Raw genomic sequence first — 72,089 nt, forward strand, 5'->3', positions numbered from 1 at the left:
GTCATTGTACTCCATACTTCTTAAATGCATATCATGATTGATTCTTCTTTGATTTGATCTCTTACAGCTAAGTGCACTCTTTCTCTTGTCCATTGTGCCATTTCTTGTGGGAAGTTTCTCTTCATGATTAGATTTTCTCTTGATTCTCAGTTATTGGCCTCATCTGTAATCCAATCTCATGATTATTGGAGTTTAAACTCAAGCTTGTATTTGGGTTATGCCTACAACCTATAAAGGAAAGTTTTTTTGTTGTTCAAAGGATCTCTCTTTTTTGGTCTTCTATAGATATTCTCTATTTCTTGCCTTATATTCAATAGAAATTATTTCTATTATATCCATTCTTAGTTAGCTGAATTTGTGTACCCTAATTATAACTTATTTTTTTGGATGTATTTTGACAATCACAATATTGTATGATCATGTTTATTCCCAATAGTTAATCTGTTAAGTGAATTGTTGTATTTCTTGCATGGTTTTTTTATTTCTCAACTAATCCATGGTGTTAAGACTGAAGGAATACATATAATGGTATATCTTGTGAGGTCTATTGGATTTTACTACAGTCATTGGAAACAAGTAGATAAAAATATTATATGATGTATCACCCCCTCCAGAATAGAATAGGAATTTTGATTTTCATGTATTTCCTTCTCACTTTTCCCTTCAAGAAGTAGTTAGGTGCACCCTGATAGTGAGGAATCTAACCTTCTCTAGAGATTCAATCTTTGATTGCAAAGTCTCATAGTTTTTGGATTTTTTCCATGTTACATGAGGTCGCTTGAGGGTCATACCTTAAGCAAGGGTGTAGACTTTTGTGTCAATAGGTACAGGACAAGGAAAAAATTGAAACGTGTATGTTTTCTTATTAAATTTGAACCTAGGACAATTAAAGATGCTTTGGATAATGAAAGTTGGATTGAAGCAATGAATGAAGAGATGAAATAGATAGAAAGGAATAAGACCTAGACTCTTGTTCCTAGACACAAGGATAAGAATGTAATTGGCACTAAGTTGGTGTTTAGAAATAAGCTGAATGAAGATGGAGAAGTTTCAAGAAACAAAGTAAGGTTAGTATGCAAAGGATGTTCTCAAGAAAAAAACATTTATTGCGGTGAAATTTTTTCTCCTATTGTAATATTAGAAGGTGTTAGGACTCTACTTGCTTATGATAGATATAAAGGATTTAAAGTATATCAGCTGGATGTCAAGTTTGCATTCTTGAATGAAATTCTAGAAGAAGTTTACATAGAGAAACCTGAAGGTTTTGTAGATTCTAGCAAAAGGGAAATGGATTGTAAACTACATAAAGCATTGTATGGTCTCTATAAGAATTTTCCTTAGGGAAAAATTCACCCAAGAACTAAGAACTCAAACACAAGCACAACTGTAGACCAGAAAGAGTATGATCAGAATATTAATATGTATTTGATTCAATATTATGAAAGTAGATTAGGAGTGATTGTATATAAAGGCCTCTAAGATGCATCTAGAATGCTTAAGAATCAACATCATGATAAGTCATACAACCAGGCACATGTCCACCAGATATGGGTTATCCTCCATTAAGCACAAAAGTAAGTGTGATGATGAGAGCATAAGCTTACAATGGTGTAGAACACAAATCAATGTTGTAGACAACATGTGCTAAAAAGGGAGTGTGAATAACTATGTTGTCTACATGATAACTCAGTGAATGATGCAAACTCTAGTGTTGTAGACACCATGTGCTAAATTAGAGTTGCATACTTTTGTGTTGTCAACATGACAACTCATAAAGGTGTCAAAAATCCTAAGTGTCTCACAAAATAAATAATAAAATAGTGCAATATAATAAAATAATGCATTAACCTAAGTTAAGTAATTGTAAATAGTAAATATGTATTTACACCAACACCCCCATCTAAGTGAAACTTAGGGGAATGCCCTTAAGCTTACAAAAACTAGGATGAAATACAAGATGGGTCCCTATTACTAGGCCATGTTAGGTACCCATATACATAATGAAAATGAAATCTCTCATAAAGTAGAGAAAGAGGGAAAACCTCATGGGAAAAATCCTCCCCCAAAAAGAGAGATGAATAGGGATGCATGGATGAATGGAGTAATCAAGACCCCCCATTAAAACACACATCTAGTATATACAATAGTGAAGAATGAGGATAAAAAGAGCTCATAAGAGGAAAATGTCCCCCCTCATAAGAAAGAAGAGGAAGAGAGACAAGGTAGTCCCCCCTGCTAATGAAGAATGTCAACCAGTGATTGCTGCTCCAAGGAAGAAGCTGGTCTAAGAATGATGAATGATGTTCCTCTGCTTTGGAAGAAACAATGGAAAAGTTACAATCTTGAAGATGGATGGTGTCCTTGAAACCTACTAAAGTGTCCTTGTGTTGATACTAATGGTAGCCCCTTCCAACACTACTGAAAAGAATGAATGTAGATCTGGCAAGGATGTCTATAGAACCTATCCCAATGAGCCATTTGTCTCCTCAACTGATAAAAAGACCTCTAACAACTGCTATACACAAGTATCCACAATCACACCAACCTATAAAGATTGATCATGTAGAGAATGGATGTGAGGTTCAGAGTGAGCCCTCACAACAACTATAGAAGGATCATCTTCATTAAAGAGAAGACGTAAATCATCAAGGCAATCTCCCAAGTTTTTAGTGTGTGACTCCACGAAAAAACCTACAATGTCTGCCAAGTAGACATCAATTGAAGCTAGAGTTGGAAGAAGAAGTGTACCTTGCTATGATGGACCTTTCATTGTGGCAATATATGCATGTTGATTATACTTATTTCATGACCTCTTGCTACAATTATCAATAGAACCCCACGTGTCTAAATCTATTGAAGCACTATCATTGGTGTCACTATCAGTTTCCACAATATATGAAGTGTGGAAAGGATTAGAGGATAAGCTAGGTGAACTTTCCTCAAAGTGAACATCCTTCTCCACAAAAATCTTATGAGTCTCAAGATCCATAAGGCTTTATGCCTTAGCATTGTCTTCATAACCAATGAAATTACAAGGCCTCAGTGATGGTGCCTTGCATCTTGTTGATGATATGTTTGCCCATGCTGGACAACTAAAGGCTCTAAAGTGACACACAACTAGTTTTCTACCACACCATGCCTCAAAAGGAGTCTTCCCCTCTAGGGAATTATGAGGAGACCTTTTAAGTACATGAGTAACACTGCTAATGGCTTCGATTTCAAGTGTTGGATCAAGAGACTTGGCTTTTATCATGCAAATTGCCATAGACTTAAGAGTTCTAATCCTCATAGATGCAACATCTGTCTTATGCAAACTGCATGCTGGTGAATTCTGAAGATCAATTCCCTCAAATTTATAGAAGTACTTAAGTCTTCTATCCACATATCTACTTACATTATCCATCCATAAAATCTTGATGGCTTTCCTTGATTTCTGTTCAACATGAATCTTGAAGGCTTGTAGCTTATCAACCACTTCATTCTTGTGATGAAGGAAGTAGACCCATGTGAAACATGAATAGTCATCAATGAAAGTAAGGATGTAGTAGCCTTGGCTAATTGAAGTGATTGCAAAAAGTCCTACTAAAACCATTTGAACCAACTAGAGAACAAATGGTACTCTAGAAGACTTCCCTTTATCATACTTCTCCTTGAGATGCATATCTACTGAACATGATAAACACTCATCCTTAGAAAATTTGATGTTAGGTAGAACCTTGACCATGTGTTTTCAGAAGAGTTGCTAAAGATAGCAGAAGACAAGATGACCAAACAACTCATGCCATTGTTTGATTTGTGAATTAGACTGAGTGAACAAGGCTTGAGAGGAGACTTAGGCAAAAAGTGGGAGAAAGAATAAAAGCTCTTCTCATGATTGACTTTCCCCACTAGAACCAATGAATCATCTCTAAGACATCACACCACCACTAAATCTAGAAGGAACTCAACTTTGTGATCATCTCCAAGGTGAGTGATTTGGTAAACTAAGAGGAGATTGGAGCTAAGGTTTGGAACATAGAGAACATCTTTGAATTCCCCATTTTCCATTTCCACATCTCCTTTCCCTTCAACTTCCATTTTAGTATCATCTCCCATGAAGATGTGTGGTACCTGTGACTACTTTAATGAGGAAAAGTATCCCTTTGAAGAACCCATGTGATAGGAGGCACCTGAGTCAAGTATCCATTCTGATGAAGAACATGAGTTTTCCATAAGTGCTTTCCCTTTTCCCTTTGAAGAGGTCGGAGTTGAATCCTTGGAAGTACCTGGTACTTGAATTTTGTTCTTCTTGAGTAGGTTGTCCATGTCATCAATTCTTTTAATCTTGCAATGATGCTCACCATGATTTGACTTTTTGATTTATGCATAAAATAGTTTGTCCTTCTTTTCATTACTTCCCTTCTCATTGGAAGAAGAATTACCTTGTTGTGAGGAGGATTTTTGTGTCTTAGATTGTGATTTCTACTTCTACTAATTCTTGTTGTTGTTGCTAGAACTTTTCCCTCCTTGACTTGAGTGGTACTCATCACTAGGCACCAATGATTTGGTCTTTGATGTCATGAGAAGTCCCAAATCTATCAAGTGAGATTGTTCAACAATCAACATCTATGCAAATGCATCAGATGTAGGCTTCTAGAAAGCACTTCCACGATCAACCTATAAGTATTATAACTCAAAACAAAGGAAGCATACTCTAAAGGTAGCCTCTTTAGGATGTCATGAATTAACTTTTCATCCTTCATGAGATTTCCACAATCTTTAAGTACTACCGTATACTCATTGGCCTTGTTGATCTAATCGTGAATTATGTCAAAGTTCTTTGGATCTACCAATCTAAAAACTCTTTTCCTTATCCACCTTACCATAAAATGATTCAAGTTTGTCCCATGCAAGTTTGGATTCTATGAAATTGGCAATGTGAAAGAAGAGATCTCTATGTACATAACTCTTGATAATTCCTAAATCCTGATTGTCTATAATTTTCCAATCAATGAGTTCTTTAGCATCAGTAGGTTTTGGAATTGTACCATCAACATAAAGATTTAGACCTTTTTCCATTAATCTACTCCATACAATATCTTTCCATGTAGAATAATTGTGTGAAGCTAGAAGTGGACATTTACGTGAACCCATGATGCAGAAATAAAAAGAGCATAGAAGAGAGACACAAAAGAACACTACACACCCCTCCTTTTCACTCAATCAAAATGTACAAAGTGGACTTATGCTTTTTCTTTTTACAACTACCTTCTAAGGCCCAAATCTGTCACTAAGAATTGTAGCTTAGATGTACAACAATTTTAAAAAGTAATCAAAACATTGCAATGTAGAAAAAGCCCTAATTCTGAAAGTGGGAATTTTGTCCACAAAACACTAGAATCTAACTATAGATCTAGAAAGTAGACAAAAAATAACACATTTTCAATAAAAATAGAACCTGAAAAAGTGTCTAGATGAGCCCGTATAGAGTGCTTGAAGCTACAAAATGTAGGATTAAATATGTATAGTTGCCAAAAAATGCAATTTCTAAAAAACATTGCACTAAAACTAGAAAAGAACATGACCAATAGAATGTCAAGAAAATTTACCCAAAATTTAAAAAATTGCACCTAATTTGGAGTCTAGATGACCAAGTTATGGCATCACAAAGTTAGATTATAAAATAAAAATTCAATCTGAAGAGGGGTCTGGAAGGAAAACTGTGTGCTTAAATTTGATGGTCAAATGAACATCACAGTAGTTATAAAAAGCCTAGAAATGACAGTAAGATGGTCGTCAATTTTTTTCTTGTGAAATGTTGATTTAGGCAAAAAAAAGTGCCCCAAGGTGACGTAGTAGCTGATTGGGGGTACCATACTATACAGATGTATGGAAAAAGTGACATGGAAAATAGTATGGATCCACATGTCTTGTCCATGTGGAACTTATGTGGTTATGTCTGTTAGAGTAAATAATTAATTATTAATTATTTATTCTATTACTTAAGCTTACTTAGGTTAATGCATATTTGGTATTTAATGCATGTAGTGGTTGTTGTTGACAACTCGGGAGTTTTCTCCTTTTTTAGCATATTCCACTTTTTGAGGATATGTGCTGAGTTGTCGTTTTTGTCCTCTACCTCCTTCCAGCTTGTTCTACAAGCTTCCATGAGGCCTTTTTAAACGGTCTCTCTCTCATTGTAAATAATTCCATTCATATAGCAATCTCATTTTTCTATTGTGAAATATTTCCTCTTGAATTGTTTGCTTCATGCTCTTGCTCTTTCGGTTTCTCTTCAGCAAGCTATTTGCATGCAGGTGATCTTGGCGACTGCGGAGTTGGATTTCATCAACTCCTACATGGTATCAGAGCCTCCCTGCTGCTTCTTGTTTGAAGGATTTGTGAAGCCGTGATTCGAAGTCACAAACCCTAGTTTGTTTGTGCATTTTTTCTTCAAATCAGGGCTAGAGCGAATTTTTGGAGCACTTTCAGCCCAAACGGGCATCACCATTGGATCCGGAAGGCCATTTATAGTCAAAATTCATATAAAACTTTCCGTTTTTGGAGACAGAGCTCTGGAAGGCAAAATTTTTTTACATCAAAGCTTCCGTACGGACTGTACGGACGATTTGCGATTTTAAAATTTAAAAAAAAGAGGAGGCGCTCCGCCAGGGCACCACCGGCGGGCCAACCCGACACCGCCAGCGCTCCGCCACCAGCACAGCACCACCGGCGGGCCAACCTGTTTTCGACCGCCGCAGCGCCTCCGACAGGCCGCTCCGCCAGTGGCCCCCGCCGCGGCGCCACCCCCTCCTGTCTGCCGCCCGGGCGCAACAGCCTCCACCCCCGCAGACAGTGGCACCGCCGGGTTTTCCTCCCGGGCGCCACCGCCGGCGGGTGATATTCCTCCGACGCCGTCTCCAACTTTTTCGACCATGACGTCACTTTTCTGACGCTGACGTCTTTTCCAGTCAGTGACGTCATTTTCCGGAAAGTGACGTCTTTTTCCGGTAATCAGATTTTTTTTGCCGGCGACTAGTCTGTGACGGGCATACGGCCGTCAAATTTATGCCAGTGTCTGTAATTTTTTAGCAAGTGCATTTTTGGAGCAGCAGTCGGTTTTTTGGCTATAACTTGAGCATACGGAGGTCTTTTTCTAATCCGAAAGAAGCGTCGGAAAGCTGACTCAGAGACGGACACATTGGTGCTAGTTTTGCACAATTTTGAGTTCGTTTGAGCTTCTCTTTTTGGTGTCAAAGTAGAGGCTTTTGTTTCCTCTTATTCTGCATCAACAAATCCAGGTTCCCTTCCAGTTTTTTGCTTTCCTTAGTTGTTTTTTTTGGTATTTGGGAGATATTTTTGTACGTTTGTGGGGGGGTGTCTTTCTTTTCTGTAGTTTACTTCAGTTAAGACCCTTCTACTTTCGTCTTCTTCTTTCTCTCAATGGCGGATCCATCTATATCCCGTCTCACACCACACAACTACCACACATGGAAGGCACAAATGACTAGACTTCTAATGTCAAGAGGTCTATGGTCTTGTCTGGATGAGCATCAGCCTAATCTCCAACGACCTTTTGAGATTCTACAACACAGGAACAAGATGGATGAAGCCATGGGGCTTATTGCACTCAACATTTCAGATAGCTTGTTGTTTCACTTGGATGGTTTGACTACTCCACGGGCTTATTGGCTAAGATTTTAGACTTTGTTTGGACAAGTAAATGAGTTTCGGGCACTTCAGCTAGATGCAGAATTGACTTCTTTGACACCTGATCACTTTCCCACCATTGAGGACTTCTTGATGAAGTTCAAATCTCTACGTACACTTTTGCAGGGATGTGGGAAGAACAAAACAGATGATGAGTGTATCTTTTTGGTACTCTCAAAGTTAAAGGGACAGTATCAGATCTTCTCTTCCACTTTCTACTCCACTATGGATGCCTTGGGTGATAGACATAGGATGCCTTCATTTGAGATATTTTGTAATCGGTTAACCCGTGAACAATCGAAGATTACTCAAATGGATTCACTTTCAAGTTCTCAATCACAGGTATTGCTTTCCAAGGTTACACAGGAACAGAAGTTGAAGCAGCTATCAGATCCCTCTTCTACTAGTTCATCATCTTCTAACAAGAAGGAGAAAAAGAAGACCGCAACTCCTACCTGTTCCTATTGTGGGAAAGGATCTCATGATGAGGCACGTTGTTTTCAGAAGAGATGTGATGGCTATGAGAAACAGATTGCTGATTTGCACGCTCTCCTTCAGAAGAGCACTATTTCCTCTCCATCCTCTTCCTCCTCACAAGGGTCTTCTTTTCAGGCTTCTTCCACCTCTTCAACATCTACATCAGATCTTGGAAAGGGTCATGCATTACAGGCTTCTATTGCATCTTCTTCACAGGTTCCTTGGATACTGGATTCAGGTGCTTCTCACCATATGACATCTTCTCAAGGTGTCTTCTCCACTCTTGAGGCTTCCCCTATTCCTCACATTCTCATGGGGAATAACACTGCTTTACCAGTCTGTGGGAAAGGTTCAGTTCACATCCAAGATGGTATATTCAATGATGTATTGTATGTTCCATCTTTGTCTGCCAACCTTCTCTCAATTTCTCAGATTACACGCAGTGGATCAGGGAAGACAGTTGAGTTCACTACTGATTCAGTCTTCATTCGAGATCGTGCTACAGGAGATCTTATTGCTACAGGGGCAGTTGATCCTTCCACTCATCTCTATACCTTCTCACACTTTGGTCCACCATCTCCTTCGCAGGAGCATCGTGTGGTGCAGTCAGGACACTTGAACCTTTGTATTGTTCCTGAGATCCCTACTTTGACTGCCACACCACAACCAGATGAGGGCTTTTCCTCTCTACAAGATTCTCCTTCCGCTCTACCTGATCTTCCAGCTTCATTTATTGAGACTCCAGGTACACTTGTTGCAGATACTTCAGTGGACATTCATGACACTGTCATCGCACCTGCCTTGGGGATTCCCTTTTCGGTTCCTCATACATTCTCTTTCGGACATCAGCTAGGCTTGCCAATTGCTCCTCTCATGCAGGGATTTCCTTGTTTCATGCCTTTGTTCCTTTTGAATTGGAGTTTCATTGGTTCGATCATTTCTACAGGAGCTCCATCATTATGGGGGGGGCTTGGTGTCTATTCTCATGGGGGGGCTGGTTGTACTTATGGTTTTGAGAGAGTCTCTTGAAACATTTTTGGTGGAAGTTGTCCTTGGGGGGATTGGTTGAGGCCTTCCTTCCTTCACTTCATGTTTTTTTTAGCATGTTGTTTTTACCTCTTTTTTGGAGGAGGGTTTTTCCCATAGGGTTTTCCCTCTTTCTCCATTTTACAGAGGTTGCATTGTACATGGGTACCTAACATGGCCTCGTTGTCGGGACCCATTATGCATTTCATCTTAGTTTTAGGAGCTTAAGGCATTCCCCTAAGTTGCACTTAAGGGGGGGTGTTAGATTAAATAATTAATTATTAATTATTTATTCTATTACTTAATCTTACTTAGGTTAATGCATATTTGGTATTTAATGCATGTAGTGGTTGTTGTTGACAACTCGGGAGTTTTCTCCTTTTTTAGCATATTCCACTTTTTGAGGATATGTGCTGAGTTGTCGTTTTTGTCCTCTACCTCCTTCCAGCTTGTTCTACAAGCTTCCATGAGGCCTTTTTAAACGGTCTCTCTCTCATTGTAAATAATTCCATTCATATAGCAATCTCATTTTCCTATTGTGAAATATTTCCTCTTGAATTGTTTGCTTCATGCTCTTGCTCTTTCGGTTTCTCTTCAGCAAGCTATTTGCATGCAGGTGATCTTGGCGACTGCGGAGTTGGATTTCATCAACTCTTACAATGTCATCATGGTCCACATGGCACTATACAAAATGGTAGATGTGGTAAATTTAGCACCAATATTGTAGTTAGTGGGCAGTCCATGTGGTGACTGTGCATGTAGACATTAAAGGGCCACATGGCAGTGCCTAGGTACACCACATGGCATCTGCTAGCATTGCCAAAACTATAGTAGAGAGTACCAAGGTTTAAAGAAAGATGGTTAGAAAGATAGCAGGGGCACTGTAATTCTTTTCTATGGTGCCAAATGTTGAAGTTTTTGTTGTCATCAATGGGAAACTATTTTTTGGTAACAATTGTGTTGGTCAAGTTCTATCATGTCTATTAGAAGAGGTTGCCAGTGCAGGAGGTGGAATGGCCATTGAGTCAAAACCTTTGTGCATTACCAAAAAGTAAAAAAACTCTACTAGTAACGAATTTGTGATAGCTAGGAATTGAAATTTTAATCCCACATGTATCATGGGGCAACATTTGAAGTGTTTAAAAGTATGCCATCACAAGTATCAAAAAAACCACCTCTAATGGTGGATAGTACTTGCCACTAGTGGTAAATTTAGTCAATTGCTCAGTATGCTCTGCTAGATTTGCTTTGTTTGTCAGTAAGAATGTGCATGGCTGGAAAATGGATAATGTGCCCACTTAAATGATAAGGAATATACTTTGAACCAAGGAGGAATATTCTACATAGGGCCATGGTGTGACTACCCGATTCTACAAAAAACATTTCTCTACAAAGCCACTTGGCCTAATTTTTTTTCAAAAAAATGCAAAGAAAAATAAATTACAAATCCAAAAAATAATTAATTAGATTTGCAAAATGACCATACCCAAGTTGCAAATTAGGGCCTCTAGGTGCCAATTTGCAAAAAAAATGCCTCATGATCAACCTTGGCCTAGGGTAGCCAAATTTATAGCCAATTTGCACTAAATCGACATTTTGGATGACATGGTAAGGTCTGTTCTGGCTCTAGATGCTCCCAATTTCTATAGTACTCCAATCCAGGCCAAGGTGTTGAAGCAACAATGGTCTCGAACAACTATATGAAGAGAAATTCTCCAAGTTTTGGTACTATGTAAGAATTTTTCTTAGGGAAAATTTTTCCCAAGAACTAAGAACTCAAACACAAGCACAACTGTAGACTAGAAAGAGTATGAGCAAAATATCAATATGTATTTGATTCAATATCATGAAAGTATGCTACGAGTGCCTGTATATAAAGGTCTCTAAGATGCATCTAGAATACCTAAGAATTAGCATCATGATAAGTCATACAACCAGGCACATGTCTACCAGATATGGGTTATCCTCCATTAAGCACATAAGTAAGTGCGATGATGAGAGGATAAGCCTATAATGGTGTAGTATGCAAATCAGTGTTGTAGACAACATGTGCTAAAAATGGAGTGTGAATAACTATGTTGTCTACGTGACAACTCAGTGAATGATGCAAACTCTAGTATTGTAGAGACCATGTGCTAAATTATAGTTGCATACTTATGTATTGTCAACATGACAAGTCATGAAGGTGTGCAAACTCCTAAGTGTCTCACAAAATAAATAATAAAATAATCCAATATAATAAAATAATGCATTAACCTAAGTAAACCTAAGTGTAAATAGTAAATATGTATTTACACCAACAAAAAAAGCTCCCAAAGCTTGGTATGAAAGACTTCATAATTATCTTATGAAGATTGGTTTTTAGAGAAAAAATGATAACAACAACCTATACATCAAAGATGGACTAGACAAGAAGATTGTGTTGGTAGAAATCTTTGTTGATGATACAGTGTTCACTGAAAATGATGATTTGTGAAAATCTTTTTCAAAATAAATGAGTAAGGAATTTGAGATGTCAATGTTTGGAGAAATCAAATTCTTTTTTGAGTTGTTGATTCAATTGAAGAAAGATGGTATCTACATTACTCAATCTAAGTATATCAAGGAGATACTAAAGAAATTTGGAATTGAGGATTCAAGACTAGTTGGAACATCTATGTCTACTGGACATATGATTTCCAAAAATGATGATTCCAAGAAGGTAGATTAGACCAAATACAAATCAATGATTCCTAAACTATAGTATGTAGTACATATTAGGCCTAATATTGCTTTTGCAGTAGGTATGGTGACAAGATTTTCAGCTAATCATAAAGAAAATCATATGATCAAAATAAAGAGAATCATTAGGTATCTGAAGGGTACTAAAGATTATGGATTATGATACAAGAAAAATGAGGCAATTTAGATTTGAAATCCTTCATTAATGTAGATTGGGTAGGAAGTGTTGATGACAGGAAGAGCGCTAGTGGTGGATCATTCTTTCTTGGTAAGAAACTAGTGTTTTGGACAAGTAAGAAGAAAATTTTTATTTCTTAGTCTACAATAGAGGTAAAATATGTTCTAGTAGTAATTAATTATTCCAATGTTGTTTGGTTCAAACAACTATTGGTAGGTATGAAGGTAGAAATTAAGGATCTAGTGGTTATCTTCTGTGATAGCACAAGTGCAATTAATATATCAAAGAATCCTATGATGCATACCAAGACCATGGAGAAATTGCAATAAAATATCATTTTCTAAGAGAATTAGTGAAAGACAAAGAGCTGAGATTGGAATATGTGAATACTAAAGAACAAATCACAAACATATTCACCAAGCCATTACCTAAGGATGTATTTTTGTATCTAAGAGGTAAACTAGGGGTTATTCCCCTATCTAAAGCTCACTAAATGAAGTTTAATGATGCATCAACTAGAGCATGTTGAAGATTAATCAAGTTGATGCAATAATGAAATGGCAGATTGCATATGAATCTCTACATTAGGTACATTGGAAATTCACCGAATATTGTCAATGGAATAAGATGTCAAAGAGGGAGTGTTTTTTGTGTCATATCACAAAAAAATTCTAAAGAGGGAGAGTATACTATATCACAAAATTTTTTTTTGAAGATGTCAAATAGGGAGAACTTGGTTTGATATTAAAGAGGGAGAGTTTTCTATCAGAAGAATATGTTGAAGATAGATTAAACTTGGAGAGTTTGGTGATAGAGAGAGTTCTCATGGATAAGAATTAGAATGAAACTAAGGATATTTTTCATACTTTTATTTTTCTCTAAAATTTCATTGTATTATAACATGTTGTGTTTCCATCAATGTAAAAGATGGAGATTGTTGAAAATAATTAATTAATTGTATACTATCTTTGATGTTACACAAAATGTCATATCTATACTAGTCAGTGTATGCCAAGCTCACTTGGATGATGAAGATAGTTTCCTATTGTTAGGATAAAACCATAGACAAAAATAACAATTACATGCAAATATAACCAATAACAAAAAATAATAGATCACATAGAAAAGAACACAAGGCACCAAGATTTAATGTGGTTCACTCAATCCCTGGGCTACGTCCAACAAACAACAAGACAATATTATTATGATCCAGTGATTACAACTTAATTACAATCAGTAATCCCTTATAGCTCAATACCACTACAAGAACTAATTTCACATCACCATAATGAAACAATCCCTAACCCTAAGCCCTTTTATACAAGTATTTTTATGCTACTTTAGGGTTACAACATGTCAGCCATATGTTGGCCATATGTCAACCACAACGTCGGTACTCCCCAAAGAATTTATAAAGTATGTACAGTACTTCCTTAATCAATCACCACAAAATAACAATCTCCCACTTGGGGACTGATCAAATTCCATACTAGACAACAATCTTCATCTTGGAGACTGATCCTATAGCTACACTGCTATGCCATGAGGCTCCCACTAGACCAAACCACCCTAGACTTTGATGTCCTTGTATTCTTGTTTAGTCTAGAAGACAAACTCAAGCTGAAGAGGAATTTAACTTCTCCCTTTTTACTACCTTTGTCAACATATCTGTTGGATTATCATCTATATGTATCTTGTCCAACTTAAACTATGCATCCTCCAAAACTGACTAAATGAAATGGTACCACAACTATATGTGTTTCATCTTTGAATGTAGAGCTGAATTCTTTGAAAGATGAATGGAACTTTGACTATCTATAAACAAATAATTATCCCTCTGAGGGTGTCCCAATTCTTCCAAGAAGAATTGAATCCATAACATCTCCTTCACTACCTCTATAATAGTAATATACTCTGCCTCTGTAGTGGATAAAGCATTAAACTTCTATAACCTAGAAACCCAACTCACGGATGCCCCACCAATAGTAAAGACATAACCTGTAGTACTATACCTAGTATCAATATCCCCTACCAAATCTAAGTCAACACAGCCCTGTAAATTAGTAGTAGGGCCCACAAAGTGCAAACACTTATTGGATTTTCCTCTCAAATATCTGAGAATCCACTTGACTGCATTCTAATGCTCAATTCTTGGATGACTCATATACCTGCTAATGACTCCCACTACATGTGCATTATCTAGCCTTGTACATACCATAGCATACATCAAGCTTCCTATAACTAAATCAGAGGGTACCTTGGACATTTTATCCTCCTCCTCTTGTGTCTTCAAACACATCTCCTTAGTCAACTTCAAATGACCAAGTAAAGGTGTGCTAACAACTTTAGCATTCTCCATAGAGAAATCTTGCAACACCTTCTCAACATAATCAGCTTGAGATAGCATCAATTTTTTATTCTTCCTATCTCTACAAATCTTCATACCAAGGATTTATTTTGTTTCCCCCAAATCCTTCATAGAAAATGCATGTACTAACTGGTGTTTCAACCCCTTAATATGATCCATGTTAGACCTAGCTACAAGCATGTCATCAACATATAAACATAAAATAATGTAGGTATCATCATCCAACCTCTTAAAATAAACACAATGATTTGAATGACCCCTATTATACCCATGCTCATGCATAAAATCATCAAATTTTAAATACCATTGCTGAGGTGCATGCTTTAAGCCATATAAACTTTTCTTCAATTTGCACATGAAGTTCTCCTTACCTTTGACCTCAAATCTCTATTGTTGAGCCATATATATCTCTTCATCCAAATCACCATGATGGAAGGTTGTTATATTATCAAGCTACTCTAAATGAAAATCTCCAATAGCCACAATACTTAAAACAGTATAGGTAGAAGACATCTTAACAACAGGAGAAAATATCTCATCAAAATTGATACCTTTTTTCTATTCAAATCCTTTTACAACTAGCCTGGCTTTAAATTTTTTTCTTACCTCCATCCTCTTCTTTCAACCTATAAACCCACTTATTCTATAAAACCCTTTTACCTATAGGCAACTTGCATAAATCCCATGTCTTATTCTTTAGCAAAGAATCCATTTCATCTTTCATTGCTAACTCTCACTGAATCTTAGTATCCACCTACACCTGTTTATCATAACATTCAGGTTCATCAACATCTATTAATAAAATAGAAAATAAAGAGGGAGAAAATCTTTTTGGAGGTCTAATTTTCCTTGTTGACCATCTAACATTCACCGGTGTGTGTAGTATTCATTGTTTTAGTTGTTGCACATCATGAGAAATGGTTGGAACATCATCTTTTGGATTATCATCCAACACTACATAATCATCTTGTTTCTTCTCATGTTGCTACAACAGATATTTGTACGACACTTTCTCATTAAATATGACATCCCTGCTTCTTACAATTTTATGATTTAAAAAAATCCAAAGCCTATAACAAAATTCATTAATTCCATATCCAACAAATACACATTTCTTTGACTTAGCTTCTAGATTGGCTCTATTTTAGAATCTATGTGAGAAAATGCTTCATAAATGAAAGTTTTGAGAAAAGAATAACTCACCTTCTTACTAGTTCATGCTTCCTCTGGAATACCACAACCCAAAGAAGTAGAGGGACTTCTATTAGTCAAATATATATTAGTATTAACAACCCCTACCCACATGTGTAAGGGAAACCTAGCATGCAACCTCATGCTCCTTGCATGTGCCATTATAGTCCTATTTATGCCTTCAACCACTCCATTTTCGTGTGGAGTCCTTGGAAAAGTTTTTTTGTCTATGAATACCATTAGTGGAGTAATAATATTCAAATTTATGACTACAATACTCACCACCATTATCAGATCTAAGACATTTTAGTTTCTTACTAGTCTCATTTTCAACCAAGCATTTTCATTTCTTAAAAGTTTGCAATACATCAGATTTCTATCTAAGGAAATAAATCCATACCTTTCTAGTTGCATCATCAATAAATATAACATAATAATGAGAGCCTATAAGAGAAGATACTTGAGTTGGTCCCCATACATTGGTATGCACAAGCTCTAACTTCTTCTTTTTGTTTTCCTTCCTAGTCTTTACAAAACTCACTCTCTTTTGTTTTCCATACACAACTTTCATAGAAATCCATATTAACATATTTCAGACTTGGTAGAGGTTTCTTTGAATGAAGTACTTTCATACCTTTCTCACTCATGTGCCCAAGTTTTTTGTGCCACAACGCTGCATCAAAATCTACAACAACTATTTGTTCTCCTTGCTCAACTGCAACAATTGTTCATGGGCATTCATTTTTCTCTAAAACAATTAAAGTAGAAGGAACAATATGACCTATACAAAGATATAAGGTGCCTACTTTCACAACTTTTGCTACTACAAGGGAACCTTTTGAAACCTTCCAATTTTTATCATTAAAAGTAACTACATAACACTCATCACCAAGTTTCTCTACAGAAATAAAATTCCTACTTAGCCTTGGAACATGTCTTACCTCATGTAGCAACCAATGATTCCCATTCCAAAACTTAAACTTAACTTTTCCCTTTCCAACAATCTGATAGGATTCATTATCCCCCAAATAAAAAAGGTCCAAAATCCACTTGGATATAATCACTAAAATAACCTCTATGAGGTGTAGCATGAACTAAAGCACCAGAATCTAAAACCCATGAATCATCAACACTTTCTAAAGATAGAAGCAAAACATCCTCTTCAGATTTTTTACTCACCACATTTGCCTCCTTGTCTCTATTTGGTTTATCTCCATTTTTATTTTGATTCCAACAATATTTCTTTTTATGCCCTAGTTTCCTATAGTATTAGTAGTCATTTAGTCCTCTCAATTGAGACCTCCTCCCCTTGGACTTTCCTCTTGATTTCCCACAGTTTCTAGAATTACTTCCTCTTCTAGTCATTTTGCCTTTACTTTGTGCATTCAAAGCACTTCTTGATGTAGATCCACTTGAGGATTTCCTACGAGTTTCCTCACTCAAAATAATATTGATCACATCATCATGTTTTAGGGTACTAGACCTAGGATCAGAATTATTCACAGTCATTACCAAGCCATTCCAACTTTCAAGAAAAGAACATAAAATCAAGAGAGCTCTAATTTATTCATCAAAATTGATACCTGAAAAAGATAATTGAGTAACAATAGTATTAAACTCATTGAAATAATCTACAATAGATCCACCTTCTACCATTTTCATATTAAATAAATACTTTATGAGAAATACCTTGTTTGAAGTAGAGGGTTTTTCATATAGTGTCGCTACGGTTTTCATCAACTCTTCTATTGTCTTTTCTTTTGTAATAATAAATGCCACTAATGGTTCAAGGCATAATCGAATACTTCCAAGCATCTTTCTATCTAAAATATCCCATTCATCATTTGACATAGATCCTTGATTCTTGGTTTTTCCTTCCAACAGCTTAAATAAATCCTTTTGATAAAGACAGTCTTCCATTTGCATCTTCCATAATTGAAAGCTTTGTCCATTAAACCTATCAACTCTCATTTTTACCTCATCTACCATCACTCCCACTCGACTGTGAGACTCCCACTCAACTATGAGACTTTTTTATAGAGGATAACTGAAAAAACCACAACCTCGCTCTAATACCACTTATTAGGATAAAACCAAGGATAGAAATAAAAATTACATGCAAATATAACCAATAATAGAAAATAATAGATCACACAAAAAAGAACACAAGGCATCAAGATTTAACATGGTTCACCCAATCCCTGGGCTACATTTACAAAACAAAAAGTGTGATATTATTATGATCTAGTGATTACAACCTGATTACAATCTATAATCCCTTCTAGCTCAATACCACTACAAGAACTAATTTTGCATCACTACAATGAAACAATCCCTAACTATAAGCCTTTTTATACAACTATTTTATGCCAAGCATTCCAGTGTTTGTCAAGTTCAGAAGATAGTGTCTACTGATTTCACTCAGGTGTTGAAGAGAAGTTCACAAAAGTTGAGTGTTAACCTTCCTCACTCAGATAACAAAGGAAAGTTGGATGGAACTAGTACTAACCAAGCTCACTCAATTACCAAATGAAGTTTATGAAGTTGTAGTGTTAACCAAGTTCACTTGGTTAACACATGAAAATCATTTTAGTGTTAGTGTCTACTGAGCAGGGTTGGCTAACAAATAATTTTCTTATTTTGCAATATTGATTTTAATAGATTTGTTTGTTGGTTCTAGCCAACTTAAGAGATGAATATTAATTTTTCTAATTTTTCTTCAAGCCAACTTGATAATGTATATGGTATACATATAAGGTCAAGTTGACGATTGAATGAAAGTAAGAAAGTGTGGAAGATAAGAAGAGAATTAGAAGGATAAGAAGAATAACCTTGAGGAGCTACAAAGATGCATTTGATCAAGAAGGATCAAGTACTGAAGCCAAAATTAAGATCTAAAATTAGCAAAGATAAGTTTGCACAAAATTTAGGTCATATCATTGTTATTCTCTAGCCATTGCAACAATGTATTAAATCTCCTAAAAGATTTGGCTTAACAATTATTTGTAAATCCTCTAAAAAGGTGGCATTCTAGATTGAATTGTCTTAAGACTTCTAATAAGGCCACTCCTAATAGGATCACACCTAATAGTGTTTTTTCTAACCTTTAACAGGGTTGGATCCTAATAGGGCTCACTTCAAAAGAGTAAAAAATAGTAACTAGTTACAATTAGTGGTTTTTCCCAAATTTGGTTTTCATGTTAAATCTTGTTATCACTTGTGTTCATGCTATTTCTTTTATGTATATGCAACTAAGTTAATTAAAGTTAATCAAATTTAATATCTTAAGATTTGCATGTTCATTATTTTTTGAGTAATAGCTGATATTATAGTGTTTTGCAAGTTACAACATATTATTAGTGTTAATTGAGTGCTTGTGTGTTAACCATGTCACAAAAATTTTAGCAGAGTTTGTGCTTTGTTCTAACATCTCAAGGATTTGGGATTTATTTTAGTGGCAATTAATGCACCCCTCCCCTCCCAGTTACTCTTATATTTTTGACACCAATCACAATAGAAAGAGGTATTTTGCTTCTATAAATAAGAGTTGGAACTAGAGGAGGCAAGCATGCATTTGAATCCCTCTCCCTCATGCCATCATAGCTGGTAAAATTCAAAATAAAATGAGATCTGGTTAAAGATAGTTGAAACTATAAAATCATATTTCAAAAAAAAATCAAATATAACTATAGTATGCTAATTTCCAATATTTATAATACCCTATATATACTAGTAAATCCATTCTAATAATTCTTATTCTTTCCACTTTTTAACCATTTAACTTATAGAATAGGATTGTAGAACATCGATTGTAGAACCATGATTGATGTAATGACAAGTTGATAATCTAGACTCAATTCTCTAAAAGGTATGTATGTTGAAGAGGGAGAACACCCACCTACTAAAAATGCTAAAAATATATGGCCTATTGAGAATTGGTTTTTGATTATTACTATATGAACATTCCATTTTGTTATGTGTAGTGAGGATATTAGCCTCATAGGTCATTAAAAGAAAACATAAACGCATTGCTCTTTCTATGTAGAAATGATTGCAATACTTCACTCATATATGTGTATCTATAGGATCATGGTGTGTCAAAAAGTGGTGATGAGAAAAAAGTGGAGTTTGAAAATGTCTAAATCCATTTCAAAATTTGCTTTGACTTTTTTCCACCCATCCTGATATGAAGGCTAAAAAGTTTGGACCAAGCCATTTCAGGTATCTAATTTGTAATCAAGTATATCCAATATCAGGTATCTGATATGAAATTAGATACACAAAACTTGCAACATAGATTTAAAAGAAACAAAGCTCAAGAGCTCTTTTTACATTGTCACAAATTAATTATTTTAAATTGATTTTTTCAAAATTAGGTTTTTCAATAGAAATTGTTGAAATTTAGGTTGTTTTTAATAGAAATTATGTTTTGTTAATTAATAGGTATGGCTGATCCAAATGATGATAATAAGATAGGAAATAATGTTCCTCATAACCCTCCACCAAATGATCCAGTACCCCCTCAAAACTAGCCACCAATTGATCCCCTAACCCCTCAAAACCCTCCTTGAATTGATGATTTGATATTTGAAAACACTATACATGCATTGGCTCCTGTGTTATCCATGTTAAACACCATAATGGATAATATTGAAACACTTACTGATGAAAAAAAAATGCTTCTCTTCATTGGCATGAGAAAATGCATGCCATGTTTGGTGATGGGTAGGACTATGATGAGGTTGTGGTCCTAAATATAACTAAAGATGATATAGTTAGCCTTTTTGCGGACCCAAAAAATGGTAAACAAGTAAAATGCACAAAGCCCAAACTATCAATTAAATGGTGTATAATGAGACTATGTGTGCAAACTTTAGGGATCATTGGTGGATGGTTTTTGACATCCCTCTAAATAGTAATTTATAGGTGTCGTTCTATTTCATTAAAAAATTGTAAGTCAAATTTTTGTTGCACCTCAAGGTGAACTATTGGAGCATGAGGTCCAACATGGGTGTAGGAGGAGGAGCTCCTTAGAATAGACTCTTTGCCCATTGGAAGAAAGTTGGCACTTTTTTCCCCTCTACTAATGTCTCCCCCCTTCCTCCACTACAATATCCTGATATCAATGCAAAGAATAGCTCTTAGACTATTAGAGCCATCCATAGATTGAGTAGCCTATTGATATCTCTAACTAGGTTAGTGTTGCCTCCCTATGTTGATGATGCTAGCACAAGCTCATTATTGGTAAGCTCATCACATGTTTGTGTGCCCCATACTTACATAATGTGCAAGAATATTTGTTTGGGTCCTATAGGTGATCTTTCTGAGTATCAGTTTGTATTTGAGGAGGATACACCAGATGCACATATAAAGGCTACACACCCTAACATGAGAGAGGAGGGGCATGCAGAGGCATGTAATCCTTCTATGTCAGTACATGTATACAATTTTTTGTTACGACATATGTTATTTAAAGTTAATCTTTATAAAATAGTACTTTTAATTTTTAACCCATATTGACTTACACATGTATGTGATCATTCATGTTTAGTTGATGACTGAGGAGGAGTTGAGAGATTTTGATAATGTTGTTTCTCAGCTATTTCATTTGGCCTTGAGACATCTATGGTATATTATGTTGTGTTCTCATTGTTTTTATATTTGATATTGGAGCATATATGGTTTCTAATCTTTCATTTCTCTAGTAGGTATCACCTGTCAGTGGGGAGTAGAGTGTGGAGGATGAGGCATAAGCCATTTACAAGGGAAAGGTAATTAGGTTCTTTTAAAGTGATTAAATATCAATGCATTCTTGTATAATTTTTGTGGTAATGAAATTTAATTACATTCTTTATTGTATAGGGCATGGCATCAGGCATTTCCATTCATAGTGAGAGCCCGATTCTATGTATAAGTATCATTTTATTTTTTTTAATAAATAAATTCAAAATTAATTTCTGTGATATTAACTAGTATTTTGTATCTCATAGTAAACACCTAGTGTACAAGAGGCTAGAGGCCAGAGTTTTTTTATCTTTGCTGATGCAACCATTATATCTAGAAGAGGAGTCGATAGAGCTAAATTGTAGTCTAAATTCTTGATTATATGTTATAAATTTAGCATCCTATGAATTATAATTTTATAATTTAAGTTGTAGATTCATCTAAAAAACATACTTGAACATACATAGGCCACAATCAATGAGGTTCAAGCATTTTCGAGGACATATGAGAGGACTCCTGATCGACACAGGAGGTTAATGAGAGAGGTATTTATGATGAAATTTAAATATTATAAATCTTATTAAAAACATGATCATTATGTATTTGAGTAATTCAATGTTAGATACATAGAATCATATAAATCTAGTAGTCTAACTTTGGGTTTTTCTTTTTTGTTTATGTAGGAGGCATCTGATCCACCTAGTACAGCGAAGAGGCTACATTTTGATCATCTGACTGTAACATAGGATAGTATAGTTGTCATAGGATGTGTCATGAGAAATTTTTAGATGGCATATGCCACATTGTATATAGAAACATTGATATTATACACATTCTAATGGCATGATCAACCACACTTTGTAAGATGATCTATTTATTTTGATGTATATTTGCATAATTTGTCAATGGATACATGAAATTTGATATATATATATTTGTGTAATTATCTATGGATACATGTATTTTGATATATATTTTTGTCATTTATGTACACAATGATATACATATTAATTTAGTATAGTATTTTTCAATTTATTGTGGATCATGTGTATTGTTCATGTTTATGGAATATCATTCATTTTGATTAGGTTTTTTATATTTGATTCAAATGCAATAACTTGTGAATAACATTTTAACAACCTTTATTATCAAATTTTGATGCAATATTTAAATTGAAATGATCTCTACAATCTCATAAGATGTCACTATGGTTCACCAGCCCAAATGTACTTAGAGAATCTTGGAAATGAGATAGGTTATTGTAGGCCTTGGAATGACCATCATATAGTATTCAATGTTTCATCGATAGCCCCCATGAGATCCAAGTTAAGACCCTCAAAATATCAACCTAAAAATGCACTAGGGTTCAACCACCCATTTGGATCTAATGGCACTAGAAATTTGATGCCAAAATCAGTGGTTTCAAAGTTACATAGCGTTGCACCTATGAATTGAGGCACACAATGAGTTTTGGCATCCAACATGATCACTATGCCAAATTCAAATGGAATGTGATATCTCAAAAATGAGATAGGTTATTGTAGGCCTCAACATGACCATCTTGTAGCATTTGACATTTCATCAATATCCCCCACAAGGCCTGAGTTACAACCCCCAAAAGATTGACCTCGAAATGTAGTTAAAGCATGTTGGAGACTCTTCGACACAAGGTGGTCACAAATGGTGGAGGTTGTCTACTACTAGAAAAATGGTGTCACTATGGTTCACCCACCTATTTGGAGCTAATGGTGCTAATTATTTGATGCCAACATAAATAGTTTCAAAGTTATGCAATGATGCACCTATGTACTAAGGCACACTGCGAGATTCGGCATTAAGCGAGATTACAGTGCCGAATTCAAATGGAATGTGATGTCTCAAAAATGAGATATATTATTGTAGGCCTCAACATGAATTCCTTGTAGCATTCAACATTTAATGACTAGCCTCCATGAGCTCTGAGTTACAACCCTTAGAGGATCGACCTTAAAATGCACTTAGAGCACCTTGGAGACTCTTTAGTATGGGGTGGCCGCAAATTATGGAGGATCTCCATGGCTAGAAAAAGGGTGTCACTAGAGTTCACCTACCCATCTTGAGCTAATGGCACTAACAATTCAATGCCAAGATCTATGGTTTCAAAGTTATGTTGTGATGTACCTATGGACTTAGGCACATTGCAAGTTTTGGCATTAAGCAAGATTGATTTGCCAAATCCAAATAGAATGTGATCTCTCAAAAATGAGATAGTTCATTGATAGCCCTCATAAGCTCCGAGTTACAACCCTTAGAATATTGACCTCAAAATACACTTAGAGAACCTTGGAGACTCTTCACTATGGTGTGGCCGTGAATGATGGAAACTCTCTATGGCTAGAATAAGGGTGTCATTAGGATTCACCCACCCATCTAGAACTAATAGAATTGACAATTTGATACAGGATTTATGGTTTCAAAGTTATGTTGTGATACACCTATGAACTAAGGTACATTATGAGTGAGATCATTTATTTGAATCCAAACAGAATGTGATCTCTTGAAAATGAGATAGGTTATTGTAGGCCTCGACATGATTGTCTTTTATCATTTGACATTTCATTAATATCCCCCACAAAGTCTGAGTTATGACCCTCAAAATATCAACCTTGAAATGCACTTAGAGTACCTTGGAGACTCTTCAGTATGGGGTGGCCATGAATAATGGAAGCTCTCCATGGCCAAAAAAATGGTGTCACTAGGGTTTACCCTCCCATCCAAAGCTAATGGTATTGACAATTCAATGTCAGGAGTAGTGATTTCAAAGTTACACTATAATGCAGCTATGAACTGAGGCACACATGAGTTTTGACATTGAGTGAGATCTGCATTGAATCCAAAAAGAATGTGATGTCTTAAAAATGAGATAATTTATTATAGGCATTGGCATGAATTTCCTATAGCATTAAAAATTTTATTGATATCCCCCATGAGCTCCAAGTTATGACCCTTAGAAGATTGACCTCAAAATGCACTTAGAGCATGTTGGAGACTCTTTGTATAGGGCCACCGCAAACAATGGAAGCTCTATGTTGCTAGAACAAGGGTGTCATTTGGGTTCAACTACCTATCCAAAGCTAATGGAACTAATTATTTGATGTCAATATCAATGGTTTCAAAGTTACCTAGGCATGCACCTATGAATTGAGGCACACTATGAGTTTTGGCATCGAGTGAGATTGCTATGTCAAATCCAAACAAAATGTGATCTCTAAAAAATAAGATATTTTATTATAGGCCTTGACATTAACATCCTATAGAATTTTACATTTTATGACTAGCCCCCATGAGCTCTAAGTTATGACCGTTGGAAGATGGACCTCGAAATGCACTTAGAGCACCTTGGAGACTCTTTAGTATGGGGTGGTCGTGAATGATGGAAGATCTCCATGGATAAAACATGGGTATTACTAGGGTTCACCTACCCATCCAGAGCTAATGAAACTGAAAATTTGATGCCAAGATTACTGGTTTAAAAATTATGTTGTGATGTACCTATGAACTGAGGCACACTGCAAGTTTTGGCACCGGGCAAGATCAATGTGTCAAATCCAAACGGAATGTGATCTCTTGAAAATGAGATAGGTTATTGTAGATCTTGACATGACCATCCTATAGCACTCAAATTATCATCGATAGCCCCTATGATTTTTGAGTTACGACCTTGGAGAGATTGACCTCAAAACTCACTTAGAGCACCTTGGAGATTCTTCAGTATGGGGTGGATGCAAATGATGGAAACTCTTAGTGGCTAGAAAAAGGGTGTCATTAGGGTTAGTGTTGAGTAAAAACATTATTTTTTACCTCTCTCAATATTTTGGCATTGGACAGAGTGCGAGTTTTGTGTTAGTATGTATCAAAAACATCATTTTTTAGGTCCCTTCACATAAATTGCATTAAGTAAAATCATCTTTGTTTCTTAAATTAAATCAAAAAGTTTAAATTTACAAAATATCAAGTGTTTCATCATTATCACATCAATACACAACTATTAAAAATAATATTGTCAAAAATAGTAGTGTCAAAAATCATAGTGTCAAAACTAGAATAGATTTTTCTTCATTCTGCTCCTTATTTATATTTTTATCTTTATGCATGGCCACCCTTCATGATGTACCTACATAACAATATAATAAAGCATATTAGTAACTTATTGCATTAAAAAAGATAATTATCGGTTCACCAAATCATTATGAACAAAAAAACATAAGAAGTAAATAGACCTAGTCGAGTGTTCCTATAGGGTCCTCTCTCGATTTTAGGGTCTCAAATAGGGCTTCATGATCAACATTAGTAATATTAAAAGGGTCTTTTACTTTTGGTCTATCTTGATGCTTCAAAAAGTTCACATTTGTTGCTCTAATAATATGCAAATATATGAGAATTGTTTTGTTCTTTTGATAGTGTTTGAATTCAGGAATTCCATTCCTTCTAAGCATGTATGTCTGCATCCATGTTCCAAAAATAACAACTAAACAAGTAGGATATGTGAATCCATCATCATTTATGATTAGTTATGCAAGCTTTTGTTTACCTCTTCCACAATGTGCTAACCAATAATATGATTTCTCATTATTCCCCTATGGTGCAACCAATGCAAAGACATGTCCTAGTTGAAGAAGATTTTATAGATGATTATGCTCAAGTGAACTTTCAATGTAATCATTTTTTATAGAGGATATGATAGACAATGGAGTAATATAATGTGGAGCCCATGTGTCCACCTACTCACTTGACTCATTGTGATCCCAATCACACTAAAAACAACTAGGACAAAAGCAAGCTAGCTATTGTGTCCAAATGGTCCATGTACTAGAATAAGAGCTCTAGAATGAATGCATTTTTTGATGTGTCTCTCACAGTAGCACAATTTGATCTATCACCTATGGACCCTTACTCAACCAACCAAAAGAACCTACATACTACTGAATCAAGAGTCCCTCATTGTGATAATGTTGAACTAAACTAATCAACAATGCTATGAGCATCATGAAGCTCTGCTCCTAAAATCTTCAATTTCTCCTTAACTAGAGCTCTATTCACACATGCCCCTACTCCATCATGTTCTCGTTTCACATGGCCATACTCAAAATAATTCCAAATATGAGGCAACCCCCTCTCTACATGCATCCTACACAACCAATAAAACATGTGAGCATTCTTGAATTGACCTATGCAATTATCTGACTAAATGATATGTCTATCCATAGCAATGTCATGCTCCTATAATAAATCTAAGTAATTCTCAAAAAAATGTTGCAAAAACTTGTAAGAGTGAGATCTATCATCACTCATATAAAAATGGTACTCTCTAATAATCTTTTGATTGTCTTCCACAGTATCAAGGGAATGGCTATATGTTATGTATACAAAAATAGCAATTTGAATGGAGTTGTAATATTGAGATTGTGTCTCATTTCAAGGCTACAATGTGTAGTTCCAGGAAAGTCAACAACTAATATAACAATGGCATTGGAAAAAGTCTCATTACATATTCTAAATTTTTGATCAAACCACTAAGACCTATGACTATGCCTTGCATACTTGTAGAAAAGACTTGTCTTGAAATCTAAAATAAAACTAACCACATTGATTTCTTTTGCAACCAATTCACATCTAGAGCCCTCATCCCCACTCTTCAATGCGTATTTCACCATTTCATATACCATTTTTTTTTTACTATTTTCTTCCCAAGATCTTGTTCACACCCCTCATGGAAACATGTGTCAAACTTGGATAAGAAACCACATTCTAAAAACTTCTCATTTAAGTAAGCATTTTTGTAAAAGAAACAACCAGCAACTCTATGACATAAAAATTGATCTAGCAAGTCTCTTGATGATTTTGGAAGCCCACTAGTACCACAATTCTCCAAAATTTCTTTACTATGAAAAGTAGAATGGATGAAGTATAATACTTCATGGTGCATAGAAAACTCAACATGATATTTGCAACATGTATTTCAAATTTTAAGTGGCACACAATAAAATGGCTTCAAAGATTCAAAAGCCCTTTGTGATATATGTAATCTTGGATGACTCTCTCTAAATTCTTTGAAAAACATAGTTTGACTTACCTCCAAATAATATTTAAGATGTGATCTCTGATGCCAATTATCAACTTTAACATGTCTTTAGCACTGGGTGATATTCTTGAGCTAGAGTGCCAAAACTATGTAATTTCTTCCTTCACATCATTGGATAACTTCTTATCAAAATTTGGAAGTTTCCCACAAAAAGCCCATGTTTCATTTTGAAAAGGATCATCAATTCTCTCACATCTACTAAGTACTCTTCTCAAATAGTATGATTTAGGTTCAATTCAATATAAGTTTGTTTCATTTATCTACCCTTTTTCAAATGATGACTTACCAAAGAGGTTGTAATAAGCCTTCAAGAAGCTCTCTTATCCTTCTCCTTGCTATTTTACCCAATGCTATTGAGAGCACTAAAGGATTCTTCACAATAACGACATTTCTTTCCAATTTTTTATTGACACGAATCTTCAATTTAGAAACCGAAAGTCTCATCTTTTGTATCTTTAATAAGTGCATAAAAAGTTGACATTGCTCCACCATTGTCTTGTTGTCAAAAACATCTTATATAGTCTTTGTGATTTTTTCTAGTAATAATCATTTCATCAATTTCAATTATCCATCTTGGTGTTCTTAGACCTTCATGTCAATTATAATTAGGAGATGTGTAACGTTCCTGTACATTGTCATTTTTGACATGGTGAGTCATGCAATTTACATTATGAACTAGTAAAATTTCATTCTCCAAATTTTCATTCTTTAAACTTTCAATCCTAGCATTATCATTATCAATTGGAACATTTTCATTTCCCAACTGGACATATTCATTATCTGGCTCTACGATTTCACCTTTGATCAATACATCATTAACTTGACTCACATTTTAACATACCTTGCCTTCTCCTTCGATCATTTACCTTGTCCCTTTCCCTATATGCTGCAATGTCTTCATTCGATACCTTCCTTTTGCATTTAGCCTTTCGATGACTACCATTTCCCATTCAAATAACAATATAGGACACCTAATCATAAAATATAAAATCTTTTTCAATCATATGGGCCCCAAGAAAGCATTTTTCTCCAAACTCGTGAAAATGGACCCCAAAAAACATGATTGTTGGGTCTAAAGTGACAAAGAATATTTTGGAAAAAGTATGCCAGTATTTTAGGTACCCAATCCCATATTGGGTACCTGAAATGGATGCCCAAATTTTGGAGGGAAGTTAAAATTTGGCAAGTGTGGGCAACGTGAACAAATTTGTACATTATTATATATTAGTATTTTATAAAATATAATATTTCTATATAATTATTATTATGAATATAATTATTATAATTATTATGATTATTATTATTAATATTATTATTAGTATGATTTTTACTATTATTCTAATAATTGATATTATTATTATTCAATATAATATAGTAATATTTATGATTATTGTTATTATATTTAATAGGATATTATATATGATTATTATATAATATTATTATGACTTTTACTATTATTATTAAATATAATATAGTAATATATATTCTTATTATTAATATTATTATTATTATGACCTATAAATATAAAATATTAATATATATGATTATTAATATTATATTTAATACGATATTATATATGATTCAATCGAATGGGTCAAAAGGGCTCACAAGATAACCTATGACCCCTTTCAACACATTTTATGACAACATATGTCCCTAAGGGTCCTAGGACCCCTAGAGGCCTATTTGGTTGGTTTCAATGCATCAAAAGTGGTCATAGGTTATTGTATGATCCCTTTTGATGCATTTCATGACAACATATGTTTGTAGGGGTCCTAGGACCCCTAGGGACCTATTTGGTTGGTTAGAACATGTCCCCTTTTACATCAAAAGGGGTCATAGAATAACCTATGACCCCTTTTGATGCATTACATGACAACATATGTCCCTAGGGCCCTAAGACCCCTAGCAAATTATTTCGTTGGTTTGAATGCATTGAAAGGGGTCATAGGATAACCTATAGCTCCTTTCGATGCATTTCATGACAACATATGTCCCTAGAGGCCCTAGGACCCCTATGGACCAATTTGATTGGTTTGAGGAAATCCATTGAAAGGGATGATAGGTTATCCTGTGACCACTGTTGATGCATTTCATGACAACATATGTCCCTAGGGGTCCTAAGATCCCTAGGGACCTATCTGGTTGGTTTGAAGAAATACATCGAAAGGTGTTGTAGGTTATCCTATGACCTCTTTTGATGCATGTCATGACAACATATGTCCCTAGGGGCCCTAGGACCCGTAAGGAACTATTTGATTGGTTTGAAGGTGTCGAAAGGGGTCATAGGTTAACTTTTGATACATTTGATGACAACATATGTCCCTAGGAATCCTAGGACTCCTAGGGACCTATTTCGTTAGTTAGAATGCATCGAAAGTGGTCATAGATTATCTTGTGATCCCTTTTGACGTATTTCATGAGAGCATATGTGGGACCTATTTGGTTGGTTTGAATCTATTGAAAGGGGCTATAGGTTATCCTATGACCCCTTTTGACCCATTTTATAACAACATATGTCTCTCAGGGTCCTAGGACCCCTAGGGACCTATTTGGTTGGTTTGAATGCATCAAAAGGGGGCATAGGAGAACCTATGACCCCTTTCGATGCATTTCATGACAAGATATGTTCCTAGGGGTCCTAGTATGCGTAGGGATCTATTTTGTTGATTCACACTCCTAGAGATCTATTTAGTTGATTCAAATGCATCAAAAGGGGTCATAGGATAGGTCATCCTATGACCCCTTTTGATGCATTTCATAACAACATATGTCCCTAGGGGTCCTAGGATCCCTAGAGACCTATTTGATTGGTTTGAATGTATCGAAAGTGGTCATAGGATAACCTATGACCACTTTCAATAAATTTGATGATAGCATATGTCCCTAGTGGCCCTATGACACCTATGGACCTATTTGGTGTTGGAAGATTGGAAAGATTAGATAGATTGGTTTTATGATTTGTTACATTCATGACTAAGTTTATCATTGATGTCAACAGAGCATGTTTGATGTCTTTTGTGGTATTTGATAGAAGAATAGTAGAAAGGTCAAGTTGGTATGGATGGCTAGTTGAGAATAAGAACCACCCAAGGTTATGAGAGATACCTTGGAGTATCTGGTATATGCAGTTAATGTTGAAAGTAGAAAGGACAGGTCTAGAAGAAGTTATGTAAGTTTTGGTGATGTTTATTTTGAGATAGAGTTTACATAGACATGTTATGGTAAACTTGTTATATGAAGAAGATATGTTGAGGATGATGTGGCTAAGCTCACTCATCATAATATTACATATATAGAAAGTTATTCAAGTTGCAAAGTGGAAGATTAAGGTTATTGCTAAGTGTAACATGTTCTTTGTGAGGTCCTATACTAACAGTTGACTTAGAGAATTTCTCTATGGACTTGGTATAAAGGAAGGACATTTTCCTTTATCATGATGTGTGTTGATATGATTGAATGATTGATGATAAGTAGTAGAGAATGCATAATGTGAAGTTGAGTAAAGTAGTGTAGAAGTGAAGGAAACTTCATTATTGACATTTTGCCGAGTGATCCAAGGTTTGTGACCTAGTCTACAAGGTTTGATATTTATTGGTCTAGTTAAAAGGATAGAGGAAATAAGAAGATACTAGTAAATTACTTGTTTGAGTAGTGAGCTCTTCTTGTAGTTGAAATTGCATGTTTGGGTAGTGGGCTTTCCTTGCATACATTATACTTCAAGTCCTAATAGGGTTGGAATCTCCTAATAGGGATTCAAAGTCTCCTAACAGGGACTCATTGTACTAAATATTGTAGTAGATTTCTAAAAGGTTCTATCCTCTAACAAGGAATATTTATATTAATACATCATCTTGTGGGCATCATTTCCATTAGGATTTTCTCTCTAATCAAGGGTTTCACTAGTCAACATATCTAGTGTAATTGTCTATGTGCATATGTGTATGGTTGATGTTTACTTTGGTGGAATGGTTAAGCTTATTTAAAGAAGATAAATTTTATAATTGTTGGATAACTTATTCACCCTCCCCCCCCCCCAAGTTATCTTCGTGCACTATTGTTTCTAACAATTGGTTGGTTCAAATGTGTGAACTTTCAATGCATTTCATGGCAACATATGTCCTTAGGGGTCCTATGACCCCTATGGACCTATTTGGTTGGTTTGAATGCATCAAAAGGGGTTATAGGTTATCCTATGACCCCTTTTGACACATTTCATGACAACATATGTCCTTAGAGAGAAATTTGGTTTGTTTGAATGTGTCAAAAGGGATCATAGGATAACTTATGACTCCTTTCAATAAAGTTCATGAAAACATACGTCTCCAGAGGTCCTAGGACCACTAGGGACCTATTTGGTTGCTTCAAATGTATCAAAAGGTGTCATAGGTTATCCTATGACCCTTTTCAACACATTTCATAACAACATATGTTGCTAGGGGTCCTAGGACCCCTAGGGACCTATTTGGTTTGTTTGAATGCATCAAAAGGGCTCATAGGATAACCTATGACCCATTTTGACAAATTTCATGACAACATATGTCTCTAGGGGTCCTAGGACCCCTAGGGACCTATTTGGTTAGTTTGACTATATTGAAAGGGGTCATAGGTTATCCTATGACCTCTATTGACACATTTAACCTATGACCCATTTCGATGCATTAAATACGTTGAAAGAGGTCATACGATAACCTATGACCCCTTTCAATGCATTTCATGATAACATATGTCCCTTGGGGCCTAAGGACCCCTAAGGATGCATTTGTTTGGTTCAAATGCATTGAAAGGGGTCATAGGATAATCTATGACCCCTTTCAACTTATTTCATGACGATATATGTTCCTAGGGGTCAAATGTGTCAAAATGGAGCCCATGAAGAAATATGGTTGAGGAAGCCATTATTTGGAATATTTCAAAAGAAACTGAATCCTATAGTCAATAATTGTGATAACTAGAGCTGCATCAAACTTTCTGCAAATTATGTCTTCCACAATCGATCAAAGGACATTGAGACTCCTTCTACCACTATATAAGAGACATGGTTCATATAAATGCTATTAAGTTGATTTATATTAATGAGAAAAATGTTGATAGTTTCGCCAAGCCTCTTACAAGGTTAAAAATAGAGTACTTCAAAGGTGAACATAGGATGACAAAATTGTAAAAACTATATGTATATTCATGAATAATTTAAAATTTTCGTTTGCAAACTTGTGTTATGAAAGGTAACAATCTTTCATATGTATAAGATTACTATTTTAAGGTGGGAATTTATCAATAGTTCATCTATATGCTACCATTAAATTGTCCTAGATAAAAGTGTTATGTTGGTTCTTTGGGCCAGATTTCGCTAGACACTTTGATAACCTTCATTGTTCTTTAAGTCGGATTTTGTAGGACACCATGAAAATCAATTACAGTTCTTTGGGCCAAATTTTTCCAAACACTACTATTTTCAAATCACATTTTAAAGTAAATATTTTTTGCATTAAATATGTCATTGAATGCCTTTATCACTAAAGAGGGAGTGTTGAGGATATTAGCCTCATAGGACATAAAAAGAAAATATAAATGCATTGTTCTTTCCATGTAGAATTGATTGCAATACTTCACTCATATATATAATAAAATGTTATATTCCTCAATTAACTAAATCATGTTCTAAACATCATAGAATATCATCCATCGTATGGGTATGTGTAGGATCATGGTGTGCCAAAAAGTGGCGATCTGAAAAATATGTAGTTTTGAAATGCCTCAAACCATTTCAAAATCTATTCCAACTTTTTTCCCACCCAACCTGATACTAAAAGAAAATAATTAATATCTTTATAAGGTCTACTATATCTTTTGATACTAACCCTATATGGTCAACTTTAAAAGCATCCTAAAAATGTATTTTTAGCCTATTTTTATCTAATTTTTACTTTAAACATGTAGTGACGACTTTTTCTTCACCAAAATTTGATGAAATGAAACGGGTTTCTTAAGAATGTTCTTATCTTTCCATAAATGTAAGGTTTGTTAAATTATTATTTTAGTATGTTATTATTACTCATTTTCTAATGGAGTTACGTATAAAGTGCTAACAAACACACTACTTGGAAAACAACTATAACTTTCAAATGGTAAAACATATTTTAAATCCAAAAGATGCATCACATTCTATGTTTCTTCCACTATAAGGAAAAAAAATGAAAAATTAAATTTTGTAGACTATTTAATTAGTTAAGGTGGTTAAACACGAGAATTTTTTTATTCTAAAAATACTAAAGTCAAAAATTAATAATTAATTATTTATTTGGAATAAAAATACCCCAGAAATATGTGTCACATCTAGACATGAGTCTACTAATTATATCTAGAATATTGTTAAAAAATATTATCATTTGATTTTGATTAAGGTGGTCAGACATACATCTACTTCTTATTTTTGTTTTGAAATTTTTGTAATATTGCATTAAAATTCAAAATTTTGACCAAATTTTTTTTATTTTTTTGAGATAAGTATTAGTAGTTTTGAAACTAAATTCAATTTCCTAGAGATTCTTTTCTCTTAACTTTTTGATATAAAGGTAATAACAAGTAGAAAATTGTGTGTCAAGTTGACATAACCATAATTTTTTGATTTTTTATTGCCACTTAAGAGCATAGTTTGGTTGACCATGATCCTGCACATACCCTTATATATGAGATAATTCTATTTCATTTATTATAAAATTTGTAAATTACACATTTTCCTCTTGATCAGACATCAAATATAATTTGGTAACTCTTCATGATCAGACATATCTTTAGCTGTTATTGTCAAACACCAAATGGTTATAAATTGGTGTGATGGGTATAATATTAAATATGTGTAGAGGCATGGCCATGTAGAGTCATGCCCCTAGAAAGTCATGTCTCATACACATATAAAATATTTTTTTATTTAGGACTAGGTAGAACAATATCAATAAGTGTGGCATATACATCTCAGTCTGAATATTGAATAACTATCATACATTAAATAATAAGTCAAATCTAAATCCCTATACAAGAAAGATTTACTGACATAAAAAAGAATACATAGAAGAAATATAAGTTAGGTTGTCTCTACCAGCTAATATCTAAACTTTACAATGTGGGCATGCAAACGAACACTAGTTTCTTTCTAGAATATCAATTACCATAGTAATGAAAATGTGTATACGATGGAATTACAATATTGTATATTGCCATTTTATATAAAGATCCACAAGTCAACTTTAACTTCTAAGAATGGGATTCAAATTCATAAGCTAACTTTAAGCATTATCAATGTGTGTGCTTCTACCTTATTGTTCATTCCAAAGGGGATGAACATGTAAGACACCATAGTCATTTTACCATCGTGATTTTTTTGTCTCTAAAGATACAACCAAGGACAATAGATGTATAAATTTATATAAGATGAAATACCTTCACATCAAGGAAATGGCCATTATAGTAGAGACAAAGGAAACACACAATATCCTACCTTAAATTGCATGATTGATAATGGAAATAAGGTAAGAGTCCTTCAAATTCAGTTTATCCATATCTATTTTGAACTTTGTGTTGGTTCAACATAGACTTAGAAATAGCTCTAATAATAGGTTCAATACATATCTAAAGCTACATGTTTTTCTATAACTATCTATTGGATCACGTGCCTGAGGTATAAGCAATGCTAGTTTGAGTAGACTATTTGATTGATGGTAGTACTAACTTTCTTTTTTAGGAAAGGAAACCATATCTTTTACACTTTTGTAGGATTGTTTGTGTAACTTGATGATGAGTGGAAAAATGGCGAGCAACAATGACAATGCCCCCTATGTAGTAGGCTAAGGTGGCTATAATAAATGACAACTGGGTGGGGGCCAACTTTGACTATTTAACACTTTTAGCCTAGGAATCAATCCTTACTGTGTGATGTTTAATCCATCCACTAGGTGGTTGGCAGAAGGAATTTTCACCTAGTGTGAGAAAGGTAAAACTCCTCTTCTCATTGGCATCATATAAGCCCCTTTGTGGCCCAGTGCATAGAGACTTACCTAGCCCAACCACAATAAAAACATTCCCTATGCATCCCAATCTCATAAGCCCCTCTGTGGGCCAACAAGCAGCTTGGTGACCTATGTATGTGCAGGTTCAAAAAAAATGCAATAAAGGAGCTGTAAGAACCATGTCCTAATTTAAAATTACCACATCAAAAAATTGTGGAAAGAGTGGAAAAGAACCAATCATAACCAATGTGGAAAAAGTCAAGACTCACTCATTATCATTAATTGATAATTATTACAATTAGTTTATCAATAGATTCAATGTAATGTTAAGGTGTTGATCTACAATTTTGCATCTTTGGAATATTCAAAGAATGTTTAGAGTTACATCATGATGGTGATGATTAATCACATTAACACATCACATGTTATGTTAGAGAACTAATTAACACATAAGACCAAGTTGCTAGTCCAAACATACATCAATTACATTGAATATATATTTACATCAGTTTCCAAAATTTACATTGACATTATATACAATTACATAGAACAACTCATCTTAAGGATAAAAATACAATAAAAGCTAAGTTTATCCATTCCTGTTGTGACCTTTAGCTTAACCTATCTCCAAGCCATAGGATGTTGTCCATCTACTATATGAGATGGGAGTGTGGCCTAGGTGCTTTTTCCTCACCAACCATAGAGTAATTTCTCTCCTAGAATGCTTCCTAACATGAAGAATGCCCCAACCTTGGCATGAGAAGCCTAGTTTCCTAGAACAAAATGGATTGGATGGATCCGGTGCAACCGTGAAACATACTACATGCAACCATGTGCTTAGCAACCTAATCACAGAATGTAGTAGGTAATTAAAATAATACTACACACTTACACATATGTAGTGAAAGAAAATAAGTATAGTCACACACACATATGCATTATCTAGACCACATAATTAAATGCAGAAAAATAGGTGGCTTGGCCAAGCACTTATAGAGCTAGATTTACCAGTAGAAGAAACAAGAACAACATGTATCCATTCTACAGAATTGGAAAATTATTGCTACATTTCACCCATCCATGAAGGAAAATACACATCTACTCGCTGAATTACAACAAGATTTTAAAGCTAATGCTAATTGTATTGTATTTCTGGATAATGACCTAAAACTCAGTAACACCGTCATCTGTAAACGAGTTTTTTTTTGTCAAAGGATTTTAGTCTAGGACTTGTAGTGATTATACTACTACAACTAATTAAAACACATATGATCATTCTCTTTGTATGATAAAATCAAACACATAAATGCCAAAATGAATACTATAAAGCCTTAGACAACCAAGAACAATTCATTTAAACACTTGGTTGTAGAAAAGTAAATGAAAGAAAAGAAACAATAGTCCAATTAACCATATGAATGATAAAAAAACATTGGTTCAACCAAAAAAAAATGGCAGTAGTACATTATGAAAGCTAGGATTATTTAGAAACAAAATGACAAACATCCTCAGAATTACATCTAAATCAAAAATTAGTTTATTAAGGGTATTTTCTCGCTACTGATTTCGAGAAATTTCACATCTTAGTAGTGCTCCACAATCAACATGCTACATTTCATCATGGAAGAAGTAAAATGAATATTTGTTTATAATATCCTAATAGAATCTAATATTTATACACTAAATAGAGAGTTGTACAATGGAAGAAAATTAGTTATCTTGGATAGTCTCATTTCTTGTTACAACACAGATTGTTTCAATCTTTATCCGATTAAAGTGGGGATATTGTGGAAATACTCTACCCTTGTTGCTAGATAGATTAACCAAAGTTTTCAGAACATATATCATCTGAGATAAACACAAACTAGTATAGAGTAATGACCTAGAAGGAACAACTAAAAGATTTTGATAACAATATCAATCAGCCTAAATGAATGGCCTAGAATGGTATGCATAGCATCATCGTGTGCCAAAAAGTGGCGATGTGAAAAAAATAGAGTTTGAAAATGTCTAAAAGCATTTCAAAATCTGCTCTAACTTTTTTTCACCCATCTTGATACCAAACCTGCAAAGTAAAGCCCAACCCTTATCAGGTATCCAATTTTATATCGGATACCCGATATTATATTGGATATTAAAAATTATTGAGTATCCGATATTATATTAGATACCTAATAATTGACAATGTTATTTAAAAAAAGCATAACCTATAGGTTGTGTTTCACAGTCATATATTGGGTTTACAATGCGAATATCTATTTTTCAATTGGATACATGATAATAGGTTGGTTTCTTTTTTGTTTTTAATCAATTTTAATATAAATTAAAAAAATTCTATTATAAAATTGTTAGTTTTAGTTGAATTTGTTAGAATCTAGGGTTTTTTTGATAAAAATTGTTAAAATTTAGGTTTTTTTAAATATAAATTATGTTTTGCAAATTAATAGGAATCGCTAATCAAAATGATGACCATGAAGTAAGGAATAATATTCCTCATAATCCCCCACCAAAGGATCTAGTGACCCTGCAAAATCATCCACCAAATGATCCTTTACCCTCTTAAAACCCTCCTTGAATCATGGATTTGATAATTGAAAATCTCACCAAATTGAGGGGTTTGCGAAGAACATATAATAATGTACCCACATTAGCTCCTATGTTATCCATTTTAAACACCATAGTGGATAAAATTGAAACCCTTACTAATGAACAAAATGTCGATCTTCGTTGGCATGACGGAATGCATGAGATGTTTGATGATGGCTTAGACCATGATGAGATTGTGGCCATCAATATAACCAAAGATGATTTGGTTAGCCTTTTCTAGAAACCCAAAAACCGGTTTACTAGTCAACCACAAAAAACCCAAACTATAGATTAAATAGTGCACAAATGATGACATACGTGCAAAATTTTGGGATCGTTGGTGGATGGTTTTTGATATCCCTGAACATAGCAATTTAGAGGTACTATTTTGTTTCCTTAAAAAATTGTATGCAGAATTTGTGTTGAAACTCAAAGTGAATTATTGGAGCATGAAGCCCAACATGGGTGTAGGACTAGGAGTTCCTCAGGATAGACCCTATTCCCAATGGAATAAAGATGGAACCTTTTTCCCCCCTACTAATGTCTCCACGCCCCCCCCCCCCCCCTCCTCAAGTGTAGCATCCTAATATTATAGCTGAGGCTAGCTCTTAGACCATTAGAACCATTCATAGATTGAGTATCCTATTGATATCTCAAACTAGGTCAGTCTTGCCTCCCCATGTTGATGATGCTAGCAATAGTTCATCATCAGCTAGCTCATCACACATTTGTGTGCCTCACACTTGCATTACATGCAAGAATATTTTCCTTTTTCCCATAGGTGATCTTCCTTAGTATCATTTTGTATCAGACAAGGATACACTAGACACACATGCAAAGGCTACAAACCCTGATCCAAGAGAGGAGGGGAATGCAAAGGCATGGACTCCTTCTGTGTCGGTACATGTATACAATTTTTTGTTATGAAATATGTGATTTAAATTTAATTTTTATAATAGAGTAATTTTAATTTTTAAGCCAAACTAACTTATACATGTATGTGATCTTCATTCATGTTAGTTGATGACCAAGGAGGAGTTGAGATAGGCTGATGAAGCCATGCTCCTAGCCATTTCATTTGGCCTTGAGACATATATAATAAATTATATTGTGTTATCATTGGATTTTCTATTTGATATCGAAGCATATATGGTTTCTAATCTTTCTTTTATTTTGCAGGTATCACCTATCGCTAGGGGACAAAGTGTGGGGGATGGGCCAGCACCCATCGACAAAGGAAAGGTAATTAGGTGCTTTCTATTTGATTAAATATTGATGCATTTTTGTAAAATGTTTATGGTAATGAAATTTAATTACATTCTTTATTGTATATAGGTCGTGGCTATTGGTGATGAGCCCATACAGATTTCGTATTGTAGACGCTCAGGCATTTCCATTCACATTGAGAGCCCCATTGTATGTATAAGTATCATTTATTTTTCAATTTCCTTATCTAAATAAATAAATTCAAAACTTAATTCTAAGATATTAACAACTACTATTTTTTATCTCATAGGAAACTCCTAGTGCATACGAGGTTTGATGAGAGAGTTTTGTAGATTTGATGATGTAGCCACTATATCTTGAGGAGGAGCCTACACTAGTAAGTTGTAGTTTGAATTCGTGATTAAATATGTTATAAATTTAGCATGCTACAAATTATAATGTTATACTTTAAGTTCTAGATTCATCTAACAAACATATTTGAACATATACAGGCCACAATCAACGAGGTACAAGCATTGCCAAGGGCATACAAGAGGACTCCTAACCAACATAGGAGGTCAACAAGAGAGGTATTTATTATGAAAGTTTAATAGTATAAATCTTAATTTAAAAAATATCATTATGCATTTGAGTAATTCAATGTTAGATACAAAGAATCATATAAATTTTGTAGTCTAACTTTGGGTTTTTCTTTTTCGTTTATGTAGGAGGCATTTGATCCACCAAGTGCAATGAAGAGGCTACATTTTGATCATCCACCAGCACCCTAGGATAGTATAGTTATCATAGGATGAGTCATGAGACATTTTGATATGGCATATGCAACATTGTTTATAGAAACATTGATATTATACACATTTCGATGGCATGATTAGCCACATTTTGTATATGGATCTATGTATTTTGATATATATATTTGTGTACTTTGTCTATGGATAAATGATCTTTGATATATATTTGTGTAATTTGTCTAAGGATACATGTATTTTGATATATATATTTTTCATTTATGTGCACAATGATATACATAATAATTTAGTATCTAGTATTGTTCAATTTATCGTGGATCATGTGTATTGTTCATGTTTATGGAATATCACTAATTTTGATCACATTTTTTATATTCGATTCAAATGCAATAATTTGTGAATAACATTTTAACAACCTTTATTATCAAATTTGGATGCAATGTTTAATTTGAAGAGCTATCATGACACAAAGACACTTGTTAACCTCCTACACAAGGTTCACATAACCCATACTAATCCACTTAACAAAACTAGCTTCATTAATGCATACTATAATTTCACACCTTATATATGTGTTTTCAACCTTGTATGGTCTTGTTCAAACCCCTAACTAACTCTTTGCACTCATTTTCACTTTACAAGAAAAAGTTGCATTATTAATTAGAGAAGTTCACCAAACTTGGTAAGGGGTTATCAATAGCCCTCACAAGCTCTAAGTTACAACCCTTAGAAGATTAAACTCGAAACACACATAGAGCACCTTGGAGACTCCTCGGTATAGGGTGGTTGTAGATGATGGATGGTCTCCATAGCTAGAACAAAGTTGTCACTAGGTTTCACCCACCTATATAGAGCTAATGGCTCTGACAATTTGATGCCAAGATCAACAGTTTCAAAGTTATGTTGTGGTGCACCTATGAACTAAGGCACACTGTGAGTTTTGGCATTGAGCGAGATCATTGTGCCAAATCCAAACAGAATGTGATATCTTAAAAATGAGATAGGTTACTTTAGGCCTCAACATCTCTATCCTATAGAATTTGACGTTGCATCGATATCCCTCACAAGCTCCTAGTTAGGACCCTCAGAAGATCGACCTTGAAATGCACTTAGAGCACCTTGGAGACTACTTGGTATAGGGTGGTAGTAGATGATGGATGGACTCCATGGAAAAAACAAGGATGTTACTAGGGTTCACACACCCATTCAAATCTAATTATGCTAATGATTCAATGCCAAGATTAGTGGTTTCAAAGTTACGCTATGGTGCACCTATGAACTAAGGCACACTATGAGTTTTGGCATCGAGTAAGATCATTGTGCTGAATCCAAATGAAATGTGATCTCTCAAAAATGAGATATGTTATTTTAGGCCTCAGCATCACTGTCCTATAGAATTTTACATTTCATCGATAGCCCTCATGAGCTTTGAGTTATGACCCTTGGAAGATCGACCTCAAAATGCACTTAGAGCACCTTGGAGACTACTCAGTACGGGGTGATCACAGATGATGGAGGGTCTCTCTGACTAGAAAAAGGGTGTAACTAGGGTTTACCTACATATCTGGAGCTAATGACACTAATGATTCAATGCCAAGATTAGTGGTTTCAAAGTTACGCTGTGGTGCACCTATGAACTGAGGCACACTGTGAGTTTTGGCATCGAGTGAGATCGTTCTGCCAAATCCAAACGGAATGTGATCTCTCAAAAATGAGATAGCTTATTTTAGGCCTTGGTATCACCATCCTATAGAATTTTATGTTTCATCGATAGCCCTCACAAACTTTGAGTTACAACCCTTGGAAGATCAACGTCAAAATACACTTAGAGCACCTTGGATATCTTTCCTTTCTTGTACATAGATTCAATAGGAATTTTGAATTCTAGATCAACATTTTTTAGTATGTATGATGATGTGACTACCACCTTTCTCTTCTAATAAACCAACATGGAAAAATCTTGAAAGGTGAAACACTTATTTTAATTTGACATATCTTTAGAGCTGTTAATTCACCCCCCTTAGGATCATAAAACCCATAGGCTTTACTAGAGTCATAATAACCAATAAGGATTAATTTTTCAGTGTTATTATAATAATTCATTGTCTTCTCTTTTTGGGATATGTTAACCTAGGTTTATTGAGTTTATAATAGGTTAAACTAGGTTGACTGAGTCTAGAATAGGTTAACCTAGTCCAACTATTCCAAAATAAGATGACCTGGGTTGACCTATTCCCTAGGGACTTTGGGTCCCAGTGCAATTTTTTTCTTAGAGTTGTAAATTTGGAATTTGGGTGACTTTTAGGCTTACTTTTTTTCTTTCCATTAAAGAATTTGAGCAATATAAATTCATGAAACCTTGAAGAACACATGTATGCAAGAACTTGTCACAGATAAGTAAAGAGAAAAAAGACAAGGGTTTAACTTTGACAATATACAAGATCACATTATTAGAATAAAATAATGAGTAAAATATACAATGGATATATATGGACAACAATACTTAGACTTTATACAAATAAATTAGATAAATGATGCAAAGCACACAAGTGTTTCAATAAGTTTATGTGATTTTTGTCACATAATTAGGGCCTATATAATATATAGAACACAAAATTTGACTTGAACTATAACAACCAACTTTAATAAAGTCTAATAGAACCACCCTAGAATTCCCAAGATATAGAAAAATACTATCCAAATCAACTATTTCTTCCACCCATCCCTCTTCTTGCACCACAAGTCTTTGTTTATAATAACCTAGAGATGGAAACCTCACAACATAAAAAGAAATGAAATGCATTGATAAGACTTGTAGTAAAATGCTTACACAATATTAGAATCATAAAATAACTTCTTGTTTCAATGCCTCATTGTGAATGAGTATTCAAACTTATTGACACCTTCCCCAAATTTTTTTTTAAGGAATTAAGTATTCTAATTGTTCATCCATATTTTCTAGATTTGTCTTATTTGATTAGTTTGATAAAAATGGTTTTAATAATCATAATGTCAGCTCTATGTCAAATAAGAAAAAAGCTAAAGTTGTAATAAGATATCCACAAGAAATTATCTTTCATTGTCTCCTTGCTTCAATAATCATATAGCTATAAATGCTCTTAAAATTATCCTTATAGCCTTGTATCACATGTAAATATGATTTGTATGAAATTATTCAATATATTCCTCTTATAATTTCTTACAAAGAACCTACCAAAATACAAATTAGGATATGTAATTAATTTAACATGTCTTTTTCATTATTACAAAAGCCATATATAAAAAAAAACTTCATATTTTACATCATAATACATCATAAATCTTAGGAATTCTCCCCAACACCCCACCCCCCTTCTCTTCATGATGTACCTACATTCCAATATCATAAAAAAATATTAGTACCTTATTGTATTAAACAAGATAATCATCAGTTCATTGAATCATTATGAAAAAAATAACATAAGAAGTAAATATACCTAGTCGAGTGTTCTAGTAGGGTCCTCTCTCTATTTTAGGGTCTCCAACAAGGCTTCATGATCATCATTAGTAATAGTAAAAAGTTCTTTTAGTTTTGGTCTTCCTTGATTCTTTAAAAACTTTACATTTGTTGCAATAATAAGATGCAAATATATGAAAATTATTTTGTGCTTCTGATAGTCTTTGAATGCAAGAATTCCATTCCTTCTAAGCATTTATGTATGTAGCCATGTTCCAGTGAAAACCACTCAACTAGTAGGATATGTGAATCCATCATCATCTGTGATTGATTGTACAAGATTTTGTTTACCTCTTACACAATGTGCTAACCAATAATCAGATTTCTCATCATTCCCCTATGGTGCAATCAATGCAAAGACATGTCCTAGCTGAAGAAGATCTGATAGATGGTTATGCTCAAGTGAACTTTCAATGTCATCATTTTTTATAAAGGGTATGATAGAAAATGGAGTAAGATAATGTGGAGCCCATGTGTCCACCCACTCACTCAACTCACAGTGATCCCAATCAATTGAAAATAACTAGGACAAAAGCAAGCTAGTCATCATGTCCAAATGGTCCATGTACTAGAATCAGAGCTCTAGAATGAATGCATTTTTAATGAGTCTCTCACTATAGCACAATCTAATCTATCACCTATGGACCCTTCCTCAACCAACCAAAAGAACCTACGTACCATTGAATCAAGAGTCCCCCCATGTGATAATGCTATATTACACAAATGAACAATGCTACAAGCATCAAGAAGCTCTACTATTGAAATCTTCAATTGCTCCTTAACTAGAGCTTTCTTCACACATGCCCATACTCCATCATTTTCCCCTTTCCCATGGTTGGACTCAAAAAAACTCCAAATATGAGGCACCCCCCTCTCTACATGCATCCTACACAGCCAATAAAATATGCGAGCATTCTTGAATTGACCTATATAGTTATCTAACCAAATAATATGTCTATCCATAGAAATTGCATGCTCCTGTAAGAAATCAAAATAATTCTCAAAACAATGTTGCACAAACTCATGAGAATGAAATCTATCATCACTCATATAAAAATGATACTCTCTAATAATCTTCTAATTATCTTCTGCACTGTCATGGTCATGTCTATATGTTATGTGGATGAAAATAGCAATCTGAATGGAGTTGTAATACTGAGATAGTGTCTCATTTTGAGGTTGCAATGTGTAGTTCTTAGTAAAATCAACAACTGATATAATAGTGCCAATGGGAAAAGTCTCATTACATATTCTAAATTGTTGATCCAACCACTGAGACCTGTGACTATGTCTTGCATACTTGTAGAAAAGATTTGCCTTGAAATCTGAAATGAAACTAGCCACACTAATTTCTTTTGGAACCAATTCACATCTAGAACCCTCATCCCCACTCTTTAATGTGTATTTCATTGTTTCATGTACCTTTTTATTATTATTGTCTTTCCAAGATCTTGTTCACACCCCTCATGGAAACATGTGTCAAACTTGGATAATACACCACATTCTAAACACTTCTCATTTAAGAGAGCATTTCTATAAAAGAAATGACCATCAACTCTATGACATTAAAATTGATTTAGGAAGTCTCTTGATGATTTTGGAAGCCCACTAGCACCACAATTCTCCAACATTTCTTTACTATTCAAAGTAGAATGGATGGAGCGTAATAGTTCATGGTGCATAAAAAACTCAACATGATATTTGCAACATGTATTTCAATTTTTAAGTGTCACACAATAAAATGGCTTCAAAGATTCAAAAGCCCTTTGTGATATATGAAGAATTGGATGACTTTCTCTAAATTGTTTGAACAACATAGTTTGACTTACCTCCAAATAGTGTTTAGGATGTGGCCTGTGGTTTTTTATGCCAATTATGAACTTTAACATGTCTTTAGCATTGGGTGATACTCGTGAGCTAGAGTACCAAAATTGTGTAATTTCTTCCTTCACATCATGGATAGCTTCTTATCAAAATGTGGAAGTCTCCAACCAAAAGCCCATGTTTCATTTTGAAGAGGATCATCAATTCTCTCTTGTCTACTAAGTGCTCTTCTCAAAGTAGTACAATTTAGGTTCAAGTCAATACAAGTTTTTCTCATATATCTACCCCTTCTGAAATGATGACTTACCAAAGAGGTTGTAATAACCGTTCGAGTAGCTCTCTTATCCTTCTCCCTGCTATTTTTTTGAATGCTATTGAGAGCATTGAAAAGATTCTCCACAATAATGGCATTTCTTTCCAATTTTTTATTGACACGAATCTTCAATTTGGAAAGCATAGGTCTCATCTTTTGCATCTTTAATAAGTGCATAGCACTGTCTTGTTGCTGAAAAACATCTTATATAGTCTTGAAGCCCCATAACCGAATGGTTCTTTCTGATATTTTCCCTTCCAAATTGGTAATAATCATTTCATCAATTTCAATTATCCATTTTGGTGTTCTAGAACCTTCATGTCGATTATAATTAGGAGATATATAACGTTCCTGTGCATTGTCATGTTCGACATGGTCAATCATGCAATTTACATTATGACCTGGTAGCATTTCATCCTCCAAATTTTCATTCTCTAGAATTTCAATCCTAGCATCATCATTTTCAAATAGTACATTTTCATTCCCCAACTGAACATATTCGTTATTTGATGTTATGATTTCACCTTCAACTAATTCATCGTCAACTTGACTCACATTTAACATACCTTGTCTTTTTCTTCGACGATTTACTTTGTCCCTTTAACTATATGTTGCAATGTCTTCATTGCATACCTTCCTTTTGTGTTAAGCCTTTCGATGACTCTTGCTCCCCATTTAGATGACAATATCAGACACCTAGGGATATATTATCAAACTTTTTGAATGGTTTGGGCCCCAAAACATGACTTTTCCCAAAACCCATGAAAATAGCCCACAAAAAGCAATGTTGTTAGGTCTAAAGTGATAGTGAATATTTTGGAAAAATCATGCCAGTAAAGTCAGGTATCCAATCTAAAATTGGATACCCGATAATAAATTGGATACCCAATTTTAGATTGGATATTCAATATTTAGCCCAAAATAATGGAGGGAAATAAGAATTTAGATAAATATTAAAATGAGTTATGAGTTATGTTATGTAAGAATTGAGATAAAGTTTATAATTAAGATAAAGATTAAATATAATAATATATGTTATTATCATTATAATCTATGAATATATAATATATTTATATATATATATATGAAATTATTATATTATATTATATTATTATTATTATTAAATATAATAACATAATATATGTTATTATTATTACTATGACCTATGTTAACTATTAATATACAATAATATATTATGTTATTACTATTATTATAATCAATAAATATAATATATATTAATATATATACACATAATTGATTATTATATTATATTATTATTATAATCATTTATCTGGGTCAAAAGGGGCCACAAGATGATCTATGACCCCTAAGGATATATTATAATTGTTTATATGGGTTCAAAGAGCTCATAGGATGACCTATGACCCCTTTCGACACATTCCATGATGACATATGTCTCTACAGGTCCTAGGACCCCTAGGTACATATTATAATCATTTATATGGGTCAAAAGGGGCTATAGGATGACCTATGACCCCTTTCGACACATTTCATGATGAAATATGTCGCTAGGGGTCCTAGGACACCTAGGGACATATTATAATCATTTATATGAGTTGAAAGGGGCCATAGGATGACCTATGACCCCTTTGGACACATTACATGATGACATATGTCTCTATAGGTCCTAGGACCCCTAGCAACATATTATAATCATTTATATGGGTCAAAAGGAGTATAGGTTGACCTATGACCCCTTTCGACACATTTTATTACAACATATGTCTTTATGGGTCCAAGGATCCCTAAAGACATATTAGAATTGTTTATATGGGTCAAAAGGGGCCATAGGATGACCTATGATGTATTTCAACACATTCCATGATGACATATGTCTCTAGGACACCGAGGGACATATTATAATCATTTATATCGGTCAAAAGGGGCCATTAGATGACCTATGACCCCTTTCAACACATTTCATGATGACATATGTGTCTAGGAGACCTAGGACCCCTAGGAGCGAATTATAATAGCTTATATAGGTTGAAAGGGGCCATAGGATGACCTATGACCACTTTTGACACATTTTATTACAACATGTCTCTAGGGGTCCTAGGACCCCTAAATACATATTATAATTGTCTATATGGGTCAAAAAGGGTCATAGGATGACCTATGACCCTAGGGACATATTATAATCATTCATATGGGTTGAAAGGGGCCATAGGATGACCTATGACCCCTTTTGACACATTTCATGATGACATATGTCTCTAGGGGTCCTAGCTGGGGACATATTATAATCATTTATATGGGTCAAAAGGGGCCATAGGATGACCTATGACCCCTTTCGACACATTCCATAACAACATATGTCGCTAGGGGTCCTATAACCTCTAAAAATATATTATAATCATTTATATGGGTCGAAAGAGGACATAGGATAACCTATGACCCTTTTCAAGACATTTTATTACAACATATGTCTCTAGGGGTCCTAGGACCCCTAAGACATATTATAATTGTTTATATTGGTCGAAAGGGGTCATAGGTCATCCTATGACCCCTTTCAACACATTCCATGATGACATATGCCTCTAGGGGTCCTAGGACCCCTAGGGACATAATATAATTGTTTATATGGGTTGAATAGGGCCATAGGTCTTTCAACACATTTTATTACAACATATGTCTCTAGGGGTCATAGGATGACCTATGATCGCTTTCGACACATTCCATGATGACATATGTCTCTAGAGGTCCTAGCACTCGTGGGCACATTATAATCATTTATATGGGTTGAAAGGGGCCATAGGATGACCTATGACCCCTTTCGACACATTTTATTACAACATATGTCTCTAAAAGTGCTAGGACCCCTATGGACATATTATAATTGTTTATATGGGTGGAAAGGGGTCATAGGTCATCCACTAACCCCTTTGGACACATTCCATGATGACATATGTCTCTACGGGTCCTAGGACCCCTAGGGACATATTATAATCATTTATATGGGTCAAAAGGGGCCATAGGATGACCTATGACCCTTTTTGACACATTCCATGATGAAATACATCGCTAGGAGTTTTAGGACCCCTAGAGACATATTATAATCATTTATATGGGTCGAAAGGGGGAATAGGATGACCTATGACCCCTTTGGACACATTACATGATGACATATGTCTCTGTGGGTCCTAGGACCCTTAGGGACATATTGTATTCATTTATATGGGTCGAAAGGGGCATAGGATGACCGGTGACCCTTTTCGACACATTTAATTACAACATATGTCTCTAGCAGTCTTAGGACCCCTAGGGACATATTAGAATTGTTTATATTGGTCGGAAGGGGCCATAGGATGACCTATGACACCTTTCAACACATTCCATGATGACATATGTCTCTAGGAGTCCTAGGACCCCTAAGGACATATTATAATCATTTATATGGGTCGAAAGAGGCCATAGGATGACCTATGACACCTTTTGATACATTCCAAGATGACATATGTCTCTAGGGGTCTTAGGACTCCTAAGGACATAGTATAATCATTTATATAGGTTGAAAGGGGCCATATGATGACCTATGACCACTTTTGACACATTTTATTGCAACATATGTCTCTATGGGTCCTAGGACCCCTAGGGACATATTATAATTGTTTATATGGGTCAAAAAGTGTGATAGGATGACTTATGACCCCTTTCAACACATTTCATGACAACATATGTCCCTACAAGTCCTAGGACCCTTAGGGAAATATTATAATCATTTATATTGGTTGAAAGGGGCCATAAGATGACCAATGACCCCTTTTGACACATTCCATGATGACATATGTCTCGATGGGTCCTAGGACCCCTGGAGACATATTATAATTTTTTATATGAGTCAAAAGGGGCCATGGGATCACCTATGACCCCTTTCGACACATTTCATAATGACATATGTCTCTAAGTGTTCTAGGACCCTTATAAACATATTATAATCATTTATATGGGTCCAAAGGGGACATAGGATGACCTATGACCCCTTTCAACATATTTTATTACAACATATGTCCCTAGGGGTCTTAGGACCTCTAGGGACATATTATAATTGTTTATATTGGTCAAAAGGGGTCATAGGATAACCTATGACCCCTTTCGACACATTTGATAATGACATATGCCTCTAGGGGTCCTAAGACCCCTAGGGACATATTATAATCATTTATATGGGTCGAATGGGGCCATAGGATGACCTATGACCCCTTCGGACACATTTTATTCAACATATGTCTCTAAGGGTCCTAGGACCCCTAGGGAAATGTTATACTCATTTATATGGGTCAAAGGGGGCCATAGGATGGCCTATGACCCTTTTTGACATATTTCATTTCCACATATGTCCTTAGGGGACATAAGACCCCTAAGGATATATTAGAATTATTTATATGGGTCGAAAGGGGCTATAGGATGACCTATGACCCCTTTTGACATATTTCATTACAACTTATGTCTCTTGGGGTCCTAGGACCCCTAGGGACATATTATAATTTTTTATATGGGTCAAAAGGGGTCATACAATGGCCTATGACCCCTTTCTACACATTTCATTACAACATATGATGACCTATGTCCCTTTTGACTCATTTCATTACAACATATGTCTCTAAGTGTCTTGAAAGCCCTAGGAACATATTATAATTATTTATATGGGTCGAAAAGGGCCATAGGATGACCTATTACCCCTTTTGACACATTCCATGATAACATATGTTGCTATGGGTCCTAAGACCGCTAGGGACATATTATAATTTTTTATATGGGATGAAAGGCATCATAGGATGACCTATGTTCTCTTTCGACACATTTTTATTACAGCATATGTCACTAGGGGTCCTAGGATTGCTAAGGACATATTATAATCATTTATATGGGTTGAAAGTGGTCATAGGCCCGTTTGACACATTACATGATGACATATGTTTCTAGGGGTCCTAGAACCCCTAGGGACATATTATAATCATTTATATGGATTGAAAGGGGCCATAGGATGACCTGTGACCCCTTTTGACACATTCTATTACAACATATGTCTCTAGGGGTATTAGGACCCCTAGGGACATCTTATGATCATTTATATGAGTTTAAAGAATTCATAGGATGACCTATGACCCTTTTTGACACATCCCATGATGACATATGTCTCTAAGGGTCCTAGGACCCTGAGGGACATATTATAATAGTTTATATGGGTTGAAAGGGGCCATAGTATGATCTATTACCCCTCTCCACACATTTCATCATAACTTATGTCACTAGGGGTCCTATGACCCCTAGGGATGTATTTGGTTGGTTCCAATGCATTGAGTGGGGTCATATGTTAACCTATGATCCCTCTCGACACATTTCAAGAAAATGTATGTTCCTAGGAGCCATAAGACCCCTAGGGACCCATTGGGAATGCGTTGAAAGGGGTCACTAGGGGCCCTAGGGACATATGTTGTCATGAAATGCATCAAAAGGGGTCATAGATTAACCTATGACCTCTTTCAATTCATTTTATGACAATATTATATTTAATAATAATATAATATTGTATATTTTAATATAATAATAATAAATTATTAGATTATATAACAATAATAATCATATATGTTACTAGATTATATATTTAATAATAACAACCACATATATTATTATATATAATAATAGTCATATAATATTACTATATATATTTAATAATAATAATATTTATCATATATATTACTATATTATTTTTAGTTATAATAATAATTATTATATTTATAACTATATTGTATTTAATAATAATAATCATACATATTACTATAATATAATAATTATTATAATCATATATAATAATAGTTAATAATAATAATATCAATGTCCACACTCCCCCCAAATAAATTTTCCTCCCTCCAAAATTGCATTGCAATATCTTTCCTCTCAAATTTTCCTCCAAATTTTCAATTGAAAAATCATGAACCTGATTGGATAGCTGATTTCAAATCAGGTATCTGATTTGAAATTAGATACCTGATTTGGTTTTGGGTATCTAATTAGGCTCGATATTTACCCAGCATATTTGGTCAACCTAAAAAATATGTTTGAGAAGGGTTTCACTGACACCCAGACTTTGGGTAGCCATCTGACAATGTTATTTTCATTGAAATTGAATGAAACAAAAAGGGTTTTTTTATAACACTCTCGAGACTCAATAGATATAATTGCTATCAAATTCTGAGTTCGATAAGTATTTATTAGTTAATTTTCAATGAAGATGATTGTAAAGTGCTGATTAATATACTGATTGAAAAATAGCTATAACTTTCAAATGGTATAACATTTTTTAAATCGAAAAGTTGTGTCATATTCTATGCTTTGCCTACTATAAGAAAAATAAAAATTAAATTTGCTAAATTTTTCTATTAGTCAAGGTGGTTAGACACGAGAGTTTTTTTTTCTAAATTTTTTTTGTACAAAATTCATATTTAATTATTTATTTGGAATAAAAATACCCAAAAATATGTGTCACATCTGGGCATAGGTCTACTTTTCATATCTATAATTATATTAAAAAAATATTATCATTTGATTTTGATTAAGGTGGTCAAACATACACCTAATTTTTATTGTCGCTCCGATATTTTCATAGTCCTGCATTAAAATCTAAACTTTTGACCAATCAATTATTTTTTTCTCCAAATAAGGCCTAGTAGTTTGGAAACTACATTCAATTTCCTATAGATTATTTTATTACAATGTTTTGATATAAAGTCCAAAACCACTTTAAAATTATGTGTCAAGTTGACATAACCCTGATTTGCTGGTTTTTTGCAGCCACTTAAGGCCATAGTTTGGTTGACCATGATCTTGCACATACCCAAAAGGAATAGCTCAAACATTCTAACAATAATACCAATTAGCATAGAGGGATGGCCTAGATTCTATGGGTTCTGGGCAATTAGTTATTACAAGATTCTATGCATTTTGGGAAATTGGAACAACTAAGATGTAACTACATAGATATAATGTGTTTCTTGACATTACAAATGTGATACAACTTTAATGGCCAATCAAATTTCTAACTCCTAGGGAGTTCAAATCTCAATTTTTGAAGTCCACTCAAAAATCACAAATTGAATTAAGAATGGGTTATAAGAAAGAATGACACCTATCTCTATTTTGTGGCATGTTCCATTGAAAAGAGAGTTGGTTACTAAGTACAACTCAGGCATTGAGTGTTTTCCATCTTAGTGGCTAGGGTAGTTTAGGCAGATGCACAACTTACAGGACTTGAATTTAGAGCTTACATTCTATTCAATAAGGGTTCGAATTCAAGATTTACATACTAGCAACAAGAATTAAATTCAAAAGCTACATTCTACACAACAAAATTGTTTTCTAAATAGAAAGAATTAGATTCAAAAGAATTATTACAAAAAAAAGAGATGGGAACCTAAGAATACTTCACACTTGACCCAACCATTCCTGTCTCTAGTCCCCAATTATTTTACATGCCCAACTCCATTCTTTTTAACAAAATCTCAAAATATAATAGACCTAATCCCCTGTCTGATGGCTTCCTCCTTTTGCTTGTTGGATGTTTAAAAAATAAAACCTAAAACAAATTTTATGGAGCCCAAGTATGTATTAAAATATAATTCTATGTTCCTATTAAAAAATCAAGGTGGAACTTTTCATTGTATGGAAAAAACTCATCCATTAGTGTCATAATATAATAATAATCTATCCATACATCTTTTCATAAAACCAAATCAAATGCAACAACTAAATTTCACTTGAGCTTTCAAGGTTAACTTTTAGTACATGTAATGCAAAATATCATGAAATCCTATGTGATGTGTGTGTGGCAACATGGTCATCTGATGCAACCCCTTCTAAGAGGCTAGCCCTCTCTACCCCAATCACACTCTTGTCATGACAATTTCTGCATCTACTCAAACACTCGCAACCAATAATGAGTCAGTACCCATCATAATCTAACATATGACATCTAAATTACATAATCATAAGAAAGTAAATACATTAGCATAATCACATTGATATTAAATTATGACATTTAACAACACATTTTATGTCAACATCATCATAACATAAAAATTCATATATTCCATCTTAAAATAAATCATTTAATTTTTGGTGTAATCTAAGATGTTAAACTTCATTTCTCTTAAAACAAGATTAAACCATCTTTGACCAAGTCAGCATTTGGCTATTCACCACATAAATAAGAAAAATAAAATGATTCAAGGGCAAGATGTGATAGGAGCAAGGAGGTGGGACAGAATGGATAGAGATAATGGGTGCCATCGTCTTGCATGCCTAAGAACCCTTTACAACTGTTGATAAGAAAAGTGAACCAAAATTGTTGAAAAAGGGTATGCCTTCAGTGTTATTACATAGAACATATAATACAAGATAAAAGGACTTCAAATAATTTCCATTACTAACCATAAGATATTGGGAAATTGTACCATTAAGCATCTACATTGCTAAGTTCAAATCAGCCTACAAATAAACAAAAACAATTCCCTAGTTTCTATCTACCCTCTTTGTTTGTCTTGTCTCTAATTAGAAAGATGAAATGTTAGAACATTGCTAAAGATGAAAAAAAAATTGATATTCCTTGATGAAGGCAACATAAATGTACATTTTCTCCTCATAATTTGGTCCAATAAATGACATAAAGTTGCAATCAAGGCCACCTATGTAGATTTATTATGAGGTCATGAAATGGTTAATTGTGGCATTTTGGCCACCTATGCTCTAGCTAAAAATGACTACTCGAATATTCACTAGACATTTAAGGTACAGATTTATTCCACAGTATTCAAGTCCATCAAGCTCTCGCAAGAAATTTTAGCATCTTTAGAAAATCATGACATATGAATTGTCTACGTCGATCTCCACCAACTATTTCTCATTGCAGAATCTGAAGGCTTTTAATCCAAAGAAAAATAGTAAGAGTATCTTTTCTCCATAGTTATTATACTACATAGGGATGCTCCACATTTTTTGGATAAATTTAGGAAATCTTTTGTTATAAACACCCTAAGTCGAATCATAAAGCAATGAGTGTCTACACAATTAGGAAATGATAGAGAAAAGTGTCATGGCTAGGAATATTCTTGTAGGGTGGATGATGGGCTCTTTGATATGGAAAGTAGTTGAAGGAGGAAGAAGTGGGCATATACTAGGGATTTTTGTATTTGGGGACTCATTAGAAAATGTAGGAACTAACAATTTCATTCCAAATTGTACTGCTAGGGCTAACTTTATACCATATGGTGTATCTTCATTCCTCAACCCAGTTGGTTGCTTCACAAATGATCTCACTATTTTTGATTTTATAAGTGTGTATTGTTTTTGTATGGGTAATAGTCTAAAGTCAAGATTAATCTTTATTATGTGTTGTGATTAATTGTTATTATTTATTTAGCTTAGTAGACTCGCACTCAAATCTCTTGGATAAGAACTTCTTAGGTGAAAAGAACTTGAATCATGTATGCCTATTCACCAACTCAGCACTGACACAATCTTTAAGGAGAGAACTAGTTCTTAACAAAATATTATATAATTCAAATCAATCTATGATATGATTGGCATAAACCATATGGAAAATCTTCTTGATGTTCTAGGCTCATAATTTTACCATTGTGTTGTAGACTCTTGCCTAATATAAATGTATTTTGTTTACACTATTTTTTCAAATTCTTTTAAATGTTCAAAATTCAATCTTATGTCAATGAGTCTTTGGTCTATGGGTGAAGTAGAATATTTTTGAATGAGCCTCCCAAAGATCAAGTCTTGTTGAGTGCATGGCTCTAAAATCTTAAGAATTGAAATTTTTTGATAAAAGGAATAGCCCTCAGCCTTTTACTTCTATTTGAAAAGATTCTCCTACCATTTAACCAAAAAAAAATCAATCTTATAGAACTTTTGGTTAGCCAATGTTTCAAAATAACATGGAATGCATTTGTAATTGTAGCTACTTATTTGGAGCTCCCTCTTTTACCTCTCTATCATGAGCTTCCTTATCATGAGCATGGAATTTATTCACATGGGACTAATTTTTCATCAAGAGGAAGTGGATTGCTGGATAATCATCACTACTTTTTGTTCCAGGTAATTTATCTAGTAAGTGTTAAATAATATTGATATCCCATATAAGTGTTGAGAATCACTATTTCGAGTGGCCTTGAAAACTATATCTGGTTTTTGGAGGCAGACATGATTTCAAGGATCAATATGACATTGTCAACATACAAAATGTATAGAAACATAGGACAACTCTAGTACAAATTGTAGAAATCCAAGAATACACCTTGTGGAAGGTGGATGGACAAAATAAACTAAACCGAAAAATACTCAATGTGTTGCGGCACTAATATATTTCATTAATCATTTTGTCCATATCAATTACATTACATGATGCCTCTATTTATAAAGTTCTTAGATCATTTTCAGAAACATCTAAATTGACCAACATAGAAAAAATAGACTTTTCTAGAATTATCTATGACTTCCAGAACTTTACCTAACCCTATTGGTCTATCCAAGAATTTTGAGAATCCTCTATTATGATTTTACATTTCATTCGAGGGGGAAATTACACATTCCAACACTCCCCCCTAATTTCAACCTCAAATGTTGTTGCATACAAATCCAAATCCTTTTTTTTCTTGATGCCAAAATGTCATTTTTCGATAATCTTCATATCTGAATAGTGTCTTCGAAGGCTGTGGCCTTTAATTTATACAATCATTTTGTCAGCAATTGGTTGCCAATGATTTCCTCTTTTCACAGGATCCATTGATAGTCTTGATAATCTTGTCACATCTATCACAAGTGTCAGTGACAGGATTCACTAATAACCTTGATCATATTCATGTCTTCTTTCAGCTACTCCTTGATAGCTTCATCTATCACAAATGGTGACATGGTTCTCCAAATTAATCTAGCTTTGTTTCGTCTGTCACAATTGGTGATAGGAATTTCTTGTCCCATCTCTAATACCACTTGTAGAAACCCAAAATAACTCTAATACAAATTGTAGAAACCTAGGAATACACCTTGTGGAAGGTGGATGGACAAACTAAACTAAAACTAAAAAATACTCAATGTGTTTCCACTAATATATTTCATTAACCATTTTGTCCATATCAATTACATTACATGATGCCTCTATTTATAGAGGTCTTAGATCATTTCTAGAAACATGTAAATTGACTGACATAGAACAAATAGACTTTTCTAGAATTATCTATGACTTCCAAAACTTTACCTAACCCTATTTATCTATCGAAGAATTTTGAGAATCCTCTATTATGATTTTACATTTCATTTGAGGGGGAAATTACACATTCCAACAAAAAGTTTTTGTTTCATCGGACAAGCTTAGACTTTAGATTGAAATTTGCATGATTTGTCAAAAGTATTAAAATTAATGTATTATGTTTCAATGACCAATATGAAATCAAGGGAAGAAATTAATGCATGAAACCTTTAATTGTAAAACATGCTTTGATGGTCTTGATTCAAGTGTACAAATAAGAATGATGGATCTAGTGGAAGACCCTTTAGTGATGTAATATATAAATAGTATTTCCTAACAAAAAATTTCACATATAATTTTTTTTTACTTATTAAATGATTAATTAGTCATTAAACCTATGTAGAATTATAAAGTGTGTATGTACATTCTATTCACATAATATATATGTGCTTTGTAAAAATCATTTTGACATCTATATATATCCTAGCAATATTTGTTGATGCTTATGGGAGGATGGAAGAGTTAACAAAATTACTCAATGACCGTATAGGTAAAATAGACATAAAAATAAAGGTAAGGGCAATAAATAATCACTTGTGGTCCAATGTTTTATATATGCTATTGTCTAAAAAAATGATTCTTTTTAATAAATTTGTAGATATTAAAAATACATACTATTGACAGAGATTCTATTCCTTTCACAAAGTATATACAATATTTTCATAATTTTCTTATTTATTTTGCCATCTCTCCCTATATCTCCATGTCTATCTTGTTATTTCTCTATGATCCCTATATGTAGCCCCACCCACTCTCTGCCAAGAAGATAGTTCACTCCATTTTCTACAAACTAGTGTTATGTTTACAATAATGAGAAAGAAAGAGCTTTATAATTTTAGTCAAATTTTATGATTGTACTATAATTAAAACTTTAACTTACCCAAACTTTCAAGTTTTAATATAAATTATAATAAAATATATTTTTTGAAACAACAAAGATTAATTATTGAGAAATAATTTTATAAATTAACTTCAACTTACCTAAATGTTCTTATGTGTGTGTGTGTGTGTGTGTGTGTGTGTGTGTGTGTGTGTGTGTGTGTGTGTGTGTGTGTGTGTGTGTGTGTGTGTGTGTATTAATTAGAATAAATAATATTCCTCATGACAACAAACTCATTAGAAGTAAATGAAAAAGATCTTATGAATCAATAAAATATTGTTTCTAACACAAAAAAGAGGTATCCATGAAAAATATATATTTTAGATATTATTAACCTAATATTATTTCAATATAAGATTATTTAAATATCCATTAAAATCTCTCTTAAAATGTCACTCAAACAAAATAAATGTATGCATTCATTATTAAACAAATTTCTATAGGAAAAAATATTATTGAAGAAAATTAAATTTTGGAACTTTTTAAAAGTATATATTTCAGTGTTTATTGAATAATAGATCAGATAATAGAAAATGATTAAATGAAATAGTAATGATGTCTAACTTAATATCGTTATGAAGAAGTAATTTTTTTAAAAATATATAAATGTATTAAGTAATGCCTTCTAACGTTACTAATATTTTAAAATACATTTAATAGTGAAAATAAAAGATAAAAATTATGTACAAAATTTTATGTTATTAAAGAAATGTTAATACTTCAATTGTGAATAATTTATTTTATATTCATTTACTTATGTATCATATATTATTTCAAATTTACAACATCTTTAGTACTAAGAAAACAATTGATGATTTTTTAAAAAATGATCTATCTTTTATTGATCTCAAATGTAAAATTTACCATCATAAATAATCTTTAAATTTATCTATATTCAAATCAATGATTTATTAAAGATGTTTAGCAAATTATGTGTAACTTTTGAAATCATATTTTGTAACTATCAAATAATTTCTTGCTGCTCTCTTAACACCCCCCCCCCCTTTGAAATCCACACACGATAATACATGATCAATGTAATTACCAGTTTCTACTTTATTTGGACTATCTAGAAAAGGACAAAACTAATTTCCATAGATGCATAGATACATATGGCTTGAAACAAGCACCAAGAGCATGGTACATGAGAGACTTCATAATTATCTTGCAAAGATTGGATTTGAAAGGACTGATGATAACAAAAATCTATACATGAAGATAGATAAAGGCAAAAGTATTTTGTTATCTCAAATATTTGTTGATGATATCATATTTGGAGGTCAAGATGCTTTATGTAAAGATTTTGCTAATCAGATGAAGCAAGAATTTGAGATGGCTATGTTTGGAGAGATCAATTTTTTTGTGGGTTTGCAAGTATATCAAATGAAATATGATATATACATCACTCAATCAAAGTATGTTAAGGAAATATTGAAAACTTTTGGATTGGAGGATTCCAAACTAGTAAGTACACATATGGTGATAGGACACAAGTTGTCAAAAAATGATGATTCAGCTAAGATAAATCAAACATTGTACAAGTCTATGATTGAAAAATTGTAGTATGTGGTACATAGCAGACCTAATATTGCATTATCTATAGGGATAGTTTGCAAGATTCTCTGCTAATCCTAGGGAGAATCATTTAATGGATATGAAGAGAATAATGAGATTTCTGAAAGGAATAGAAGAGTTTGGTCTATACTACAAGAAGAATAAAAAATTTGAATTGAGAGACTACGCTAATGTTGATTGGGCTGGAAATTTTGATGACAGAAAGAGCACTAGTGGAGGAGCATTTTTCGTAGGAAAAAGACTAGTTACATGAATTAGCAAAAAAAAAATTGTATTTGACAATCTATTGCAAAAGTTGAATATGTTGTTCCTACTATAAGTTGTACAAACATTGTGTGGATCAAATAGCTACTCAAAGGAATGAAGAAAGAGATCACAAAACTAGTGATACTTTATTGTGATAATACAAGTGTTATCAATATATCAAAGAATCCATTGATACACACAAAGACAAAGCACATTGCAATCAAGTATCATTATTTGAGAGAGTTGGTTCAAGATAAAGAGGTATAGATGGAATATGTTAACACAAAAGAGAAAATTGTTGATATCTTCACAAAACCATTACCTAAGGATGCTCATGAGTATCTAAAAGGTAAACTAGGGTGATACCCCTATCAAAGGCTATCTAAGTAACAAGAGGAGTGCTCTGCATCAAACAAGCTGATATTCGTATGTTATACATTGATGCCAAGGATCCTACTTTAGGAGCTACCTAAAGAAATCAAAGAGCTAAAACTTCAAATCAATCACAAGAAAGGTGATAGAGGGAGAAGCTAAAGAAACTAAAAAGCCTATATCTACATATTAAGATGACAAGTTTTTTGCATATGTCTTTGGTATTGTTGTCAAAGAGGGAGATAATTCTACTGAGGGAGATAATCTATAGAGAGAAAGATTATATCAAGAGATTGTTGTCAAAGATGAAGAATTTAGTAATCATAAGAGGGAGATAATTACTGAAGGAGATAGTTGCTGATCAGAAGAGGAAGGAAATATTCACCTAGTCAGAGGGAGATATAGTAAGGAGTTATAAGAAAGAATTTTGTAACCGAATCAGTAGATGAAAGTTGTTGATAGAGGGAGAGATTTCAATACAATTTTTATTTTTGGTGTTGTCTTACTATTTTAACCTAGTCAGTTTGGTTGAACAAGATGTTTTCCATTTGGATGATTTGGTTGATGAGTTTGGTTTGCCATTGATGCCAAAGAGGGAGATTATTAAAAATAGATTGAAAAGATTATTGTTGAGAGAGATTGTTGAACTAGATTGAAAGAGGGAGATTTTTGAAGAAGAATGTGTTTCAACCATTGTTTTGTCACTGATGTCAAACCTACTATTTGCTAGTAAGACATCTACTTACAAGATTCAAGTACTATGACTTAGTTGATTGATGAAGGGGATTCGATTAAAAGATGTAAAAATAGCACCTAGAGAAAAGGTTGAGTTATGATTATGTAATGAAGTACACGAATTAGTTAAGACAATGATGACATGATGTATTGATAATCTACTTAAGGTTACAAAGGTTGGTTATACTAAGAAAGATTAGAAGAACAAGTTACACAAAGTTTGTCTATCAAGCTTGATCGAGTGGATAGTAGTTTCCAAGAAAAGTTAGTACAAGTTGAACAGAGAATTAGTTGGAGCCGAGTAAAAGTGTATTCTAGTGTATGTTGAGCAGAATAGTGAACACCGAGTAAAGTTTAGTTAATGCCAAGCACCAGTAAACTTTAATTTGTGCTAAGTAATTTCATTGTGGACGTTGAGCAACACAGTATATGTCGAGCATTAGAAGGTTGATAATGTCATGCTGCTACATTATTTAAAAGATTGTGGATTTGATGAATCTAAGCTAACAAGTTTGTTTTCTTGGATTATGTGAACTAGATGGAAGATAAGGTTGATGAGCTAGTGGCACAAGTTTCAAGGTAATCCATTTCTTGGTGAATTCAAAATTTATATTAGGAGAAGTTTTTAGAAGAGATATGAGATTTGGGATAGATACATTGTATTCTACCTAAGCCATCTGAACCCTAAATTCGACAATGGAGAATGAGTGGGGAAAGATCTTAATTTCCTATTTATAGGAATGGTTGATCAAGAAGCAAGGTTGTCATCTACGAGAAACTAAAGGAGACAAGGAGTCAAGGAGTTTGCTTCATCAAGTAACCTAAGAGAAAATTCTTCAATGGCATGCTAAGTAAGAAGATTTGAGGAGATGAATGCTTTTAGGGTGAACAAACTATCAGAGCTGCAAAGTATGATGACCAAGAAGAATTGAGGACTGAATAGAGATCTGGAATCTGCAAGTGAAGTTGTAAGTTGTATCAGATCAAAGCCTTATTGTTACTCTCTAACAATTGTATCAGTCTAAGGTAAATCCTTTGGATTAAGGTTGACCTAATAGTTATTTGTAAATCCTTTAATTGGGTGACATTCCAAGCGAATGGTCTAAAGTCCTCTAATATTGTTCACTCCTAAAAAGCTGATTGAAATCCTTTAACAAGGTCACATTTAACAGTGTGTATTGTAACCTTTAACAGGGTTGTCCTTTCACAGAGAATCACTTCAAAAGAGTGAAAAGAGTAGCATGTTACTGGTGTTTTTTCCCAAATTGGGTTTCCACATAATTCATCATGTCAAGTGTGTTGATGAATTTGTTATGTTTCATGCTTTACATTTTTGCAAGTTGATTTGATAGTAACCTACAAGTTTTAGGTGATTGCATAATCTTATGGAAAAATGCATGAGTATAAATGTTTTATGGGTTCACTAAGCTGTGAAAAGTTTTATTTATACATCTAAACCTTGGATAATTAATTCACCACCCTGCCTTCTCAGTTATTCTAAAGTATTCCAACATATTACACTATTTCTTTGGTCTAGAAGTATGTCAAAAGAAAGATCATATTTTTCTAAATCAACGGAAGTACATTCATGACATCTTGGCTTGATCTAGAATGATGGATAGCAAACCCCTAGCAACTCTGATGGAAACAATTCCATGTACAAGCTAAAAAAAGAAGTTGTATATTCAGAATCTATTGACCCTACTATCTACAAAAAAATCATTGGATAACTTATGTATCTAGTAAATACCACACCCAAGATATAAATTCTATGTCACCAATGTTTTAAGTAATTTCATGTGTGAACCAAAGAAGATTGATTCATTTGATGGCTACTAAACATATCTTGAGATATCTACGTCATACCATCGGTCTTGCCTTGAAATACAAAAATGTTGACATTAAACTTGAAGGATACAATGATTATGATTGGGCTAGTTTTTTTATAAATCGTAAGAGTACTACATAATGTTGCTTCAATCTTGGATCAACCATGATATCCTAGTTTAGTAGAAAACAACCCATAGTTGCCTTGAGTTCTATTGAAGCTAAATATATGGTAGATTCGATGGGAATTCAAGAAGCAGTATGGTTGAGAAAGCTATTATTTGGACTATTTTAAAAGTAACTAAATCCTACAGTCATTCATTGTGATAACTAGAGCTACATCAAACTTTCTACAAATTATGTCTTCCAGAATCGATCAAAGCACATTGAGACTCCTTATACCACTATATAAGAGGCATGGTTGATAGAAATGTTATTAAGCTGATTTACATCAGCACTAATGAGAAAAATTTTGACAATTTCACCAAGCCTCTTACAAGGTGGAAAATAGAGTACTTTAGAGGTAAACTTGGTATGACAAAATTTGTAAATACCTTTTGTAAAAGTTGTATGTATATTCATGAATAATTTAAAATTGTTGTTTGCAAACTTGTGTTATGAATGGTGATGATCTTTCATATGTGTAAGATCACTATTGTAAGGTCACCAATTTATCAATAGTTTATCTATATGCCAATATTAAATTGTTCTAGAGAAAAGTGTTATCTTGGTTCTTTGGGCTAGATTTCACCAGACACATTGATAGCCTTCATTGTTCTTCAAGCTGAATTTTACAGAACACCATGAAAATCAATTATGGTTCTTTGGGATGAATTTTTCCAAACATCAATATTTTCAAATCACATTTCAAAGTGATTTTTTTTCATTAAATATTTGCTTGAATGTCTTTCTCACTAAAGAGAGAGTGTTGAGGATATTTGCCTCATAGGACATTAAAAGAAAAAATAAATGCTTTGTTCTGTCCTTGTAGAACTGATTGCAATATTTCACTCATATATATATAAACTAAGTCAATTTTGAACATCATAGAATATCATCTGTCTTATATATGAGAAGATTTTGTTTCATTTATTAAAACATTTGTAAATCACACATTTTTTTTCTATTAAAAATATAGAATCAACTGGTTATAACAAGGTTTGATCACCATCTTTTACATCAGCAAAAGAAGAATCAGTGTATGATATTACATGGCATGTACAATATCTATGTATAGTTTCAAAAATATACATAAACTTTTAAACAGGCCTATACATAATGATCAAAAAATTTACTATGAAACTGGAAATGAGCTTCTAACAAAAATATTTCGAATTCCTCTATTAACTCCATCCATCTTCATCAACTTGATTTTCATGATCCCTGTGAGAACTATTGTTCCATTGACCATCAGTAGCTAGCTCAAATGTGTTTTCACCAGAGGCCTTTGTTGTGTTCTCATTCCCTTCTGCTATCTAAGTTTCTATTATGTTGTGTTCTTCAACATCAACTGTGTTGTAGTCAATAGGCTCAATATGTCTTGGATTTTCCATTTGAGTCCCTTCAACTTCATTTAAATTTTGGACGTCATTGGAAAAATGGATAGTTACACCTTCTTTCAGTAGGCTATTGAATCTCTCCTTTGGAATCTGAATGCTCACTAAAACTTGAGACATAATAGTAAATTATGTGAGTTTATAATTAAACTCAGTAAGGACCCTTTTTTTTCCTTGGAAAATCTCCTCATTTCTCTGACTCCAAATAAACCAAAGAACTTTAGTAGTAAGAACAATCCATAAATCATTGAGCTTGCAATCAAATTTGTCTACATAACCAACCAAGATTTCTTGCCAAGATAAACAAGACCCATACAGATTTAGACCTTTGACTCCAAGAAAAGTGGACCAAACTTTAATAGCCCATGGGCACTTAAAAAACAAATGTTCATAAGACTCAACACAATTAAAAACTTCACAAACAATGGTGACCTTAGAACCTTGAGACACATAATGATCAATTGCATGCCTTTTCAATGGAAAAATACACTTAAAACAAACATCGTTGGGCTCCACGTGAGAGTGCCATAACAATTCAAAAAGTAAATGCCACTTATTATTAGACCAATTTAAACCCCAGACTCGGTTAACTTCATTAAATATTTTATCACAATCATTCATCATATTATAAGTTTGCTTACAAGAAAAGTTCATTATAGGAGTGTCATCCTTCCATTTTATGTATTCAGTACTATGACAAGAAGATATACATTTTCCAGGGAACCAGTTACCTATTGCCTTAGCCAAAAGAGTATAGGTTTTCTTTTGGGAAGTTGAAATATCAAATTTGAAACTCAATTCAGCCCAAGAGTACATCCTGTTATCAACAATAATATCCTTGATGTAAGATATTCCTTTTTTATTCCAACTTTTTGTTGAACAACATTGTGTGAGAGCCAATGGTTTATTATTTAGATAAACTCCCCACCATAAGGATCTGTCAATAACAACAAAAAAAGTATTCCTCCCTACAACATCTTTGAAACTTAACAGTTCTTTAATATCCTTCTAAGCTCTCCATATAGCAAAGAAAACCCTAGAGCCAAAAACTTTGATATCAAAATCACCTAGCAACATGTCCAGAAAAGGAATGTTACCCCAATTTTTGCCCTTCTTAATAACTGATTTCACCACATTATTCCTAATGAGAAACTTCCATGGTTCATTTCCATCAATAGCTTTTATGAGCCATTTGGATATAAGTGCCCTGCCCTACTTTTTTAAATCCTTGATTCCTAAACCACCCTGCTTCCTTGGAGTACAACACCACTCCCACTTGACATTATGTCTCTTCCTGTTACCTAGCCCATCAGACCAAAGAACATCTCTCATAGTCTTCTCCAACTTGTTTGTATAAGAATTAGAAAACAACCATGTGGATGCATATTAAATTGCATGGGAAGATAGAACATTCTAAACTAATTGAAGTCTACGAGCAAGTGAGACCATGTGAGATTTCCATTTGATGTGCTTCCTTTCTACCTTTTTAAAAATCTAGTTCCACATTTCATTCAAAGAGGGGTAAAGGGAAAATGGAATCCTTAGATATCTAACAATAGTACTTGGACAAGACCAATGCCAACCTTTCCCCTCAAGCCAAGAGGGAGGGGTTTATCCCAACCAAGAATAATAGACTTATGAGGAGCAATCTTGGCACCAGATGCTCTGCAAAAAAATTCAATTCTAGAAACCACTCTATCAAAATTGTCCTCTTCCAAGTTCACAAAAAGTGTTGTATCATTAGCATACTATTCAATCAAGAGCTCATCATTGTTAGGCAAGGAAATACCTTTATCCAGGGGGCCAAACTTTGTAGATTTAAGGATATAGTTCATAGCATTTGCAACAGTAACATATAAGGTAGGGGCCAAAGGGCATCCCTACCTAATAGATCTCCCCAATAGAATAGATTCTAATAACTCACCCTTGATCTCAATGCAAGTATTAGAATCCTTGAACAAAATATTGACCCAATGACAAAAATAATAAGGAAATCCAAATTGTTTAAGAATAGCAATAACAAAGTGTCACTCAATCATGTCATATGCCTTCTCAAAATCTAATAGAATCATTGCTACATTTTGATTATCAGCTTTAGCCCAGTGCATTGCTTCCCAGCTGGTGACCAAATTCTCTAAAATGAACCTACCCTTAATAAATCTAGTTTGAGTCACTGAAATGATATTATCTAGTATTTTTGCAATTCTGTTGGCTAGTAATTTAGCAATGATCTTATAAGAAATGTTTAAAAGGGTATTTGGTCTCCAATTCCTTACTTGCAGTTTGTCCCCATCTTTAGGTAGAAATTTGATTAGTCCTTGATTAATCTTATCTCCAAGGGAACCCTTCTCAGCAGCAAATTGATAGACTTCAAGCAATTCCCTGGCAATCCAATCTTTATCCACCTTATAAAATTTAGCTGGGAAACCATCAATACTAGGGGATTTCCCATTAGCCAAGGATGAAATGGCTTCTTCAATCTCTTCAATAGAGATTTCCTTTCCTAACATATTACTCTTCTCTTTATTAATCTTGGAAGGTATAATACTAATGCATTGATCCATACATATTTGCTTCCCTCTATCATGTTCTGAGGAAAATAAGTCTTTATAAAACTCATAAAAAGTGAGCATTATATCATTGTTACAAGTACTAATCCCTTTATCAGTTTGAATTCAAGTAATTGTTTCTCTGAATTACTTAGCTTTGATGATATTAAAGAAGTATTTAGATCCCCTGTCACCATCCTTCATCCAATTTTCTTTAGCCCTTATTTTCTGTCCCTAGATTTTATATTGCTGGAGAACTCTTAGTTTATTTTTGGTATCAAATAATATTCTTTCTAGAGTTTCATCATTACCCCTATTCTACAACTTAATTTTAGTTTCAAGCAATTGAGAATTTAGTCTTTTCTCTTCTTGATTCCTATCCTTAGCCTCTTTGGTACCAATATTTTGGAGTAATTTCTTCCAGACCTCAACTAGCTGATCACACCTCTCAATGGGTGAACAACTACTACTTTTGAATTTGGATAAAATAGTAGCCATTTGGAGGGCATCGAAATTGTCTTGATTATCAAGCAGTGAGACATTAAGATTGAATAAGGTTTTCTTATCTTGATGCTCATCTTTTTTCCCTTCCTTATTAATATTAATCAATCCACAAATCAGAGAATGATCATACATACTAACAGGAATAACATTGATAGGGTATTGATCAGCCTTCTGAATGGTACTCATTTCATGCTTTTTGATGTACATTCTATCAAGTCTACGGTAAATTTTTGCCTTATTACCTTGATTGTTACACCACGTATACCAAATCCCTTCATAACCATCTTTGAGACCCATCATTGGATCATTAATGCCAAATGTTCTCTTAAACCTATTCCAAAAGAACATCTCATTGTTTTTCCATTCAAATTTCCCGCCACCAACTTTATCCTTTGGGAATTCTATCATGTTAAAATCTCCTACAAAGACCCATTTCACCTTGGGCAGATTATTTTCTAGCCATTCCCACAAATTAGATCTCTCCCTATAGTCATTGGGGGCATAAATATTAAAAATTCCAATCTCACCCTCCTCACGCTTAATAATTACCCAAAGTGCCCTATTACAAGGAGAGACACCATTGACACTAATCATCTTTTCTAAATTGGGATTCATTAAGGTGGCTATACCTACTTTCCCTCTATCATGGTTTGAGTAGAAGCATTTAGCGTTTCACCAAATGAATTTTAGGGTGTTGAAAGCTTGATAACCATTAGCTTTTATCTCTTGTAGATAAACAATATCTTTCCCTAAAATACTGTTACATCATCTTCTAGCAATGTATTTCCAGTTGGACATTTCTAACCCTCTAACATTCCAACTATGAATTTGCAACTCCATGGTTAACAATGAGGAGGAGGGTTATTCTTATACAATCTAGAGAAGTAGACTGGCATATCACTTCCCTTAGCTTTGTTGCTCTTATCATTATTCTTTATACTATTGCTCCTGTCATAGGTTTTCCTCTTCTTCTTTTTAACAACTTCAATGAACCCATCACCATTATTAACATCTTCCTCCATAATCCTGGCTTCTGAGGATATTTTACCACTCTATGGAGGAAGGTTACCCACAAGGGGAGGGATACTAAGATTCAGAGATGTTGTAGGGTGAGTGTTATCGTTACTATTTTGTGCCATGGCTTTGATTTTTTCCAAAGCTATCTGTCGAGCATTTTTTTTCCACTAATATCACCATTTTTGGACCTAGGAACTAGGATATACAGAGGATTTTTATTACAATTATATTGTTCCAGCATGGAGGAGAGGCATAATTCACCTCTTCACTAGGCACAGGTCTCACTTTGTACTCATCTTTGAATAAGTGATTATTCAATGTGACAAACCCATCAGCATGAGTGTCTACAGTGCCAGAAGATGGAGATGAACTATCATTGGCTTTATTATTATCACTCTTAGGCTAATTCTTTTTATTATTGGAAAGAAAAAAATCCTTAGAAATGTTATTAAGCAACGAACATTCTTTCTTACTATGACCATTGGTCTTACAGTGAAAACAAGCATCGATGTCACCTAGTTTATTAATCTTCCAAATTAAGGGCTCACTTTCAAAGTTAATAGAGATATTCTTAGGAAATGAAATGCGAGGATTTGGTGGAAGGAGAACTCTAGCATTAAGGTGAGGCAACATAATTTTGGAATCTTCAACCTACAGAACTGAACCTAAGGGCTTAAGAATTTGAGATAGGAAAGGCTTGGTTGAACACCTAAAATCTCCACCCAAAAAGGAGAGACTCGCTAGGCTACATCTTTAGTTTTACCTTTCAGGGACCAGGGCAAAGCCCTAAACATAGTCTGCCCTACATTCCAAAAACTTTTTTTTAAAACTTTTTCTTGCATTGTATAATTCTTGAAAAAATTTACAAACAATCCTTTTTGAATCATTCTACTAAAATTAACAATAATGCCGAGCTTCTTACCCCAAAATTTATTAATCCAGTCATCCAAATATTTACGGGCGGGAAGGAATTTGACATCCATGCACACAAGAAAAACTGCAATACTCTTCAACCTAGATTGTTCTCCTTTAATCGCCTTAACCATGTTAACATTTCAAGTCAAAGAAAGAGTATTTTTGGGCAGAAGGGGAGCCTTACCACAACCTCCCAAGATGCTAGCGGGGCTACGTGGACCAGCGGTGAGAGCTCATCTATCTCCATCAATGCTGCTTCCTCTATGGCCATGATCCTCTAGACCAAAGGAGCACTCAAAGGCAGCCAACGGAGGACATAAAACACCATTACCCTTGACCACCACATCTTTAACGGACAGCTTGCTGATACCTGCATCCGGAACTTCATGACTGTTATCATCACAACGTAATGCTTCACCTGGCTTCCCACAAGTATTATTACTATCATCATTTCTCAAACCAACAGAATCTTCATCCATGCAAGAAAAACCTTGCCCACAAGCCGAAGAGGAGAAACCCTAAGTGGCAGAAAAAAAAAGAATAGAGACAACCACGGGACCCCAAAATAGAAAACAGGAGACCACACAAACAAATAGGATAGGCCACAAAGCCCATGAAAAAAACCAAAGAGGACACTAGAGAAATAAAACTCCACATGGGGAGCGCTCACAAGAAGGACACGAATCCACAATAGATGGTGCCCACTTGCAGAGTGCTTGTTAAATTTTTTTTTTTTCAATGATCCCATAAATCACACTTTTTCCTCTTGATTGGGCATCTAATATATGATTTGGTAAATCTTAATTATCAGACCTATATTTAACTATTGTTATTGTTAAACACCAAATGGTTATGAATCAATGTGTTGGGTATAATATTAAATATGTTTAGAGGCATGACCACGTAGAGTCATGCCCCTATGAAGCCATGTCTCATACACATATAAAATATTTTTTATTTAGGACCAGGCAGAACAATATCAATAAGTGTAGCATATACACATCTCAGTTTGAATATTGAATAACTATCATACATTAAATAATAAGTCAGATCTAAAACTGACATAAAAAAAAATACATCGAAGAAATATAAGTTAGGTTGCCTCCACCAATTAAGATCTAAATTTTACAATGTGGGCATGCAAACTAACAATATTTTCTTTCTAGAATATCAATTATCATAGTAATGAAAAATGTGTATATGATGGAATTACACTATTGTATATATAAGTTAGGTTGTCTCCACCAACTAAGATCTAAACTTTACAATGTGGCCATGCAAACTAACACTATTTCCTTTCTAGAATATCAATTACCATAGTAATGAATATGTGTATATGATGGAATTACACTGTTGTATATTGCCATTTTATATAAAGATTTGTAGGTCAGCTTTAACTTTTGAGAATGGGATTTGACCTTTAACTTTTGAGAATGAGATTCAAACTCATAAGCTAACTTTAAGCATTATTTTTTTTTTTGATGAATAGTCCTTTTCAATTAATAAAATTTACTAAGATTACAATTTTCACAAAAAAGGGTCGGGGGATACAGGATCACCCTGCGAATGAGTTCAATCGGTCGAAGCTAGAGTAAACAACATGGTCGCAGCCAGCAACTATAAACTATTCATAAAAAAAAAAACATTTAAAAAAACCTCATGCTGCCAAGGCAGTACTAGCAAAGGGAGGAGGATCATCTTTATCAGGAAATGCCCATGCATCAGTGGGATTGTGAGGCAGACTAGGAATAGTCCAACCGTCAGCAACATCTGTAGGATCTGGGGTAGTTGTAGTCTCTGCATCCTTCTTGTCCAGCCATGGAGGAGAAATTGCCAAGGCCAGCTGGGGAAACTTGCCAGAGTGCGCCCATCTAGGGGGAGGAGCTAGAGACTGGCCAAAAGCCCACCCAGGGGGGGGGGAGCCAAGGACCAACCAGAACCACCACGTGGTGGGAAAGTGGAGTGGCACCTCCAACCGCCATGACCACTACTGGGAGAGCGGTGGCAGAGACCTTGGGAGTATGACATGTGTGAATGGCGAGCAGAGGACTAGTGTTTGGAATGGCGATCACGAGATGAGGAGGCATCAGCCGAGGCATCTGGAGGCACTCTGGAAATGGTACAAGGAGCATTGCCCCAGTGGTTTAACAATTCTTGTAAGTGGGCAACCTCCAGGGCAACTTTATTAGCTTACACCTGTATCTGCATAATGACATTGTTACAAATGCATGCCTTAATGTACATTGCAATGTTAACATCCAAAAAATTGTGAGTGAATAAAACTGCATTCCTATCTTTCCATAGAGAAAACAAAATTTCCATCTTGAAAGTATGCCAAATCTGGGAAAACTTTTGAGGAAATATGGGGGAATCACCCAGCAAGATCATGTGCCATGAAAAAGGTTCGGGCCTGAAAGGCTTGAAAAAATCATGGATCCAGTGCTAATAATTTTGAGCACGCTTGCAAAACCAAAAAATATGAAAAAAGGACTCAGGTTGGCCATAGAAGGGGCATCTGGGATCAAGAACCTCAATGTCCTTGAGCCGAGGCCCCAGGGGAAGACCTTGGAAATAAAGGCACCAAGAAAAGTGAGCAATCTTAGGTTTTGTAATGGCACTCCAAATGGTGTCGAACCATTTTCTCCATTGAGAAAGTGAAGAATGCAAATGCCATCGTTGATTAAGCATGTCCACCATCGGAAGGTGGGGCGAAAGCCATCTATATCCCATATTGGGCTTATAATTGGTAAATGGAGTGGTAGGAAACCACTTCCAATCATACCACCATGGTCTAACAGACTGAATCCCCACTTTATGAAGTGCACAAGGATGGAAGACAACAGAAGCTCATAAGTCTGGCGATTGGCACCTACAAGGTAGTA

Source organism: Cupressus sempervirens, chromosome 2 (assembly GCF_028749045.1).
Source record: "Cupressus sempervirens isolate cs-2001-9-10 chromosome 2, ASM2874904v1, whole genome shotgun sequence".
NCBI lineage: Eukaryota > Viridiplantae > Streptophyta > Pinopsida > Cupressales > Cupressaceae > Cupressus > Cupressus sempervirens.